The sequence below is a fragment of the Balaenoptera musculus genome, chromosome 4, assembly GCF_009873245.2.
Source record: "Balaenoptera musculus isolate JJ_BM4_2016_0621 chromosome 4, mBalMus1.pri.v3, whole genome shotgun sequence".
NCBI lineage: Eukaryota > Metazoa > Chordata > Mammalia > Artiodactyla > Balaenopteridae > Balaenoptera > Balaenoptera musculus.
The window spans coordinates 85,541,478-85,613,566 of record NC_045788.1 but is presented as its reverse complement, the minus strand read 5'-3'; the positions used below and the strand labels follow the sequence as shown (position 1 = coordinate 85,613,566).

Genomic DNA, 72,089 nt, shown 5'->3' with positions numbered 1-72,089 from the left:
ACATGGTATTTTTTTTTATAGTTTAGACTGTTATATTATTTATTACTTCTTGATATCATTCTTTATCAGATAATCTTTCCCAACTCCAGACATTTGAAGAATAGCAATTGTTTATAGCTTGATTGATTAAAATGTCTTATAGGACAAAGAAGATGTTTTAAAATCACATTTCCATTTGCAATTTGAAACTTTTCTGCCAACTGGGTTTTTCCAAAGGACCTGCCTCTCTGAAATTCTGTTTCCTTTTCTATTAACTTTTGTAATAATCACATTGCAAAGAATTAATGAGATTAATTGAGGCATGTTTAAATAATCTTGTATAATACCTCATTTGTTAATTTCCCTTCCTCTTGCTTTTCTTCAAAACCAAATTTAGGGCAATTTTAATTTAATAGCAAATCTAAGAGTTACCCTGAGTTCATTTAAAATGCTAATTAGATAACATTTTGTACACACAATTAGCATTATATTAATATTTTATTTTTATGGTATTAGAGTCAGCATGAGTCATTAACATAGTATGTTTTTAGTAAATATTTTCTGAATGAATAAATGCACAGTAAGCATTGTAAAAACTTCCCAGTTTTATAAAAAGGAAATGTACCTTCCAACTTCCTGTGTAAATGTTAGTCTTTTGGGGCATTATTCTTAAATATTTTGAGCACTATTTTATGGTACTTTCTACACAGTGAAGTGGTTTTGTTACTGAGTTGCTGTCACCCCTTTAGTAGGGTATTTTATGTCTTCCTACTTTCATTTATCCATCTGTGAAATGGCCCCAAGAACTGCTGAAAAGATAAAATGGGACTAATTAGGACCATCATTCTGAAGTCTTTACTCCTATGAAAATGGCAGCCAAAGAGTGTGTGAACTCTAAGTACTAGTCTGACTCTTCACTCAAAAGGTCATGTCATCCTGGTAAATAATCTGCTCAAGGTCTAAACTAGAAGACTATCTCCTAGGCACTGTCAGGGAGGAAGAAGAAGACACGTCACATCCCTCAAAAACCTCACAATCCAATTGGAGAGTCAGACCCAGACAAATGAAAAGATAACTTACAAGACACTAAACAGCGCTAAGTGAGCCTTACGGATTGTAAATCATCTAAGGAATAAGAAAGCTTAATCAACTCTAACTGGGAGGTCAAGGTGAAGTGGAATTTGAACTGAGCCTTACCGATAACAGGATTAAATAGGTTAAGAGATGAAAAAAAGACTTTTCAAGGGAAAGAAACAATATGAGCAAAGTTTTGAAGATGAGTTAACTTTAACCATATTTGGAGCATAGAGTGGGATATATAGAGATGAACTCTGTGATGATCTGAACTTAAGTCTGCAGTTATTTGTGTCAGGCACTGTGCCAAACTCTGGGGATATAGAAATGAATGATATGGTTCCCATTCTCAAGGAGCTTACCCAATACTGGGAGTTAGAGAAGTGGGCAGTCAATTAAAGGGCTATAGAAGTACTCAGACAGAGGCATGCATGAGGCTTTATGTGAGCACAGAGAAGGAGCAGCTAACCAAACTTCAGGGCAAGAGAAAATTATCCCAGAGGAATTATATCAAACTAAGTCTTAAAACTTCAATAGGAATTGATCAAATGGAATGGAAGAAGAGAGTTGGGGAAAGAAGTATACTATGAAGAAGTAGAAATTACTTGTAAAAGAGAAAGAAGACTAAAAGAGGATAACACTTTTGAGGAGCCCAAAGAGGCCCATATGCACGGGGTACAGGCTGGAGAATAGCAAGACACAAGGCAAGGAGAGCAGCAGGCCAAAGTGATTTAGCTTTCCATGAGGCAAAGAGAAGCCACTGGAGGCACTTAAATAGGGGAGCAGCATGTTTTTCAATTTGGAAGTCACTGGCCACAGTATAGGGGAATGGAGGGAGGTAAGTTGGGGGACAGAAGACCTGTTTAAAGGACACTGAAATAACCCTGGTGAGAGATGATCATGTGCTTAATTAGTGCAGTCAGGAGAAAGAAAAAGGTCTAGATTTAAGAAAGAATTTAAGGTAAAATCAGCATAACATAGTAACTGATTTTCATTATGGGAAATAAGAAAAAGTGCTATTGTGGGATATTTTTAATTTTCTGGCTTGGGTCATTTATCAAGACATAAAATATAGGTATGGAGCTACAGAATGAGTAGAGGAGAGGAATTATGTTTCAGAAATATGCACATTGGGGTGTCTCTGATGCATTCAGATGAACCTTTTCAATTGGAAATTGATTTTGATCATGGGGTAGCCAAGGAGAGAAATCTGGGATAAAAATATAGATTTAAGAGTCAAGAATTAGACAATGGCAGAAGCCATGGGTAAGGATGAGATCTCTCAAGGAACAGGGGTAAAGGTGAAAAGAGAGTCAGTGATGGAACTCATAGAAATGCCTTCCTTCATGGAATGAGTAGTTGAAAAGGTATCTATTAAAGAAGACTAAGAAGTTGGCTGAAAGTTAATAAGAGAACCAAGTGAATATGGGAGGAAAACAGATGAGAAGGGAGGAGAGACCGCATCAAATATCACAGAGAAGCTAATTAATAACAAGGAATTTAAAAATTTATATTTTATTTGGCATCTGGGAGAACTTCAGTGCTTTTTGTTAGAACATTTTATGTGCAGAGAGATGCATGTGAGTTAAGGAGTAGATGTGAGGTGGCATAGAAAAGACAGTGAATATAGAATCCTCCTTTTTTTTTTTTAGATTTTTTAAATTGAAGTATAGTTGATTTACAATGTTGTGTTAGTTTCAGGTGTACAGCAAAGTGACTCAGTTTTGTTTTTTTTTTTTAAACTTTTTTTTTTTTCTTTTCTCAATTTATCCATTTATTTATTTATTTTTGGCTGTGTTGGGTCTTCACCTCTGTGCGAGGGCCTTCTCTAGTTGTGGCGAGCGGGGGCCACTCTTCATCGTGGTGCGCGGGCCTCTCACTGTCACGGCCTCTCTTGTTGGGGAGCACAGGCTCCAGACGCGCAGGCTCAGTAGTTGTGGCTCACGGGCCCAGTTGCTCCGCGGCATGTGGGATCTTCCCAGACCAGGGCTTGAACCCGTGTCCCCTGCATTGGCAGGCAGATTCTCAACCACTGCGCCACCAGGGAAGCCCCGTGACTCAGTTTTAAATATATACTTTTTGAGATTCTTTTCCATTATAGGTTATTACATGATATTGAATATAGTTCTCTGTTATATACAGTAGGTCCTTCTTGTTTATCTATTTTATATATAGTAGTCTGTATCTGTATCTGTTAATCCCAAACTCCTAATTTATCTCTCCTCCTTGCTTTCCCCTTTGGTAACCATAAATTTGTTTTCTGTGTCTGTGAGTCTATTCCTGTTTCGTAAATAAGTTCATCTGTATCATTTTTTAAGATTCTACATATACGTGATATCATATGATATTTGTCTTTCTCTGTCTGACTTACTTCACTTAGTATGACAATCCCTAAGTCCATCCATGTTGCTACAAATAGCATTATTTCATTCTTTTTTGTGGCTGAATGGTATTCCACTGTATATACGTATTTAGGTTGCTTCCACGTCTTGGCTATTGTGAATAGTGCTGCTGTGAACAGTGGGATGCATGTAACTTTTGGCTTTTGTGAGATAGTTGGATCTGAAGTGAGCATGGGTCACATCTACCCCCAGGGTATGCTGGCAGCCACCACCTTGGTGAGAGGTAGGACTGGAGGTGGAGGGGTAGAGCCAGAGCCAGATGTGAGCTGGGGTTTCTCCTGTGCCCAATGGCAGTCACCACCGTATCAGGGGCAGGGGCAGGGCCCAAGGGTTTGGAGCAGAAGCCCTGAGGGAGCTGGGTTTCTTCCCATGTGTGATGGCAGTCTCTGCCTTGGTTGGGGTACTGGAAAGGGCCTGAGGGCTTGAGACTGCATATCAGTGCTGGGTCACTTTTTCCCCATTGTGCACTTTGGTTAGAGGCTGGGTCAGGCCAGAGGGTTTGGTGCCTCACTACTGAGCTGATTTTGCTCCTGCTGGCAATGTCAGTCTCTACCCTGGAACTAGTTTAGCTCCTCCTAAAGGTGTACCAGAACATGTGTGCTGGCAAAGGCTGCCTCCACCCTTGTCCGAGGCAGGGTTGGGTCCGAGCTGGTTCTGTTTCCTCTAAGTGTACATACTCTCCTTGGTAAAGGCAGCCTTCACCCTAATGGAGAGCAGGACCAGAGCAGGAGGGGCTACAGCAGGCACCCAGTGTGGCTAGGGTGCACACTGGGGCTGCCCTGGCAAGCTGACCAGAGCCCCGGCAGTTTTCAATCTGCTTCTTCCATGCTGTTCCCGGGAGTAAGCAAGCATGTGCAGCGCTTTTCAAGAGTGTTATCTTGGTTTCTTTCAGCTCTCTAGTAAGTCCCACTGGTTTTCAAAGAGGATTCATCTTCCCGGTGTTGGACACTTGTGCTAGGGTACCTCAAAATCCTTGCTCCCCAGGGAAGATCCCTGAGCCCATGATGTCCCCCTCCTCTTCTGTTTCCCTGCTAAGGGTTGGGTCCTGACCTGATAGCTTCTCCTCCCTTCCTAACCAACTTCACGGGGATCTTTCTTTACAGTGTTGGTTGTAGAAGAGCCTTTCTACTGGTCTCCAAGTTGTTTTCAGTAAGAGTTGTTCCACGTGTAATTGTATTTCTGATGTGTTCACAGGAGAGGTGAGTGCAGCATCCTCCTATTCCACCATCTTGATCTCCCTCTCCATGTTTAACTTATTGAAGACTCACCAAACTGCTGTTAACAGTGACTGCACCATTATACATTTCTACGAGCAATATATAAGTGTTCCAATTCCTGGGACTTCCCTGGTGGTCGAGTGGGTAAGACTACATGCTCCCAATGCAAGGGGCCCAGGTTCGATCCCTGGTCAGGGAACTAGATCCCGCATGCATGTGGCAGCTAAGAAGCCCGCATGCCGGAACTAAAGATTCCGCATGACGCAACAAAGATCCTGCATATCACAACTAAGACCCGGCACAGCCAAAATAAATAAATAAATAATTTTTAAAAAGAGTTCCAATTCCTCTACAACCTTGCCTACACCTGTTTTCCATTTCAGTAGTAGTAGTAGTAGTAGCATCTTAGTGGGTGTTAAGTGGTATCTCATTGTGGTTTTGATTTGCATTTCCCTAGTGACTAGTGACATTGACCATCCTATCATGTGCTTGTGCCTACTTGTATATCTACCTTGGGAAAATGCCTATTCAAGTCTTTTACCCATTTTTAAATTGGGTTGTTTGGTTTTGAGTAGTACAAATTGTTTATATATTCTGAATACTTAAACCTTATCAGATATATGATTTGCAGTTTTTCTTTCACATTCTATGCATTGTTTTTCACTCTTTTGGTAGTATATTTTGACATAAAACTTTGTGTACAAAGTTTTTAATTTTGGTAAACTCTGATTTCTCTATATTTTCTTTGGATACTTGTGCTCCTGATGTCATATCTAAAAATTATTGCCAAATCTAAGGGGATTGAAGATGTTTTCTTCTCAGAGTTTTATAGTTTTAGTGCTCATACTTAGGTTTTTAAAATCTACTTGGGGTTAATTTTTTAATATGATGTGAAATAGGGATCCAAGTTTATTCTTTTTCATGTGGTGATCCATTTGTCCCAGAACAACTTGTTGAAGAGACTTTTCTTATGTACAGTGAATGGTCTTTGCACTTTTGTTGACAATCAATGGGCCATGGCAGAATGGTTTTATTTCTGGACTCTCAATTCTTTTCCATTGGTCTACATGTTTATTCTTTGGCCAGTTCCAAACTGTTTCAATTACTGTAAACCTGTAGGAAGTTTTAAAATTGGGAATGTCAGTTCTCCAACTTTATTCCTTTCTCTCAATATTGTTTAGATTATTTGGGGTCCCTTGCAATTCCATATGAATTTGAGGTTTTTACATATCTGGAAAAAAAAGAGGCTACTGGAATTTTGATAGAGATTACATTAAATATGTAGATGTCTTTGAAGAGTATTGTCATTTTAACAGTTACTACATCTCTTATACATGAATACAGAATGTCTTTCCATTTATTTAGATCTTTAATTTCTTTGGGCAGTTTTACAGTTTTCAGTGTACAAGTCTTGCAACTCCTTGATTAAGTTTATTCCTCAATATTATATTCTTTTTGATGTTATTGTAAATAAAATTGTTTCCTTAGTTTTCTTTTAAGATTGTTCATTGCTAGTGCATAGAGATACAATTCATTTTTGCATGTTGATTTTGTATTGTGCAACTTTGCTGAATTTGTTTATTAGCCCTAATTGTACTGGTGGTGGAGTACTACGTTTAGGATTTTCTACATATAAGAAGATCATGTCATATGTGAATAGAGATAGTTTTATATCTTCCTCTCCAATGTGGACATCTTTCATTTCTTTTACTTGTTTAATTGCCCTGGATAGAACTTCTGGTATAATGTTGAAATTCCAAAAAATAGAAGTAGCAAAAGTGGACATTCTTGTCTTGCTCCTGATCTTAGGGATAAAGCTTCCAGTTTTCATCACTAAATATGATATTAGCTCTGCGGGAGGGGTTATAAATTCCCTTAATTATGTTAAGGAACTTTCCTTCCATTCCTAGGTTGTTGAGTGTTCTTATCATGAAAGAGTGTTGGATTTTGTCACATGCTTTTTCTATATCAATTCAGATGATCATGTGGGTTTTTTTCCTTCAATCTACTCAAATGATGAATTACATTGATTGATTTTCATGTATTGAACTAACCTTGCATTCCTAAGATAAATCCCACTTGAACATGGTGTATCATTCTTTTAACATGCTACTGGATTCAGTTTGATAGTATTTTGATGGGGATTTTTACATCTATATCCATAAAGAATATTGGTCTGTAGTTTTCTTTATTTGTGATGTCTATGTCTGGTTTTGATATCAGGGTAATGCTGTCCTCATAGAATGAGTTGGTAAGTGTTTCCTTCTTTTCTGTTTATTAAAAAAAAAAAATTGAGAAACATTGGCATTAATTCTCCCTTAAATGTTTAGTAGAATTCACCAATGAAGCCATTTGGCCCTGGACTCTTATTTGTTGAGAGGTTTTATATTACTGATTCAATCTTTTTACTTATTATGGATGCTCAGATCTTCTATTTCTTCTTGAGTCAGTTTTGGTAATGTGTGTTTCTAAGGGTTTATCAATTTCATGTACGTTATCCAATTTGTTGGTACACCATTGTTCATAGTATTCTATAAATAATAATACTTTTTATTTCTGTAAGTTTGGTAATACTGTCCCTTTCATTCCTGACTTTAGTAACTTGAGTTTTCTCTCTCTTATTTTTTAGTCAACTAGCTAATTTTATTGATCTTTTTAAAAAACTACCTTTTGGTTTTACTGACTCTATTGTTTTCCTATTCTTTATTTTGTTTATCTCCACTCTAATCTTTATAATTTCCTTCTTCGGTTAGCTTTGGGTTTAGTTTGCTCTTCTTGTCTTGTTCCTTAAGGTGTACATTTAGGTTATTGATTTGAGATTTTCTTCTTTTTAAACATAGGGTTTTACAGCTATAAATTTGCCTCTGAGCACTGTTTTCATTTTCCGTAAGTTTTGGTATCTTATGTTTTTATTTTTATTCATCTCAATGTATTTTATAATTTCCCTTGTGATTTCTTTTCTGTCCCATTACTAGTTTTAAAAAATGATGTTTAATTTCCACATATCTTTGAATTCTCTAGTTTCATTCAGTGATGGTGGTCAGAGAAGATACTTCGTATGATTTCAATCTTTTTAAATATTGAGACTTGACTTGTGGCCTAACACATAGTCTATCCTGGAGAATGTCCCATGTACACTCAACAAAAAATGTGTATTCTGCTTTTTGGGGGTGGAGTGTTCTGTATTTCTGCTAGGTCTAGTTGGTGTATAGTATTGTTCAAGTCTTCTGTTTCCTTATTGGTTATCTGTTTAGTTGTTGTATTCATTATTGAAAGTGGGTTATTGAAGTCTCCAGCTATTATTGTAGAACAGCCTATTTCTCCTTTCAATTCTGTCAAATTGTGTATATGTTTATAATAATTATATCCTGCATATGTTATATCCCACATACTGACTTTGTTCTCAAAACTTAGACATTTTTATTTGCATTGGAGGTAACCTATTTCCTATGTGCCAAAATCTGTTCACTTTCAAGGTCACTTTTGGAGACTTTACAGTCTTTCATCAACATGGCTTAAGCTGCTTCTGCTTGGACCTATCTGGGTCTCCAGGTAGTCTGTCACCCTCCACAATCAGCTTGCCTCCCTGTACTTCTTCCCCAATTCTCTGGACAGCCTTTCTCATCTTTCTCTTCTACCTGCCTTTCTAAAGTGCATATTTAACACTGAAATAGTTACTTACATGAATTTCCTGTTCAGGTTGATTCTTATCACAGATATTTCCACCACTAATACAAACATTTTATCTAATAGCTTTAAACACATGAATGGAAATATACCACATACGCACAAACCAAATATTAGGTTTTCATAGTGTGGTCAATTGTGGTTATCATAAACATCATGGCTCAGAAGAAATTGTTCTTTGCTTATTTCTCATCTGAACCACAGTCAAGGTGGTTGGTTATGTTAATGCTATAATTGCTATAACTGTTCTAACATTTTAGCAATATATTATTTAATCAGTAGTCTCTAAATTGTTGTGACTATGAATAAGACTTTGTTAGTATGTTTTATTTTATTTTGATCCTGAGAGGGTTTTTTTTTTTTTATCTCTTTTTCTCAGAATGAAAACTAGCTCTGCTAATAACTCCATGATTACACTGTCAGATATAATAGATCCTACCACACATTCAGTGAGTGGCATGACAGAGAGATAGACATATTCTGGACTAGGGTGAGCTACAATGGGTTATTGTAGATGGTGATATCCCACCAAAAAAAATATAAATAAAAATTTTAAATCATGATTGGTTGATGAACAATAAATCCATTTAAATATATAGTTAAAACTAAATACTTGAGAGAATTATGTATAAAGAACACAAGTGTTTTAAACCTTCAAAATGTAAAAATAATATATAACCAACAAATCAGAAAGTGGGAAGAAAGGCTGTTTGAAGAAGTGTAAAGTTAGTCTTTATCTTATCTCCCTGTTGGCAGGGAGTCAACAGACACAGTGAGAGTGAAAATACAGGTTTAAAATGTACAGTTACATCATCCTCTTAATATTGTTCACAATCTTTTTTTAACTTACAGAACTCCTTTAGAAATGAGTGTCTCATCTGGTAAGGATATTTTTTTTCAACATGTAGGGGGCAATAGTCCAAACTCATTGGAATAGACACTTTCTCTACTTGGCATGCTGTGCTTTTGTTTTGGTTTTTAGTTTATTGGCTGCCTTATACATCATTATGATACACCAGAAAATACTGCTTCTGAAAAGGAGCTTACTTTTTTATATTTAAGCTAAATTTTTTTAGAGCAGTTTGAGATTCACAGAAAAATTAAGAAGAAAGTACAAGGAGTTCCTGTTTGCCCTCTACTCCCACACGTGCATAGCCTCCCTGATCGCAAATATCCCCAGCAGAGTGGTACATTTGTTACAATCAGTGAACCAATAATGATGCAGCATTATCACTCAAAGATCATAATTCACATTAATGTTCACTTTTGTATGTGGTAGAGACATTTTTAATCTCACATTCAGTAATGACTTCTGCTTCTTTCACTAGCTTAAAGTAACAATAAACATAATAATTTTTATTTAAAGTAACTAATTTTTATTTAAACATGCTTATATGAAATAATTTTTATAAAATAATTTCTGTCTTTCTTTCTTTTTGCATATAGTCATAGAAAAGTGTTCAGCTATTGTTAACACTGGTTGTTTTGAGTGGTGGAATTTGAAGAAATTACATTTTTCTATATTGCCTGAATGTCCTATAATAAATGTGTTTCATCTCACAAAAATAAAATGTCATTATTTAAAAAAAAACTAAAGAGAAAATTATACACCTTAGGGACCACTGATAAATATTTCCACAGTAAGTGTTAATACTGATTTATAACATATTTGGCAGAATTGACTTAGAAAGCTATCTTGAAAAACAGCAGGAGACTTGAAAACAAAAGAGAAAGATATAGTAAACAATTCGGTTTAGGAAGATAAGAATAAGTGGGATAAATGGAATACTTCAAATGTTTATTTAGGCTAAAAATGGAAAGTATTTACATCAAACATAACCCATACTTAAGGCAGGTTAGACCAAGTCCCATAGTGTACTCGTCTGCTATGGCAGCAGTAACAAAACACCACAGACTGACTGTTTGGCTTAACCACATGGTGTTTGTCCAAAAGGCAGGTTATTAAGGTTGGAAGGTGTGTTTGTTGGTAGTCAACAAAAACTGAAGATATGCTTGTGTTAATTTTAAAGAAAGTGGCCAATAAAAATCTAAATGTTTATTTATAAAACACGACAAAAACAAAGAAAGAGAGGAAGCTCTGAAGCTAAGGAATGAGTTTTAGTCTTAACCACCAGAACCTGTTAAAACTCTAAAAAAAAAAAGAGAGAGAGACTCACAGCCAGGAACTCAGTAATTTACAATCAATTCAGGTAAACCAAATGATACAGCTTATGAATTTTCATTATTTTTTCACACTTGATAATATTTTATAATTTTATATAATTTTCTAAAGTTATGTTTTCCAAACTTAAAACTAATTCAGTCATAAGTGATCCTAATATGTATTTCATATCGGCTAAAACAGCAATTCTCAGGCTTTTTGGTCTCAGGATTTCTTTATACCCTTAAAAATTGTTGAGAATCCCAAAGAATTTGCCTTAGAAAAATTTGGAAACACACACACACAAATACACAAATACTCCATAAGCCATTAAGGCAATATTATCAACATATGCCACGTAGCATCTAGAAAATTAATGTGCACTCATGCAAGAGAATGTAAGCACCAAAAGCAAATAACATATTAGTATTATTATGAAAATATAAACAACCTTGAAGACCTCCTGCAAGGGTTCCTTGGACCACATTTCAACTAGAGCTAAGCTAAAACAAGCTTGAAAGCTCAAAGATTATTCTTCTTTTATCCATTTGTGTGCCAAAAAATGTTAGGGAGGAGGAAAATGTAGAAAAAAGAAAAATGTGATTTGATTTATTTAGTTCCATTATTTTTCATTTAACAATTCTAGTTGGCAAAGCAACTGTGAATAAAAAGCTATTTACACTTTGAAAGAGAAACCTGCTTTTTTTTATTATATGTTCTTTTCCCCCACAAAGATCACTGCTGTACCTTGACATATCCAAAAATGCATGCATATAAGACATAAAAGCTTTTCACATAAATGGTCAGTTACCCCCAATATTTAGTTCCATCCTTGTCAATAAGAAAAAAATAGTTTAAGTGACATGTGAGGCATATGGTATAGTGCCTGGCAGAGTAGTAAACATTCAAATAATGACAGCTATTGCTGTTTGCTGTAAGTATTGAATACTGAGACTACAGGGGTAGCATAGCAGGATCACAAATTTTGTTGCCTATGAATTTCCCATTTAAATAAACGTACTTTTAATTCACAGTCCATTTTAATTAACTAATAGATAACTTGCATCCAGTAAACTTCCAGAAAGCAATGGATCCCACAACAGGCAGAATGCCCAGAAGGAAAGAGAGACTTATGCAGAGTCCAGTGGGTGGAATAACCTGGAGGCTCAAGACCTTTAAATACAAGCACAAGTAATGCCTTAAAGGTACATTCCTTACTGACAAGTCAGGTGGTTCTATAGTGTATTATTGATACTAATAATGCTTTTTGCTCAGAGTAGCAAAGGAATCTGGAAAAAGGTGTTTTGCTTTTCTCTTAAAAATTTAAGAATTTCTAGTGAAATTTTGCCTAATGTTCCACAAAAGTTCCTTGGAAAGGAGTCTGTAAATAAGACATCAAATGTTAGCATTCTGATCAAAATATTTTTGACCAATGTGCTATTTAAAATTATTTAAAGAGTTTTATTCTTAGAAAATGAATATTATGATATTATACAAAAGAACATCAGTAAGGTATTTTGGGATATTTCCTGATATGATTCACAATATTTTTTTAAAAAAATAATCAAAAGCTGCCTGAAAAGCTAGCCCTCTCCATTCCTACACAGTTCCTCTACTCTTTCCACCACCCCCCAAAACTGCTTTTATGACAGTCATCAGTGATCCACTGATTGATTCAAAGAACATTTAAAATTCCTATTCCACCTGACATCTTGAAGGAATGTGAAATTTTTGCTTCTTCCTCCCTCAAACTCTTCTGTTGGTTTCCATAGATTTTCTTTCCCCATGGACTGCATTCTGCCTCTTTTATTAGATTCTATTCTTTGGCCCACTCCTAAAAATGTGGTGTTCCCCAGATTCCATCTTGTGCTTGCTTCTCTATCCAACTCAACATCCTTCCCTAAAAAAATTTGATTCATTCCCATTGGCTTATCCATTGCTTGAAAGATGATGACTCCTAATCTGAATCCCACTTTAACTTCCTATGTTTCAAACCTGTGCTTCCAACTCATCTGTAAAACAGATTGAATCCAAACAAATCATCTTCACTTCCTTCTTTGCATTCCTTATGTAAGCAATGGCATCATCATCTACATTTACTGACATAAAATACCCAGTCATGTAACTCCTACTTAAGTCCCGTATTTAATTGATTAAAAATCCTGCAACCAAAATACCTTCCAAATATTTTATATTACCATTATTTATGTCCAAGTCTAGCCCTTATTATCTATGTCCTAGACTATTAAAATAGACTGCAAACTGATCTCCTTGCCACTAACTTCTTTTAATCCTAGTCCATGAAAACCATATCATGTCATTCCCTTATTTGAGAACCCCTGTTGCCTTTCTATTGCTTATTGAATAAAATATAAATTCCTTAGAATGGCATAGAAGGCTCTTCACAACTGGGCCTTAGTTTATTTTTCAAGACTTACATCTAATCGAGAGATTAGAAACACTGGTCAAATCTAAACTGCAGATACTTGAATTTGTTTTGAGCTCATACAACAACATTTTTCAAATGAGAAAATTTTACATAAAAATCTAGATGTCAAGCTCTTTTGAGAAATTTTAAGATGTGGCAATATTGAGCCCTCATTTTCTAATGGAAATCATCTGCTGGACCTGAAGTGTTAAATTATTCTTATACATTCTCACATGCTTTACATGGAATATTGCTCTCCATTTTGCCACAGTTTACCATCTAGCTCACTTAGACTCCTCTATGTTAGCTGTCTGTCTCCTAAAACTCCTTAACACCGCTTCCCTAGTCACCATCCACTCTCCCCACACTGCATTTCTTTCAAGTGATTTCAAGTAATTTGATGATTCTAAGTCTTCGTATATTCAGTCATCTTTATTTAAAATGCCCTCAAACAGATGTAGAGATAAACCATGTTCTTGGATTGGAAGAATCAATATTGTCAAAATGCAATCTACAGATTCAATTCAATCTCTAACAAATTACCAATAGCATTTTTCACAAAATTAGAACAAAAAATTTTATAATTTGTATGGAAACACAAAAGACCCCAAATAGCCAAAGCAAACTTGAGAAAGAAAAAATGAGCTGAAAGAATCGGGCTCCGTGACTTCAGACTATACTACAAAGCTACAGTAATCAAAACAGTATGGTACTGGCACAATAACAGATCAATGCAGCAGTATAGAAAGTCCAGAGATAAACCCACACACCTATGGTCACCTAATCTATGACAAAGGAGGGAAGAATATATAATGGAGAAAAGACACCCTCTTTGATAAGTGGTGCTGGGAAAACTGTACCACTACATGTAAAAGAATGAAATTAAAACATTCTCTAACACCAAACACAAAAATAAACTCAGAATGGATTAAAGACCTAAATGGGGGCTTCCCTGGTGGCACAGTGGTTGAGAATCTGCCTGCCAATGCAGGGGGACACGGGTTCGAGCCCTGGTCTGGGAAGATCCCACATGCTGTGGAGCAACTGGGCCCATGAGCCACAACTACTGACCCTGCGCGTCTGGAGCCTGTGCTCCGCAACAAGAGAGGCCGTGACAGTGAGAGGCCCACGCACCGCGATGAAGAGTGGCCCCCGCTTGCCGCAGCTAGAGAAAGCCCTCGCACAGAAACGAAGACCCAACACAGCCAAAAATAAATTAATTAATTAATTTGAAAAAAAAAAAAAAAGACCTAAATGTAAGACAGGATACTATAAAACTCTTAGAGGAAACATAGGCAGAACATTCTCTGACATAAATTGCAAGCAGGATTTTTTTTGATACATCTCCTAGAGTAATAAAAATAAAAGCAAAAATAAACAAATGGGACCTAATTAAACTTAAAAACTTTTGCACAGCAAAGGAAACCATAAACAAAATGAAAAGACAACCCTCAGAATGGGAGAAAATATTTGCAAACAAAATGACCGACAAGAGATTAATCTCCAAAATATACAAACAGCTCATGCAGCTCAAAAAACCAAACAACCCAATCAGAAAAATGGATGGAAGACCTAAATAGACATTTCTCCAAAGAAGACATACAGATGGCCAAGTGACACATGAAAAGATGCTCAACATCACTAATTATCAGATAAATGAAAATCAAACCTACAATGAGGTATCACCTCACACTGGACAGAATATCCATCATCAAAAAATCTACAAACAATAAATGCTGGAGAGGGTGTGGAGAAAAGGGAACCCTCCTACACTGTTGGTAGGAACATAAATTGGTAGAACCACTATGGAGAACAGTATGGAGGTTCCTTTAAAAACTAAAAATAGAGCTACCATATGATCCAGCAATCCCATTCCTGGGTATATATCTGAAGAAAACCATAATTCAAAAAGATATATGTATCCCAATGTTCATTGCAGCACTATTTACAATAACCAGGGCATGGAAGCAACCTAAGTGTTCATCGACAGAGGAATGGATAAACAAGATGTGGTATATATATATATATATAATGGAATATTACTCAGCCATAAAAAAGAACAAAATAATGCCATTTTCAGTGACATGGTTGGACCTAGAGATTTTCATACTGAGTGAAGTAAGTCAGACAAAGACAAATATCATATGATATCGCTTATATGTGGAATCTAAAAAAATGGTACAAATGAACTTATTTACAAAACAGAAATAGAGTCACAGATGTAGAAAACAAACTTATGGTTACCAAGGGAAAAAGGGGTAGGGGGGACTTCCCTGGTGGTGCAGTGGTTAAGAATCCGCCTGCCAATGCAGGGGACACGGGTTCGAGCCCTGGTCCGGGAAGATCCCACATGCCGCGGAGCAACTAAGCCCGTGAGCCACAACTACTGAGCCTGCGTGCCACAACTACTGAAGCCGGTGCGCCTAGAATCCGTGCTCCACAACAAGAGAAGCCACCGCAATGAGAAGCCCGCGCACTGAAATGAAGAGTAGACCCCACTCACTGCAACTAAAGAAAGCCTGCACATAGCAATGAAGACCCAACACAGCCAAAAAAAAAAAAAGTAATTTTAAATAAATAAATAAATAAAAGGAAGTAACACCTAAATATTGGTATATGAGAAAATTTGAATTTGTATATGCTGAAAAAATTCATTTAAAAAAAAGGGTAGGGGAAGGGATAAATTGGGAGATTGGGATTGACATATACACACTACTATATATAAAATACATAACTAATAATAACCTGTATAGCGCAGGGAACTCTACTCAGTACTCTGTAATGACCTATATGGGAACAAAATCTAAAAAAGAGTGGATATATGTATATGTATAATTGATTCACTTTTCTGTACACCTGAAACTAATACAACATTGTAAATCGACTATACTCCAATAAAAATTAACTGAAAGTAAAATAAAATGCCCTCTTTTTACTTTGTCAGCCTAATTAACTTTTTAAACTCTTATCTATCCTCCAGGCCTCATTCAAATTTTATCCCTTGTATAAAGTACTCTCTAAATTCTCCCCACTCCCATTTACCATTTAAGGGTCACTGTTTCTTCTATAATTCTGTAATTCTTTTACAGCAACCAACAGGAGAATTGGCAACACAATAACTAGAAATAATAGGATAGTACCAAAACCACCATAAAATAATATAAGGTTAACAAGGTTAAAAAGGGAAAAGAGGAAACAGAAAATAAAATGAAAGAACTGAACATTTAAAATGAAAAATACAATTATTGGCATTAAATCTCAGTGGGTGGATTAAAAAGCAGATTAGACACAATTGAAAAGAAAAATTCTAAAGTGGTAACATAACCTGATAATTAAAATGCATTGTCAGAATGCACTAAGAATTGATAAACAGATAAAAAATTAAAGTGGAAAATTGTTCTGAGAAAATCAACCTCAGTCCAATAATAAGACATAAGGCAAAGTAAAACATGAAAGAGGGAATAAAGTAAATGGAAGACAGAATGAAAAAATTCAATGTAAGTCAATTAGAATTTCCTGAGGAGATAACGGAGAACATAAATAGGTGATGACTTGTTTGATAAGAAGTTTTGATAATCAGATCAGTTGCTGCAAGCCTACTCACCTATGGTTAGACTCTTATTCCCATACAGCTGTAAAACAAAGCAGGTCACATAAGATACATTGTTGCCTACCCAGTGGCATGTGCTCTGGACAGTCACTTTCCTGTTAATCTGAGATTCATACTCAGTGATGCAATCTCCTTCTGGGGCTCAGAAAATCTGTGCTGCTGGCTTCCCTGCAAGTGCTTTGCACACTGAAGTTTTATTCTTCCCCAGAAGAAGGGTCACCTCTGGAGATGCTGTAGGTGAGGACAGAAAAAAATTGTTCAAGTTTAATATTAAAAAAGCAACAAAGTTTTATCCATGAATATTTATTAAGGATCTACTTATAGTGCATGTTGGTTAAGGGCATGGGCTCTGGAGTTAGATTATCTGGGTCCAAATTCTGCCACAACTGTTTCCTAACTGTGTAACCTTGAACAAGTTTCTGTGCTTACCAAATAAAAGAGTGATACTAATTTGTAATGTATTAATTATGTAACAGTAGGAAACAAAAATTCTGCCAATTACTCATGACATATTCTCTACTGTAAGATGCATCTTGTGCTGGTATATCCTCCATATTCTCCTCCAGATCAGTCTCCAATCTCTTCTGCCATTCTCTGGGTCCTAAGAGGCTGACTTATTGGAGGAATTGGCAGTAAATGTAGGTCAGAGGTGGGAGGAAAGTGAGGTCAGGGTATTATATCTTTCCTGTGGTGGTGTCAGGGTTTGCCTATATACCACTACAACAGCCATAGTCCTCTAGGCAGCCCTCTCAAAACCACTGCTTTCTTCAGGTTCCTTCATCGTGTAACTTCAGGCCAAGGAGCAGAATGTCTTCCAGAGGGTGCAAGCCACCAGGTCCTTCATTATCTCTTATTGGTTAGGGAAACCACATCTTTTTAAAGCATGCATACTTTTATAAAGCTCTCCTCAAGTTACTCAAAGTGTGCTGTTTGTTTACTGCTGCTGCTCTGACTGATACACATCCCACTTTGGAGATATTAAAATGTGAAAAAAATATTGCAGCTAAGATATAGTGAAACATATCACTTAGCTTCTCTGTGCCTCAGTTTCATTTCTCTTAAATAGGAATAATATTCCTCTTAGAATTATTACGACTAAATGCACTAATGCATGTAGAGTACTTAGAAGAGCATGTAGCATGTAATAAGTTCTCAATAAATATCATCATTAGTATATTTAAAACATTGTGATAGGTGCCATGAATTAACTTATCCTAACTTGATTAATGATATATAACCCGGATAGAAACCGTGATCTTTTCATGGATAGTTTTCCTTCCCTTGCATTGTATTGTGTGTGTGTGAGTGTGTGCATGTGTCTGTGTGTGTCTATATATATTTGGTAATTTGTTGTGTCGTTTATGAGAGACGACAAACATGATCTCTTCCTCTAGAAGTATGCACTTTAATACAAAAAACACTGAGGCAGAGAGTATTTAAAAGTAAAACACTCCAAAAAACCATAATACAAGTAGTTCTCCACTCATATGACCCCCTTCCAAGTAAAAAGCTTGGGCTGGGGCTAGAGGTCAGTCTGCATTCAGGAATTAAAGCCCAGCTGGGGAAATTTTACTTTGATCCATCCAAGAAATCCTATGCACAAGCCCTGGACTTCTGTCTTCCACAGGTGAGGAGGGGACCAGGTACCATGATAATGCTGCAGCTGGCATTTCTGAGGCACCTCCAACCTGGCTCCAGCGCAGCTGCCCCCTTGCTGTTTCTGAACATGGCCCTAGTGGAATGTCATCCCTGCCACAAACTAACAGAGGACACCACTGCCCACTGCACAAGCTCAGACCTTTTGTGGGAGAGGCCAGGTCCTCCTTGCCTCCACCCGACCTGCCTAAACATTCACCCTTACACTTTCACACCCTGCTGATGATGTTACCCTCTTCTACTTCATAATTTCCACTTTATTTCTTTTTTCTTCTTTACTCTGTTTGTTTCTGGCTAAGGCATTTTAGGATATGCTGTCTTCTGCCACAAAATAGAGGGTGGCGGGGTAGGGGAATCAATCTACAGATTCAATGCAATGTTAACCTGGGTTTTCTATGTGGAAGGAGACAGTGAAGACTGAGGGGCTGGACTGGTAGGCAGAAGTTTCTGCTTATAAATTCTCCTCACATCTTCTTGAACAGATGATAATCCTTCCCTTTGGGTTTGTTCTATTAACAAATGGTTAACATAGGTTTCAGTTTGATTATCCAAAGGAACGATTAATGAAAACTTCTTGTGAAAAACATCAGGATCAGCTTCTTGTCACCAGATAGATAATTCCTCTACATATTTGAAGATGAAAGTTGGGATTCTTTTAATTGGTGAACTTTATTACTGTCAATATCTTGGTTACTGTCAATATAGTATAATTTAGCAGAATGTTATCATTGGGGTAAACTGAGAATGGTGCACAGGGATCTCTTGTGTTATTTCTTACACTTACATGTGAATCTATAATTATTTAATTATTTCCATTAAAAAAATTGAAAGTCAGGTGTGGCTGAGGGAGGAGAATCTCCCTGAAGGTTATAGTCAAAGCGTTTATTAAGACTGACCTGTGAGACATGGACTGAAGGAAGATGGCACGCTTCTCTTCCAGTGTGATTTTGATCATGGCCTTTTCCAGAGCATTTGAACTAGTTGCTGGATTGGGCCACCGTGAACTTGCCCATCCATCACGGGGAGACCTGGCCTTCAGAGACGACGGCCTTCAGTCCTGGGAGGAGCCTGCAATTCATCATCAGCCTTCCCAGTTTGTACCATCCATGGGAATCCAGGACAGTAAGGAGCTAAACAGAACCTGCTGTCTGTGTGGGGAAACCTGCATCCCGGGGTCCTTTTTGCCTGCCCTCCCTCTTTCTATGGACGGAACTGTGAGCATGACTTGCACAAAGAGAACTGTGGACCTGTGCCCCGTCACACCTGGTTGCCCAGGAAGTGTTCCATGTGTAAGTGCTGGCATGGCCAGCTTTGCTGCCTTCCTCAGTCATTCCTATCTGGTTGTGGTGGATGACCACCTCACAGCTTCTGGGACTCCAGAATTAACACTGTCTGCATGTGCTCTTATGCTACCTGGCATCTGCCTTGCTGTACAAAGTTATAATTAACCCATATTTGCATGCAACATTTGTCATGCAAATTTCATGACCTGTAAAAGCTGTCCTTCCAACGTCCCACCTGAGAGATGATGATTTGTTAGTTGCATTGAAATAGTGAATAGATTTCCCTAACACAGTGAAATAGTGACTAGATGGTCCCTAACATTTCCTTACAGTACCAACTACTTTCCTCTGCCCTGCCCTCTCCAAAAAACTACTTAAAAAAAAAAGTAACCCATATCTTGTGCCCAAGTCCTATGTTTCTTGATACATGTAACTCTAGCAAGGGCTTATTAATAGTTTCCTTTAAACAATTGAATTCTATCTTCAGATTATTAAAGGTTACTCCCAGTGTGGAACTGAGTATAAAGCACTGAATAGAGTTGATCAAAATCAATTAAGATAATATCTTGAAAAGGAAAGGAAAGGAAGTATCTGTAAAGGGAGCAAAGGAGAAGAGAGGGGCAGATATCAGAGGTGAGAGACAGGGTGCTGGAGAAACTGAAGTGTGCATGTGTCCCTAGGAGACTAGACATTAAAGTGGGAACAAATGAGAAAGAGTTGAGAAAATAAAATGGATTACTTGGTTGATCGGATGGGTATAGAGAAGCAAGTTAAAAAGCTAAGTTGAAGGACAAGTTTCTATCATCTATAGGAAGCTGTATAAGACAAGGGCACCTGTTTTCTCAAGGATTTGAAAAGAGAATAAAGTCTCCTTGAAAAAAAATTCTATGTAAATTCCCCCAATGTATTAAGAGTGCTTAATACATTATGATTTCTCCATACTATGCAATTATTTTAACGGTGGTAAGAGATAAAATGTTCACAATATATTTAATTATAAACGAGGTGATAAAACTATACATTGTAAAGCCCATTTTAAAAATATGTATCTGGTATGTATCTGGTGTGCCTAGTAAAAGTGGGAAGTACGCTGAAAAAAAAAATTGAAACTGGGGTCTATATCTCGAATCTAGATGTTAGTAAATTTAGGATAATAGAAAGGAAGTTGGTTGCAAACTTACAGACCTTACTGGCCTAATTTCAGAAGCTGCAACACATGGATGGAATAAAATAATTTGAGGTATTATTATATACATGATCCATCCATAAGGGATACCTCTAATTAATTAGGATATTCTGTAGTTCATCACTACACCTAAGTTTTAGGGGAATTCACACCCTTTCAGAATTGTTCTTTAGTATCTCTGACAGAGATTTAATATAGTATTTGGGAGTTGGTGGTTGTCATTTCTAACATCAGTCATAGGAAGTTTTTTAAAAACAAACCCATCACCTCACATGGTACCTTTCTTTGTATACTTGAAATTAGCAAGTTTCGAGTATACAATATAGTATCATTAACTATAGTCACCACGCTGTACATTAGATTCCCAGAACTTATTCATCTTATAATTGAAAGTGTGTACCCTTTGACCAGCATTTCTCCATTTCCCCAACATCCCAACCCCTGATAATCACCATTCTACTCTGTTTCTATGATTTTGGCTTTTTTTCCCTTAGATTCCACATATAAGTGATACCATGCAACATTCGTCTTTCTCTCTCCGGCCTACTTCACTTAGCATAATACCTTCCAGCTTCATCCATATTGTCACAGATGATGGATTTCCTTTCTTTTTAAAGGCTGAATAATAATCCATTACATGTATATACCACATTTTCTTGATCCATTCATCCGCCAACACACTCTTAGGTTATTTCCATACCTTGGCTATTATGAATAATGCTTCAGTGAAAATGAAAGTACAGATATCTCTTCAAGATAATAGTTTCATTTCCTTTGGATATATACTTAGAAGTAGGATTAGTGAATCATGTGGTAGTTCTAGTTTTAATTTCTTGAGGAATCTCCATACTGTTTTACATAGTGGTTCACCAGTTTACATTCCCACCAACAGTGCACAAGGGTTCCCTTTTCTTCACATCCTTGCCAGCATTTGCTACCTCTTTTCTTGTTGATGATAGCCATCCTAAAAGGTACAAGGTGATAGCTCATCATGACTTTGATTCGCATCTCCTTGATGACTAGTGATGTTGAGCACCTTTTCATGTACTTGTTGGCCATTTATATGTCTTCTTTGGAAAAATGTCTACTCATGTCCTTTGTCCAGTTTTAAATTAGAGTATTTGGTTTTGTTTTGTTTTGTTTTATTTTTGCTATTGGGTTGTATGAGTTCCTTATATATTTTGGATATTGACCTCCTATAGATATATGGTTTGCAAATATTTTGTTCCATTTTATAGGTTGCCTTTTCATTTTTTAGTGAAGCATAATTAACTCATATAACATTATATTAGTTTCAGGTGTACAACATAATGATTTGTTACTTGAATATATTATAAAATGATTATCACAATAAGTCCAGGTAACACATGTCACCACACAGTTACAATTTTTTTCCTTATGATGAGAACTTTTAAGATTTACTCTATTGGCATCTTTCAAATGTGCAACACAGGGTATCATTAACTATAGTCACCATGCTGTACATTATATCCCCATGACTTATTTATTTTATAACTGGAAGTTTGTACCTTTTGACTCCCATCACCCATTTCACCCATCCCCTACCCCCCATCTCTGGCAACCACCAATCTATCCTCTGTATCTGTGAACTTGTTTGGGGGTTTTTTGTTTGTTTTTTTTGTTTTGTTTTGTTTTAGATTCTACATAAGTGAGTTCATATGGTATTTATCTTTCTTTGTCTGACTTATTCCACTCAGCATAATGCCCTCAAAGTCCACCCATGTTGTCACAAATAGCAAGATTTCATTCTTTTTTTATGGCTGAATTATAGTCCATTGTAGGTATTTACCACATTTTCTTTATCCATGCATCCACCAATGGACACTTAGATTGTTTCCATGTCTTGGCTATTGTAAATAATCAATCCAGCAAAGCAGAGTAAAAGAAAAAATAAAACAGAGCTGGGGGAGGAAACATAGTAAATGAGACATGTAAAGTAAGATTGTAGAAATATGGCCAAATATGTAAGTAATCACAACAGATGTGAATGGTTTAAATTCTCTTATTAAAAGTTTAAATTCGCCCTCACACTGGTCAGAATGTCCATCATCAAAAAATCTACAAACAGTAAATGCTGGAGAGGGTGTGGAGAAAAGGGAACCCTCCTACACTGTGGGTGGGAATGTAAATTGGTACAGCCTCTATGGAGAACAGTATGGAGGTTCCTTAAAAAACTAAAAATGGAATTACCATATGACCCAGCAATCCCACTACTGGACATATACCCTGAGAAAACCATCATTCAAAAAGATACATGCACCACAATGTTCATTGCAGCACCATTTACAATAGCCAGGACATGGAAGCAACCTAAATGTCCATCAACAGAGGAATGGATAAAGAAGATGTGGTACATATATACACAAAATATCATGTGTCAGGTGTCATCATTAGTTTTACATCCAAAATAGACTAAAAATCCTTTTAAGGATAAAGCCTAGAGGAACCAAAATGTCTTCAGGGAGACAAACATATTAACAAAACAAAATAGCTGTCTTAAACGTTTCAAATGGCACAATTAAAGAATGAAACGGATTTTGTTTTAATTTCTACCATGTTGAAAATTTTTAATTTTCAGTATCATTTTTTCCTGTTATGGAGTAAATAGACATATTTTTCAAAATTAAAACATATATTTAATAATATTAAAAATGATTAATAAACACATTCCCAATATATTATTCCATAGAAAAATGTAGAAAAGGGTCATGTCATCCCATGGCTATTCCCTTAGCACATATCATATTTTATAAATATCCCAAGTCCTCCATAATGCATATTTAGCTGGTTATAAAAATTTGTTATTTGATAAATGCATCACAATAAAGTGCACACCATAAAAATACACATTTCCAATTTATCACATCTGCAAAACTATTAGGGATTAGATAGCAATACCTCTATAGAGATATAAGTTCAGAAGAAGCTAATGTCCTCACATGTCTGTCCTCCCTCTCTCCCTCCCTCCATCCCTCTCTCCCTCTCCCTCTCTCTCTCTCTCTCTCACACACACACACACACACACACAAGCATGAAAGAAAAATATAAATTCAGTTTTATTAAATAGTGAAATTCTTATTATAATCTTATATCATATTAGCTAACAGTAGGTTGGCATTTTACGGATATTAAAATAACAGAAAAGGCACATTCAAACAGGGTTGGAGGGGATGTAAATTGACACAGTTTGACGTATTAGTCAATAAAAGAAATGCACAAACCCTTTGACCTGGCAATTTCACTCAAGGAAATTATCTTACAGATATATTCAAACACATACAAAGAGATATAGTCACAAGAAACATTCTATGTAGTATTGTTTATAATAGCAAAACAAACAAAACTTAATCTAAATGTCCACCACTAGAGTTGTGGTTAATTAAATTAAATTCCATTACATACAATGGAATTTTTTGTAACCATTAGGAAGAATGAGGTAGTTCTGCTTGTGTTGATATAAAAGATCTTCAGGATATATTATATTATTAGCTTTCTGTAAGTACAGAACAAAACTATGGTATGTTCCCATTTGTGTCTTGACAAGGATATGTGTATGTATATGTAAATGGACATATAAGTGTACATATATACCATGCACATATAGATATGACATATGCACATAGAAATTTTCTAGAAGATTACATAAAAACTGTTGGTTAATTGTTCCTTCTGTGGAGTTACTTGAGGTAACTCAGTTTTCATCATCTACTGTATTGAACAATTTGAATATTTTATCATGAGCATGAGCTTTCTTTGTAATAATATCAGTTCTTCAAAGAACTACCTAGTAACAGCTAAAATTCTAAAATTTCAAATGTATAAGGATATGAATGCAAATCCTCTAGAATGTCTCTGTCTTCTAAGAATTTTTGAAAAGCTAATTTCAAAATAGGCCTTCCATTCCAGAACTCCAAGAAAATCAAAACAGTATCTGTACTGTATCTTGATTCATTTGTCCTGGTGCTACACTTCAGGAACATATACAGTATGGAGACTCATCCCATCAACTTCACTTTGTAACACCTTAGACATCTTCACCCTGTTTGTAGTATCATAAAGTGGATTGTTCTTCTCTGTGTAGCTGGCATAGGGCTGCATTTCATCCTAAGAAATAACCCAAAGTTAAAATCAATTCAAAAAAGCCAGAAATCAGTAACCACCTATGCTTTTCTAACAAGGGCCCACAGCTTTAGTGTCTACCAATAGTAGTCTCTGGGCTTACATGAACATAAGAGCAAGACTTTTCTAATATTTTATCAGAAAATTATTGATTATTTAAGTCTCAGTGTGACATGATAACAGTTGTCTGAAAGTAGGAGTGGAGAAGAATGGAGTGATATGAGAAGTATTTCAGAGGAGAGTGTCAAAGACTTAGTAAGCTATTGGCTATAAGAGATTATAGAGCTGGATAGGTTTTAAGCTTGGATAAGAGAGAAATGATGATGTTATTGAAAAAAGGAAGTCAAGAATTAGAGATGGTTTAATGGGAGAGGAAATACCAATTCAACTTCTCCAAAGATTATAGCCCAAATGAGGCAAACATTATGTCTTTTGTAGGATGCAGTTCTTGAAATAAAAATATGGATTTGGAGTGTATATAAATAGTACTTGGTGGATAATTAACAAAATAAGTACACCTGACAGCACTGTAAAGTTAGAATTTTTGCTTTTCAACTAAAATACTAATAATGATGCAAATTACAAATTATGTGACTAGATTTTCAGACTACATAGCTTAAAAGTTTGTAAATATTCTTTTTAATCTTATCTTACCTCCTCAACAACTGAAGTATGTTCTGTTTCTTTCAATTTACGTTTTCTGCAAAAATAAAAATTAGCTGGAGTGAATGTCAAAACATTATTATTCAGATTGAAAATGGAAAAACAAAACAGTATGCTATTGACAATTGTGGTTCATTTTGATAGAAACTTTAATAAATCAGAAATGCACTACCAGAAATGAGTGAAGAATGCTGCTTGTAAGTTAATTCATCCAAATAAGATAATTCTGGATTTTGGAAAGGGAAGTGAAATTATGCAAAGAAGCTTGATATAATAGAATATATGTGACACCTCATATTTGGTGTATGAAATGAATTATTATAATTCTTTTCTCAAATAGAAAATAGCATGCACTGTCTCTCCCAAGATCCTGCCCTAAGTGGGCTATGCTTGCATGTCTAATTCACTATGCTTGCATGTCTAAGTAACCTAGAAAAATCTCCCTGGTCATTAGCGTAGTCCAAGTCCGTTATCTTCAGGACACACTTATTGATTATGAGAGAACTGAGGTTAACATCTTTTTTTTAATTTTTATTTTATGTTGGACTATAGTTGGTTTACAATGTTGTGTTAGTTTCAGGTGTACAGCAAAGTGATTCAGTTATACATGTACATATATCGATTCTTTTTTACATTCTTTTCCCATTTAGGTTATTACAGAATATTGAGCAGAGTTCCTTTTTTACCCAGTCAATTCCGTTTTTCTGACTCTTTTCTAATCCAATAAAGCTGGAGAAGAGAAAGCATCAGTCAGTACCTGCAGCCGCTGATTTTCAAAAGCCAAATGGATCCAACGATGACCAAGATAATAAAAATAGGGGGGACGATACGTAAAATTCTTAAGGGTGCTGATGTTTTGGCATCTGTAAATGTAGACACAAAAATATATGATTTACTATTATTCAGCAGTAGAAAGAAATGAGCTATCAAGCCATGAAATCATTGAGGAAAATTAAAAGCATATTACTAAGTGAAAGGAACCAATTTGAAAAGGCTAAATACTGTATGATTCCAACCATGTGACATTCTGGAAAAGACAAAACTATGGAGTAAAAAGATCAGGGGTTGTTAGAAGCTAAGGTGGAAGGAGAGATAAATAGGTGGAACATAGAGGACTTTTATGGCAGTGAAACTACACTATATGATACTATAACGGTGAATACATGGCATTTATACATTTGCCAAAACTCACAGAATATGCACCTAGAATGAACCCTAATGTAAACTATGGACTTTGAGTGATAATGATGTGTTAAGGTAGGGTCATTCATTATAACAAAGGTACAACCGCGGTGCGGGAGATTTAGATAGACAGGGAGACCATGCATGTGTAGGGTCAAGGGTAATATGGGAACTCTGCACTATCCACTCAATACTGCCGTCATCATAAAACTGCTCTAAAAAATAAACTCTGTTTAAAAATTATATATATAGCATGGTTCAAGAATGTCTCACAGTACATGACATTCATTTCTGTGATTTTATTTGAAAAATTTTGATCCATTTATAGTTCAAATAATTGTTATAATTAAATTGCTTTATCATTTCAGACTCTTAAGTTTTCAACAAGACATCATCTTGTATCAGTATTTTGTTGCTTTAAGGATTCATGCGGCGAATTCCTGTAAGAGAGATGTGAAATTCAGACCTCTCTGTTATAGTAATAGAGTGTTTCTCATCTCCAATATTCAGAAATAAATAGAGTTGTAAGGAAGGTATTTGGAAAAATAACCCTAATTCTGAAGTCACCTTTCTTCCAGGGCATTGAAACTGAAATGGATGCATGGCAGCAACTTTAAACTATTCACTGACTGCTGGCAGCAATACAAAGCTCAATCTGATAGGAGGACAAGTCAACCGAGGAATTGCCAGCTCTGAGAGGTTTTGAGACTGTGCTCCTGGTGTTTCATGAACGCGGCTGGGGCAGCAGAGAGAGGCGAGTGGAGGCCTCATCCAGTCCCTCCACCTTCCTTCAATACTTTGTTTTTAAACATTGGATTTTTATTTGAAAAAGAGTTTGGTTTTGCATTTAAAAATGACAACATTGTTTTGAAACCCTCTCTTTCAAACTAATGGGCTCTTTTATTGGAAGTGCACTAGCACAGGTGAAGGTCCACCCTGCGAGGAAGACATATCTGCACTGGGTAGGAGTGGACTAGAGAGTCCCTCCAGTTCTGAGATTCTATAAATATGACATCATATTGTAATACTGGGTGGCCGGACTTCATACATAACCAGTGGCAATTACTCTTCTCAGTAAATACTGCTAAACTATTAATATGTATATAAAACTTTAAGAATAGATATTAGAAAATTGTGGTTTAAACCCATGCGTTCTCCTCTTCTCCTTTCTTAACACTTACTAAAATATCAGCAGAGAATTTTTTAAAGTATAGACTTGAAAGGACAAAGAGAACATGGATGAAGACAAGAGCAGATGAAAGATTTCAACTTGTTTTTAGGGTGAAAAATGAACAGAAGAATGGCCAATAATTCAGAGTGAAATAAGTATAAACCTTAGTGAACTCCAGGAAGACTAGGAAAGACCAAATATAGGGAAGGGGGAATGTAGGGAGTGAACTGTGGAGCTAAAGTTGGAAGCTTCCTTGAAGGTCTGTGTTAAGAACAGATGGGCTGCCAAGTCTCCTCCCACCCCATGCAACCAGGTCATCACACCTTCCCCGACCAGCAGAAAACAGGAAGTGTGGCCCAAAGAAGATGAACTGGAGAAACTCCAGAGTGTCAAGGATCCAGACATAATGGAGGGTGAAGATGAAGTGTCATTAAAAGAAAGTTGAGTTCTGAACAGTCATACACACACACACACACACACACACACACACACACACACACACATACACACTCTCTCTCCCCTCTCCTCCCTGCTCCCAGAACACTGATAGTCAGGATTATCCCTCCCAGGCAAGAGACTGGAGAGTTATTTTCTGCAGAGTCTGAATAGCCTCAGAGAAAAGACCTTCAGGTACATAAGGAAATAAGGAATCCCCAATTTTAAAACAATCACCTGTTTTCACCCTATAGAAACCTACTAGCTAACAAACCCACTCACAGATAATATAGCTTCCAATCAGCTCCTTAGTGCTCACTTTGAAGTGAACGGATAGCCAAGGAGTTAAGGAAAGCCTTGTATGTGGAAGAAAGATGAAAACAAACAAATGTCAGGAAGGCAGAAGGAACTCAGATTACACAGACATGGCATCAATCAGAGGACTGAGGGAAAGAGAACATCCAGGACAATAGCTATGCAGCATGTCTCGTGACCAACCAGGGCAGATTAGAACAAGAGCGTGTAAAAACTCAAGAAAGAATGTCTTCAAGAAAAAAAAAATGGAACTGAAATTACCTAACAAATCTGACCATGTGGAAAGCAGTATTAAGAGGCGTTTTCTAGGGTTTTGTTTTGTTTTGTTTTTAGTGTTAGTGATAATTAATAATAGGTACATGCATTATTAAGGAAATAAAAAAGGAAAGCAATTAAGGCCAGGAAAAACAAAAAGTTATTCAAAAATGAAAGTATGAGTTTATTTCTTGATTCAGAGCTTAACAAAACATACATGTTCAAAATAATGTAAACACTGGCTATTTAATTTAACCAAAAATTGCTGTTTTACTCCATATGAATGGTGAGGGAAGAGAAGGTAAAGTTAAATCCTCATCTACCATAAGAGGAAGTGGGTACACTAGGTTTAAATTTGCTATATTAAGAAATAGCAGCACAACCATGTTGTTTATAAAAACTGAGTCAATTACTAGAAGAAACACTTGAAGATCTGAAAGTACTTGTCTCTAGAGAGTTGTGTAAGAATGGAGAGGTGGGGTTGGAGAGGCAGAGAGATAGCTAACGTTTTTCATGGTAGCCTTATAGAACGACATAGACTTTAAACTATATGAGTTATGTTGATTAGAATAATATTTTTTATAACAAGAAATAAGAGTAGATGGGAGCAGAGAGTAGAGAAACTAAACTGTAATGAACTGAATCATAGATGCTATTATAAGACATTAAAGAAATTTCACTGGAAGAGCCTGGAGGAGAAAATTCTACCAGACTGAAAATTCATGAAGATAATTTATGAGCAACGTTATTCTTCTAATAAAATAATAATTATTTGTTTAAAATTACCCGTTTTCCTTCTATTAAAACCATAAGTATTTATGTAAAAGTACACTACAGAAGCCAATTTAGTAGTACAGAAGAGAACATTAAAAGAATAATAAATTGGGAAGTTCACTAGTGGCCTAGTGGTTAGGATTCGGGCTTTCACTACCATGGCCCGGTTCGAATCCCTGGTCCCGGAACTGAGATCCCGGAAGCTGCGCAGCATGGCCGAAAAAAAAAAAAGAAGTAGAATAAACTGCATTCGATAATATGGCTTTTTACAATACATTTTTGTATTATTCTTCCAGACAATCTCTTTACTTTAAGGAGGAAAGGGAGATAAAGTGGAGGGTGGAAAGGACATCCTTGAATGAAATTTCTCTGCACACTCCTTTTTCCTTCTTAAGGTAACTCTTCTGAAAGAATGGGAAAATCAAAAACAAAACTAGAAAAATTACTAACCTTGATCCAGCTCTATGGACAGACTCCTGTTGCCAGTCAAGTGGAAGACAGAGCAGGACACATTAGGTACATGGCGGCCCTCCCAGTGGCATGTACTCTGGATGGTCACTGTGCCATTGCCCCAATGACGTTTTTGCTCAGTGACACAATCTCCCTCTGGGGTCCAGGAGATCTGTGCAGCTGGCTTCCCTGCAACTGCCTTGCACACTGCAGTTCCATTCTCAGTTTGAACCAGGGTCACCTCAGGGGGCACTGCAGAAATGTAGGGGAAATGCTTCAGTCTTAACACATGGGACATAGAATTTAGAGATTTGTTTCAGCCCAAAATCTGGTTATCTGAAACACCACAATATATGACATTCCTTACCTAACACTTGGAGGTGATATCCACGATGGAAATTCCCATCAGGTGTTACCATTTGACACCTGTAATACCCATCATGAGTGATGGCCACTGGATCAATCTGAAGGGCAGGATTCTCGTCAAGTCTGGAGGCCCAGGTTATTCTCTCGTCGGTACAGTTTCCTCCCTTGGTCTCATTTGTATCACCCCTGAAGGCTCTGAAGCAGGGCAACTTGTCTCTGAGGACTATTTCCCATGTTGTTAGCAGCATACTTGTCCACAGCACAGGAGGGCAAGAGAGCACAGCCTTTGTACCCACTAGTACTGATAGTGAAGTGTTAACTGTACACACACACACACACAGACACACATGCACAAGCACAGAGAATAATAAGAGAAAAGCTTGATAAAGAATTTCAGTGTTAAAATATATTCACAGCATATTACCTGAAATTGTACTTGAACATTACTTTGCTGTGGTCTTATTCCAGAAATATTAGACTTACGTAAGAAATTAACATTCATGAAATATACATAAAGTATTAAACCCATCCAAAGATTAACCAACTTCCTCCAGTATTATGCATCATTAGGAAAACAACATGAATTATATATGTGACAAAATTGTTTAAAGTGTTATGAAATTAATTCAGGAGATTTGATATCTATAAGACAAACAGATGAGAATGCAGAATCTAAATTAAAAGACAAAGGCAGTTTTCTAAATCTAATCTTTTGGCTTCAGAGACTATTAGATTTATCATACAACTCATGCTCCTCAGGGGGAAAAAAATGGAATAATTAGTGATGTGGTTTTCTCCTCCTAAGTTTTGATGAAAGTGAAAAATCGGTAACATCAGAACTAAACACCTATCCTTAAGGGTGGCAATTCAGACAAACATAAATGTGGAAAGATATGGTACTTTCATTAAAAATAGCTAAGATGGCAATCAGGTTGAACAAGTTGGAAATTATTTTGTTTAATTTTTATTCAGAGAATCACAGAATCAGTTAAATCAACAGATTTTATTTATTTATGTAAAGAATAAAAATTTCCTTTATTCTTCCTAACACCTCAGATGTACTTCCTAAGTCTACAAAACAACACTGAAAAGCACTTGCTCTGTCTTTCAGATGTAAATATGCACACTTAAGTATGTATTACATACAAACATGCATATTTTAATTTATATATATATATATATATAAATGGAGAGGTATATTGCATATCATACTGTGTATATTGTCCTAAGTCTTTTGCTTTTTTGTTGATATATAATAGACCTATCACCATATCAGTATACCTACATCGACCTCACTCTTTTTTTTATTAATTAATTTTTATTGGCGTATAGTTGCTTTACAATGTTGTGTTAGGAAAACTGGACAGCTACATGTACAAGAATGAAATTAGAACCCTCCCTAACACCATACACAAAAATAAACTCAAAGTGGATTAAAGACCTAAATGTAAGGCCAGACACTATCAAACTCTTAGAGGAAAACATAGGCAGAACAATGTTTGACATAAATCACAGCAAGATCTTTTTTGATCCACCTTCTAGAGTAGTGGAAATAAAAACAAAAATAAACAAGTGGGACCTAATTAAACTTAAAAGCTTTTGCACAACAAAGGAAACCATAAACAAGACAAATAAACAACCCTCAGAATGGGAGAAAATATTTGCAAATGAAGCAACTGACAAAGGATTAATCTTCAAACATACAAGAAGCTCATGCAGCTCAACATCAAAAAAACAAACAACCCAATCCAAAAATGGGCGGAAGACCTAAATAGACATTTCTCCAAAGAAGACGTACAGATGGCCGACAAACACATGAAAAGATACTCAACATCCCTAATTATTAGAGAAATGCAAATCAAAACTACGATGAGGTATCACTTCACACCGGTCAGAATGGTCATCATCAAAAAATCTACAAACAGTAATTTCTGGAGAGGGTGTGGAGAAAAGAGAACCCTCTTACACTGTTGGTGGGAATGAAAATTGATACAGCCACTATGGAAAATAATATGAAGCTTCCTTAAAAAACTAAAAATAGAACTACCATATGACCCAGCAATCCCACTACTGGGCATATACCCTGAGAAAAACCATAATTCAAAAAGACACATGCACCCCAATGTTCATAGCAGCACTATTTACAATATCCAGGACATGGAAGCAGCCTAAATGTCCATCAACAGAGGAATGGATAAAGAAGATGTGGTACATGTATACAATTGAATATTACTCAGCCATAAAAAGGAACGAAATTGGGTCATTTGTGGAGACACGGGTGGACCTAGAGAGTGTCATACAGAGTGAAGTAAGTCAGAAAGAGAAAAATAAATATCATATATTAATGCATATATGTGTAATCTAGAAAAATGGTATAGATGACCTTATTTGCAAAGCAGAAATAGAAATACAGAGGTAGAGAACAAATGTTTGGATACCAAGGGGGAAAGGGGTGGGGTGGGAGGAATTGGGAGATTGGGATTGACACATATATACTATTGATACTATGTATAAAATAGACAGCTGATGGGAACATATTGTAAAGCACAGGGAACTCTGCTTAATGCACTGTGGTGTCCTAAATGGGAGGGAAATCCAAAAGGGAGGGGATATATGTATATGTATGGCTGATTCATTTTGATGTGCAGTAGAAGCTAACACAACATTGTAAAGCAACTATAATCCAATAAAAATTAACTAATAAAAATAAATAAATAAATAAACAGATTTTAAAATAATCTGTAATTTCTTTAGTTGGACCACCTCACAAAAATGAAAAATGATGATGCCAAGTGGTAAGAGATGCTTAGAAGTATTTTTCTAGAAAAAAAGTACTATAGTATATAAATACAAATCAATGCAAAAACAAGGATTATTTTCCTCTGTAAATTTTCTATAAAAAGGATTTTATTGCAAGCATGTAATAGTATCAAATATGGCCTTTCAATGAGTTCCTCTTCCTTCCTATTCATTCACACATATACTCCCTGACAGTTTGCTGTGAACCTTGCTCACAGATTTTGTTTCCATACGTTCAATATCATTATCAGTATTAAATGTAGCATTGACCTATTTTTCCATATTTTAAAGTACAAATTAAGACCGGCAAGCATCTCCTAATGTAGAAGCTCACACTTTCCCATAAGCTGACATGTGTCCCTGACAGAAAGGGGTTTGCTGACAGGTGATTAGGTGTATCTGTCACAAGTCACCTGTAACAAAGGAGAGTGTCATTGATTTCATCAGTTTAACATGAACAGAACCAGCTGTGGTATGGCAAAATTTTTATGTGGATGAAGCTTATTTTTTCTAAACTTTGCATTTAATATTTCTCCTCTCCTCTTTTCGTGCCATCTGCCTCCTCTGTGATGTACTCAACCCGTTGCATTTCATGGCCAAATAAAGATCATATTACTAGATGAAGGAAGAGGGAGGATTTTAATGCAGATCTAAGAGGGCAGGTAAATCCATGCTCTTTCCATCACTCCAAGTGGCATCCCCTCATAGTGAGAAACTCCAATTTGGCAAAGGCTTGGAGAGAAGCAAGAATATGGCTTGTGAGAGAACTGCTAGAGGTTGGGTGTGGTAAGCATATATGTGCATAAGGGAATCATGATTAAGATAAAACCAGAAAAATAAGAGACTGGCGAGACAGCAAGTTGTGAATGTCCTGGTGTTCTTGGGATTTGGAACTTTAGCTTATAAGCAGTATAAGGCTTTAATGTTTTGCCTAATATTTAACCTCAATATCTGACTCATTTTTGTAAAAGAAAGTTCGTGCTAATCAAATAAACATGTATTTGAACAGGGGCTCAGTATCCAAAGAAGTAACTCTGATGGTGAGGATTCCAAGCACTGCAGATAGTCTCTGTTCTTTCACCTTCCTACATTCTATAAACTTCAGTCAATCACCCTACACCTATAATGATAGTTCTTATGTTATTGTTATTTTTTCACCCTTTCTTCATCCTCTTTTTTCCTTTTTCATACCTGTTGTGATAAGTTACACAATGGCCAGTACCTCTACAACACTCAGTGGGTTTGGCACCTGTCTGACAGATATATTCTCCATATGCTCCTGTGATCAGCTAGGGTGATTTCACTTCTTGCTTCACTGAGAAGATAGTAGATTCTCATCTCTGCTCCCAAACCAGCAGTCACATCCCATCTTTTCTGCATCCTTTGTCTACAAATATCTTCCAGTCTCATCCAGCCTTATGCACACTGACAAATTCTTATTGGCTTTGGGGCATTTCCTTTCTTTTCTCACAACCATAACCTAGATTAAGTCCTCATTGCCATGCACCTGGATTGCTGCAAAGGCCTCCTAACTTCTGTCTCTGTCTCAAAACTCTTCTCCTTTCAGTTCATACCTTACACTGCAGCCAGTACATCATTCTGCCACACAGAGATCTCTCACTGCCTGAAGAATAAGTTTAAATGTCTTCATATTGGCTTTGAAAGCCCTCATTTTCACATTGACTCACTTTGCAATCTTAGCACCCACTACATTCCCCCAAACTGCAGAAAAAAACACCAAGCACAATTCCATTTCTATGTCATTTCTCACATCGTTTTCACTCTCTAAGGTGCCCTACACGGTGCTCTTTTTCTATTAAAATACTCTACCTTTAAGACCTGATTCACATGCTACATCATCTGTGAGGCCTTCTCTAAGCCTTGGTGCTTAATCACTCCCTCTGTACACTCCTGGTACACTCGATGTGAGTGCTTACCTCCTCTGCCTGTGTGATAACTGTGCTCCTGTCGGGGTTCCCCCACAAAACTGAGCTCCCTGGGGGCTCTCTGATCGTCTTGCTCATCTTGCTCATCTTTATGTTCCCCACAAAGCCCAGCACAGTGCCTGATAGAGAAAGCTCCACAGTCTTCCAGTGGAATTGAACTGTTTTAGGGGTAGATGGGTGAGGTCATTCAGGTCCCTCATCCCACAGCATTCAGATCACCATATTCTTCAACTGGGCACGAGGCTGGCACTTGGTCCAGACCATCGACTATGTTTCTAAGGAAGCTCAACATTCCATGCTTCAGTACTGGCCTCAAACAAACAAACAAACAAACAAAAACCAAAAACAGCATACTACCTTCTGCAGGAGGTGTTACAGTGCTCTGCTTTCTGTCCATAGATGAAGTAATTGTTGAAGCTAGAAAATATTCAGAGGAAAGTAGGTGAAATCAATTTTAGATATTTAAATGGAGTGAAAACCATTATTTCTCCACAAGAGCTTATATACAACATAATAGAAAATCAATGAACCATAACTAAAATTACACAAAAATCCTTGAAAAAGAGAAATTAGAAGCTGTTCCATCACTATATGGAAAAAAACATGTGAACATTTGAAAATTACATTTATAAGCTGTTAATCAATGATTCCCCATTTATGTGACACCTCATTTTATATGTAAAACTATTCTGTACAAGGTAACGCAGCCTCCACCCGTTCCCTAGCCATAATGGATTCGTCCATCATGGGCACCTCACATGATCTGGGCTGATGATAGTCCTTCCAGATGCCACACCCTGATTAAAATCGTCTGGTCCAGTGGTAGGCACCTCACCCAGCAGGACAAATCAGAGTACATTCTCAAGAATTTGGAAACCAGAATTGAGAAGAATAGTTCATCACTCTTTCTTCCCCATTTTTCTACTGTGACGGTTAATTTTATGTGACAACTTGGCTAGGACACAGTACCCAGGTACTTGGTCAAACATTATTTGAGATTTTTCTGTGAAGGTATCTTTTATCAGTAGACTTTGAGTAAAGTAAATTACCCTCCAAAATGTAGGTGGGTCTCATCCAATCAGTTGAAGGTTTTAATAGAAAAAGACTAACCTTCTGGGAAAGGGAATTCTGCCAGCAGTCTGCCTTCAGACTCAAACTGCAACTCTTCCCTGGGTCTCTAGCCTGCTGGCCTACCCTGCATATTTTGGACTTGCCAAGCCTCTGCAATCGTGTGAGCCGATTCCTTAAAGTAACACAACCTCTCTCTCTCTATCTCTCTCTGAATCTCTCTCTACAGGATGTATGCCCAACACACATGTACATCCTGTTCTGTTTCTCTCAGGAACCCTGACTAATACACCTACCTTGGGGTTAAAAAGTAAAACTATACATAAAAACTATACAAGCATCAAGCATTCTTCTATTAGAATTATCATTAAAAGGTGAGCATTACCCCAACTGTAATTGTCCTTGCCCATCTCCTGCATTAATGAGTTGTTTGATGTAACAAGATCTTCCATTACTGCACTTATGCATTCTGAAAAGACATATGGAGTAAAGAGAGGAATATGCATTAGTATTTCTGACTCCTACCTAGAATCACATTTTTTCACATCCTTTGGGCTATTTTAGGGTTGCAGTTGCCAATAAATACGTAAATTATGACAGGCAAGCAAAAATCTCAGAAAAATTTGTCTCAGTATGACCTTTTGACTTGATCTTCCTACCTGTTTGGCATACCCCTACTTTCAGTCCAGAGTGCCCCTTACCACCCTCCTGTCTTTATATTCAAGTCAAAGTATTTCTTCTCCCAGGCTTATATGCATTTAATCTATCTCCAATTGTGAAAAAGTGTTGTACTATCTGGTACAGATTTTTCAGGCACCAGTGATGAGGTAGAAGAAGTTTAGAAGTGATGTGTTTGTTGGATGCTGGTATAGAGCAAAAAAAGGAGCTTCCTAAACATTGTTGAGATCACATCACATAGACAACTGTCTATTAAGTTCAAATTTTATCAGGTGAGCTCTAAGTGAGAATAAGCATTTTTAGGGTATCAACTCCTGGCAAATACTCACTAGGCATAGAGACGTCATAATAAACAATACCTTCTTCCCTCCATGAGCCTAAGGTCCAGGCGAGAAATTAGCTATGTAAACAATAATAACATAAAGTTGTTGGTATGATGATAGCAGTATACATAATGTCCAGAAGATAAAAAGAAGAGATGTTTCATTCTAAGAGTGCAGTAGTAAGAGATTAGGAAAGACTCTACAATAGATGATATTTGAGCTGGATCTTAGAAGATCAGTTTTCCAGGAAGGTAGAAGGAAAAAGAAAATTGCACAAAGAATGACATTTAGAAGAAGGCATGAAGCCATGGGATCTTCAAGGAACTACACATTATGTATTGTATTGCCATTATGTGAGAAAAACTGGATGTGTGATTAGAATTGAGGTTGGATCTTGGCGGGCTCTAACTGTGGAAGACACAACACTCCTAAAAGTTTTCACGAGGAAATGATACACTTCTAATGCATCTACAATGGACGTATCTGTCCAGCAAAGAGAAACATTTTACAGTAAAATTCAGTGCACAGTGTTTTTCTGGAGAAATTTTGAATACACTACTTCTCTTAGCTACCATTTTCTTTTACAAAACATTGATAAATAATAATTTTTGAACACTCACGTTAGAAACAGATTTTTGGTAATTTGCACATGTTATTCATTTTAGTCTCTCCCATTGACAGGTATTATCATCCTCATTTTAGAGATGAAGAAATATATATACACAGTGATGAAGCAATTTGGCCAAGGCCGCCCAACCTGTAAGCTGCTCCAATTGCCCAATTATTTTCGTGCGAGTAGTTCTTCCTGCAGTGAGTAGGAACCAAGGGTTGGATCCTAAGAAGTATACCAGCATAAATACACTACCCAAATTAACCCAAATTGAGAGAGTTGGAGAAGAAAGTCCAAGCCATGTTTCTGAAGAAATACTGATAGACAACGGTCTGAAAGAGCACATCAAAAGGCAAGTCCATAAAATCAGGATTATAATGGCACATGGATACAAGCATTATGAATGCTGGATCTGAATGGGAATAGTTAAGCTAAGGAGGAAGATTTGAGACAATTGCCAAAATTCATGGGCCAAACCCACCACTCCCTCACAAGATTGTAAGCTCCAGGAGGGCAGGGATTTTCATCTATGTTGTTCATTCTTCATCCTCAGTGCTTAAAAGAGTGATTTGCACAGCTCCCTGGCATGTGGCTGGCTCAAGGTGGGTTAAAAATAAAGGTCAACACAACCCTATAGCAAGCTGGGCTAAAGATACGGAAAGTTAGTTTACAGAAAAAGAAGTATACATGTCTCTTAGTCATTTAGAAAGAAGCACAGCATCATTTATGTAAAAGAAACGCAAATTAAAACTATGCAGAAATGCCATTTCTCACCAATAAGATAGTCAAAACCCAAAAGTTTGACAACATACTCTGTTTTGCACAACTGTAGAGAGATAGGCATGCCAATATACTGCTGGTGGGAATGTAAAATGTTACCGATTCTATAATGGAAAATATGACAATAAATAGCAAAGTTACATATGCATTTTCCTTTTGACACAGCCATATCACTTCTCAGAATCTATCCCAAAGATATGCAGGCAACAGTATGAAAATATATATATACAGAAGACTCGTCATTACAACATTGTAATAGCAAGGCTTTTAGAAATAACCCAAATAGCCACCCATAGGGAACTAGTTGTCTAAATTATGGGACATCCACAAAATGAAGTATAATGAAACTACTAAAAAGAATGAGAGATATCTTTATATTACTATTATGGAGTGATCTCCAGGGCATATTGGTAAGTGAAAGAAGAGGGACAGATAAAAGTGTATACAGTATCACATTTTGTGATATGCAGCTAAAGCAATGCTTACAGAAAAATTAATAGCTTTAAATACTAATTACAAAACAAGAAATATCTAAAATCCACTTGAAGAAGCTAAAAACAAAAGAGAAAGAAGAAAATAATAAAAGGAAGAGCAGAAATCAACAAAACAGAAAACAAGCAAGACAAAAATTAGCAAAATCAAAAGCTGGTTCTTTGGGAGTTTCCTGGTGGTCCAGTGGTTAGGACTCGGTGCTTTCACTACCAGGGGCCGGATTCACTCCCTGGTCGGGGAACTAAGATCCTGCAAGCCGTGGCGTGACAAAAAAAAAAAAAAAAAAAAAAAAAAAGCTGGTTCTTTGAAAAGTTCTTCAATATTTATAAACCAATAGCCATATTTATCAAGAAAAAAACAGAACACAAATATCAGGAATGAAAGAAGGGACGTTAACATAGATACTACATTCATGAAAAGAATAACAAGCAAATATTAACTACTTTATGCTAATCAAATTCAGTAACAGATGAAATGGACAAATTCATTGAAAGACACAGCTTTCAAACCTCATTTGGGATTAAATTGATAATCTGAAAAGCCTTATACTTATTAAAGAAATTAAATTTGTTGATAAAAATCTTCCCGTCAGATTGGTTACACTGACAAATTTAAGCAAACATTTAATAAAGAAGAAATATCAGTTCTACACACAAACCCCCTTCAGAAAATACACAAGGAGGGAACACTTCCCTACTCATTTTATGAGTGTAGAATAAACTGTTCACCAAAACCAGGCAAACACATTACAAAGAAGAAGGAGAGAGCAGTAACCCTTATAAACTTTATGACACAAAAATTTTTCACAAAGTATTAACAAATCAAATCTAGCACTTGTAATACAACATGATCATATAAGGTTTCTCTCAAGAATGCATGTGGATTGAATACTCAAAAATCAATGAAATTGACCACATTAACAAAATAAGGGAGAAAAAACATATGATCATTTCAGCAGATGTAGAAAAAGCGTTTGACAGAACTCACCATGCATTCATGATTTTTAAAACTCTAGGAATAGAAATAAACTTCCTCAAACAGTTAAAGAGCATCTATGAAAATCCTATAGCTAACATCATACTAATAACGAAATATTTCCCCTCTAAAATCAAGAACAAAGCAAGAATTTCTGCTCTTACTTCTTTTCAATTTTGTACTACAGGTTCTAGCGATTGCAATAAAGCAAGAGGAAAAAAAGGCATATAGATCAGAAACAGAAACATAAAACTGTCTTTATTTGCAGATGACATGATTGTTAGAAATCTATAAAACAGCTCCTAGAATTAATTGAAATTAGCAAGGTCATAGTATTAAAATAATATTTAAAAAAATTATATTTTTATATACTAGCAACACATAATTAGAAAATAAAATTTTTACATCAATTCTATTTATAGTAATGTAAAAGAAAAAACTTAGGAATAAATTTAACAAAAGACGCACAAGGCTTATACACTGAAAACTACAAAATATATTACTGAGATAAATTAAAGAATACCTATATAGATGGAGATAAATACTTGTTCTTGGATGGAAAGACTCAAGAGGTCAACTCTCCTCAAATTGGTCTACAGATTCAACACAGTCTTAATTAAAATCTAGTAGCCCCAGGCTTCTCTGGTGGCACAGTGGGTGAGAATCCACCTGCCAATGCAGGGGTCACAGGTTCGAGCCCTGGGCCGGGAAGATCCCACATGCCACGGAGCAAATAAGCCCGTGCACCGCAACTACTGAGCCTGCGCTCTAGAGCCTACGAGCCACAACGACTGAGCCCACATGCCACAACTACTGAAGCTCGCGTGCCTAGAGCCCATGCTCCGCAACAAGTGAAGCCACCGCAATGAAGCCCGCGCACCGCAACGAAGAGCAGCCCCCACTCGCCACAGCTAGAGAAAGCCTGCACGCAGCAACGAAGACCCAACACAGCCAAAAATAAATAAATAAATTAAAAAAAAAATCTAGTAGCCTTTTCTGTGAAAATTAAGAAGCTGAAATTTATATGGGAGTGCAAACCTACAATAGCCAAAGCAACAGTTAATAAATGAATAAGACTGGGAGACTCATATTACCTAATTTCAAGCTTTACTCTGAAGCTGCACTGATCAAGGCAGTCTGGCATTGGCTAAAGGATAGGCACATACTTCAATAGAGCGGAATAGAGAGTCCGGAAATAGACTCACACATTTGTGGTCTATTGATTATCACCAAAAATGTTAAGGCAATTTAAAAGGACAAGAAAAGTCTTTTTTACAACTGATGGTGGAACAACTAGATATCCGTATGTAAGGCGAAAAAAAGAACTTTAACCACTACTTAATACCATACACAAAAAATTACCTTAAATTTGATTATTGACTTAAATGTACAAAGCTGAGACTGTAATACTTCTAGAAGAAAACATAGGAGATAATCTCTGTGACTTTGGCATATACAAAGATTTCTTATAATACAAAATAACAAACCATGAAATAAAATTTGATAAACTGGACATTATCAAAATTTAAAACTTTTGCTCTGTGAAAAAGAACATTAAGAAAATGAAAAGGGAAACCACAGATTAGGAGAAAGTATTTATAATACATGTATTTAACAAAAGACTGCTATGTAGAATATGTGAAGAACTTTTACAATTCAGTAATTTTAAAAATCAATATTAAAAAACAGGCAAATGACTTGAACAGACACTTCACCAATAAGATATTCAAATTGCCAATAAATACACAAAAAGATGTTCAACATTAGTAATCGTAGAGGAAATACAGATTTAAATCACAGTGAGATAATGATTACACACCTGTAAGTATGGCTAAAGTTAAAAAGACTGATAATATATATTGGCAAGAATGTGAAGCAATTGGAACTCTCACACATTATAAATGGGAATGTAAAAAAGTATAACTACACTAGAAAATTTCTGGCAGTTTTTCAAAAGTCAAACATATGCCCACATATAACCTCACCATTCCAATCCTAAGTATTTACCCAGGAGAAATAAAAACATATGTCCACACAAAGACTTGTGCATGAATGTTCATAGCAGCTTTATTCACAAATAACCAGAAGCTAGAAACAACCCAAATGCCAGTCAGCAAATAGATAGATTAGTTATCCATTGAATGGGATACTATTCAGCAATGAAAAGGAATACACACAACATTGAATCTCAGAATCATTCCCTTGAGTGAAATAAGGCAGACACAAAAGAGTACACTACACACTACACAAAAGAGTACTACTAATGTAAAATGCTAACTAATTTATGGTGACAAACGGCAGATCAGTGGTTGCCTGAAGATATGGGAATGAAGACAAGGATGGACTACCAATATACATGGAGGAATATTTTGGGAATGATGGAAATGTTTTGTATCTTGTTTGTGATGATGATCACAGGTATATACAACTGTCAAACCTCATCAAAATGTACCTTTTAAATGGACGCAGTTAATTGTACATAAATTATCCCTAGATTTAATTAAAAATAATATCAGAAACATCAGGTTGTAACACACATAATATTAGAACCTGCATCTACACAAATAAACATAGAAGAAAATACAAATGAAAAACGCTTGGTGCTGAAAATAATGTCTAAAAAAAACCCTTTTCCATCTAAGCCAAAATCATCAGTAGAAGTAAGATGTTTTGTGATTTGACTACTAATGAAACCTCTTAGTCACTTTGAGCACTCGTTTTGAGTTTTCTTTCCCAAATCGTCCTTGTCATATGCCTGAGCAAGCATATACCACCCACACAATAGACACTGTATAGGCATTGACTGTGCAAACCTATACTCCAAAGGCTTCCTCCAGTGAGCGAAAAAGGCTCTCAGAAACAGCGCATGGTTTTCTTGTGCTACTTAACAGTTTTTATCTATTGTAAAATCCTGTGCTCTGCTGGGCTCTACTGACTAAAAAAGTTAGAGATAGGCATTTCTGATAATTTCACCATTCTCAATAAAAACCTCTGATTCAGTAACTGTTATTAACCAAAATAGAACATGGATTATGCCATACTTATAATAGTCAGTATAGTGACTTAGATTATAATTTCTAATGTATGAAGATGGAAAACAAAAAATTAAAGATTTTTCTGCCCTTTCATTCATTGGCAAGGTTTTGGGAGAATACAAACAAGCAGTAAGGAGTCTGATCAAATGAATTTTAAGCTAAAAGAATTCTAAAATTGAAGCAAAACTGTAGCTTAAAGTATCTGGCTATGCTCTAATAAAATGACCATATAGCTGTAAAAGAGAATAATGTAGAATAGCTTTATTTTTACATGTCTTCTGATATTTCTCTCCAAAACTTGAGGCTTCTATGCTAGTATTGAACTAATTAGAAGTCATTCTTATTGCTTATTATGGTCTTTGCATCTTGTCATCTTTATTGTTATTTAACATTTAATGAACTTACTATCAACTCTTTAAAAAAAGGAATATAGAATACATTGAAATATATTGGATATATTTCAATACACTGAAATCTGTGGGAATATTCTGATATTTTACACAAGGAAAATATTTGGTGTTTCAAGCTTTCAAACTTCAAAACTCTGCAAGTTATAATAAATACAGAACTGGATGATTTTGGATTAAGCAATGGCAGGAAAATATGAGAGATATGAGTTTTACTTCTTACTCTGCTTCTTCCCTGAATCATTATAAATAATTAAATGAATTTATTTACTCTAGTTCTCTCCTCTGCAAAACACAGACTGTCATCCTTACTTAATAAGTAAGGAATAACTAGTGAAAGGTATCCAACGAACATTACAAACTGAGGTTTTAAACCCAGTAAAAAGGAAACCGTACATCTCTCCTAAAGATTCAAGTTTCATTTAAAATAAGTGCAACTCTGAGACTGAGATCTTAATCACACAAAGAAAATTAAAATTACATTGCCAGAAGAACTTTATTTAGCCATACTGAGCACATAACTTTTTCTAATCACCAGTATGGTGAAGTAAATACAGTATAGAAAACTTTACTATAACTTTTTGGCTCCAGAAAGCTTAAAATATCAACCTTAACATTTTAGTTTGTATGTTTGTATTGTGTTTTATAAAACTGCATATTGTGGATATAGGTTAGACATAAAAGTATTATTTCCCAACAGTTTTTAGAGTTATGAATGGATTCAAGCAAGAAGAGACATTGAATTGTTTTCTTTAGAGGTCCTGAAAATAAGATGAATTGTCATCCAAATAGTCTAATTCTATTTCTGCCTCTAATGCGATGATTTTCATGTTGGGAACTAGTGGAAGTCCATGATAATTGGCCAGAAAATCCATAAACTTTGTAACTTTGGGGGAAGGGATCCTAATTTACAATATTTTTTCTGATATATAATTTAAAAGTACTCCCACCCCTGTAAGAATAATTGAAAGCATAGCCAATTTTCCCCCCAATTTTATTTTCTAAATAGGAAACAGGAATAGTTGGAATAACAGACTCATGTGATATTTTTCTCTACTAAAGCTACCTGAAAAGTTATGCACTAATTTTACGAGAAATTTTGGAAGAAAAGAAATAGGTTTTTTTCTGCCTTCTTTCACTAGCTTTCATTGAGATGGTATCTTAGTGACCACCTATCACATATATAAGAGCTTTTGGACTGGTGGAGGGAAGCTGGAAGCTGCATTAATAATATTTATTTATTCAATTACAATAGCTAAGCACTCAATAAATGCCCATTTATCATGGAGCTTTCAATCTAATGGAGACAATACACATTAACCAAATAATCAAATAATTATGTGAAATTGCAATAGCAATAAATGAAAAGTACATAAAATGTACCTTGAGTAACTTATCCTAGTACTGAGGCATGGTAGGCAGCCTCTAAGATGGCTCCTACTGTTCCCCCTTCCTGGTATTTGTGTCTTTGTAAAATCCCCTTCTCTTGAGTGTGGGCTGGATTTACTAACTCACTGCTAACAAATAGAATACAGCAGAAGTGATAGAATGTCACTGCCAAGATTAAGTTATAAACAGACTGTGGCTTCTATCCTGGTGTTTTCTCTCTCACTCACTCTTGGCTCACTGTGAGAGTATAAATATTTGTTAGGGGGTAATTTATTATGCAGTAATAGGTGATTAATACATGGCCCAATGAACAAGAAGCTGATAACAAGAAAGAGAATGAGAGGAGAACATTCCAAATAAAAGTACTTTTATGTGCAGAGAACATGTATCTGGAGGGAATATACTAGATCTGAAGAAAGACCAGGGCTAAAAAAAAGATAGTTTCAGCTTTTGCTATAAATCTAGTCTCCCATAATGATTTCAGGATTTTTTCCCTGAGACAAATGTATTTTCCTATGGAAAGAGAAGAGAAAAGCAAAATAAATGTTTGCCATTTTGGCAATATAAAATGAAATATGCCTTTTAAAATTAAAACTATCGCCTTCATCTGTCTCATAGCTTAATATTTCAATTAACATGATCCTTGCCTCCAAAAAAGGAAAGAAACTGAAATGCAAAATAAGAAATTTTTTATTTTAAATCATATTTGTTATTTCTGCACCAGAATTTTTCCAGGGGAAAAAAACTATTTTGTAAACATCTGAAATTGTATGATAAAAATTATTTATATTAATGAACAGCAGCTACAAACTTAAATATAGCTAAATCTCAAACATAATACTGAGTAAATAAATGTAGTTATAAAATAATATACATAGTATGATTCCATTTATGCACAATACCAAAAAAAAAAGGCAAAATAAGTTTTATTGTTAGGGACTACATATGTACATGGTAAAATGTAAAAAAAAAACAGGGAATGATTGTACCCCAAAGAGAATGATTATCCCAAAAGATAATGGCTACCTTTAGAGCAAAGTTTGGGAGCTATAATTGAGGAAGAATTGGCAACAGTCTATGTCTTAATTTACATAGATATTCACTGTATAATTGTTCTTTAAAATGCACATATATCATACACTTTGCAATATATATTATATATGTCACTATACAAGAAAATTAAAATAAGTACAAAGAAACACAAGAATACTTACTTTTTTTAACATAATAATGTCAACAATTGATCCTGGTATCACAACATATATTTCGTGTTCTTACACTTTATGAAAGTGATTTATGTTTTAAAATACATTAATTTAGTAGCAGGCAACACCTAATTAGGTGTTCAGTAAACAAAATATTGGGTAAAAACCCAAAGTTTTAGCAGAGACAAAATAGAAAAAAAACACCAAAATTAGAGTAAGAAAATCAACTAACATTTTGGCTCTTCCATTTATTACCTCTGTAATCTTGCACAGATTACTCTCTGAACCTCAGCTGCTTTATCTACACATATGGGAATTTAGTATCTGATAACAGTGGTCATTTAAATTCGTAAGGGGAAGGATGATTATTTATACCACTGATAAATGATACTAGGAGAACTAATTAGCTATTTGGAAAAGAAATATAGATAGGACACAATGCTAATAAAAACCATATTTCTGGGAATAATTTTTGTGTGTGTGACGATAGTCACAAAGTCTGCATCATTTTATTAGGACACAGTATTAATAAAAGCCATATTGTTGGGCTAATTTTTTTTGAGGCAGTTACCATCACATAGTCCAAAACTAGTTAATGAAGACAGATTTGTTCCCTAACTCATGGAAGATGTTGTACTAATGTGTATCAGTGATCACAAGGGTCAGTGTGTTCAGTGGACAGATCATGAATATATATGCATATCAAATATACAAAGATACAGACATACCTCCTTTTACTGTGCTTCACTTTACTAAGTTTTTTACAAATTGAAGTTTTGTGGCAACCCTGTGTTGTCAGATGATGGTTAACATTTTTTAGTAATAGCGTTTTTAAATTAAGGTATGTACATTGTTTTTTAGACATAATGCTATTGCATACTTAATAGACTACAGTATAGTGTAGACATAACTTTTATATGCACTGGGAAACCAAAAAGTTTGTGTGACTCGCTTTATTGCAATATTCACTTTATTGTGGTGGTCTGGAACTGAACCCACAATATCTCCAAGGTATGCCTTATGTTCTAGGATATTAATTCCAGCATACTTTTTAATTCCAAGAAAAAAAACTGGAAACAACCAAAAAGTTGATCTGTAGGGGCCAATTAAATAAGTTATAAAATAATATCTATGAAAGAGCTTTGGAAACTGCAAAATAATTATTGATACGATTTTTTTTTTTAATGTTTGTAAAATTCAGACACAGTATTAAGTGCTTTATATACATCATTTAGCTTAATCCTCACAGCAACCCTAGACGCTATCTCAGGGTTTTTGGGTAAAATCTCCCAATTTAAAAATATTGGCAACAAATTCAAATTTTTAAAAATATTACATGAACCAGTCAAAAGTCTCTTCAAGCCAGATCCAGCCCATGGGCTGCCAAATTGCTGTCTCTGTGGAAATTAGAGAAGAGGCCACAACCAGAGTCTTGAAAACATTTAAAATTAGGGATCCTTTGGAGGAAGTGAAGTTAGCAGAAGTGATGAGGAAAAGTAGAAAGTAAATGCAGTGTCTTGAAGCCAGGGAAAGAGATTTCAAGACAGAAATAATCAAGGTCAAATCATGTATGAAAAGTCTTAAAGTAAGGACTAAGAGGCTTTATGATTTGCTAACAAGGTCATCAGAGACATTTAGGAGCTGTAAGAAAGTAGTGTTATAGTACAATGGGAGGGGCAGAACAGACTGCAAGGGGACAAGCAGAAGCAATTGTCAACAAATGTAGACTTGCTCTTTCAAGAAGTTTGACCTTGAAGGTATGGGAGAATGGGACAGTGGCTTTATCCTTTCATGTCAAACCTGAAAGAGAGACATGGGGCAATATCTGGAACTATGAGGACTGAGAGGGTATTTAAGAAGAGAGGAGAACATAGCATATTTGTAGACAGAAAGAGGGAGCGCTAGAAGTTACAAGAATGAAGGAGGCTAACTGGTAAAGCAGGATCCTAGAGGTAGGGGGAGGAGATGAGACAAACACAAAGTGGAGGCTTGCTTTTGAAGACTGACACTTGGTTTCTGAGAGAGAAGCATAAAGGGCAAGAGTGGTTACAGATACAAGAGACATTTTGAGGAAGTTTAGGTTGACAGACGTTTTCTGAGTATACGTACTCAGCTTCAGGTAGCTGTGCAAAGCTCTGGGGATGGTAGAATGAATAAGGCAAGGCATTAGCCCTCAGAAACCTTATCATTTGGGGAAGTTAAAGTCCACATTGGATGATGGGTAAATCTGAAGGTGAGCAGAATCTGATCTATAGCAGCCTGTAGATCTGGGACAACAGGGATAGTTTGGGTAATGAAGAAAGACCTAAAACAGTGTTCTTAATCCTAGCTCCCATCAGAATAACCTGCAAAGATTTGTGAAAGTCCAGATGCCCTGAAAGGTCTGATTAAGTAGGCTTAAGATACCACCACTGTATCTTTAATATTTTAGGCCCTGCGGGTGACTCTGTCTGGCAACTAGCTTAAAATTACTGGCTTAGAACAACCTCTGGGTAACATGTAGGAGAGATCCAAAAAAAGCAGAGAGAATGATATTTTGGAGAATAAAAACAACTAGATTTAATAATTTTGAATCTACCACTATTTACTACTTGAACATGTTTTCAAAAATTGTCAATACCACAAAAATAAATCCTATAACCAGATACTCCCATATTACGTAATAGATAAATTGTAGGGAAAGATGGCATAGTATTTCATGGTAAAGTAACAAAATAGCAAAGACAAAGAAAAGAAATCACTAAACAATTTAAAACTGCATATGCAAACACCCTGTTTGGGAAAACATCTTTACCGAATCACTGACTGTTCTCCAATGACACAGTTTGAACATACTCAGGCTCCCCCTATGTTGATAGAAAATTAACATAGAATTAGTGGTCTAAGCCCACAGCCTCAATTTCCCCCCCACCCACTCCATCCTCTATGTCAGCAATTTGTGGCTCTTATACCCTTCCATTCAAACCACAATTTTGAAGGTCACCAGGCCCTTTACAGTCAAACTTTAGACCTTTCTTCAATGCTTCTGTTCCTGAGTTGCTTGGCGTATTTTGATGCTGTTATTTTCCTCTCCCTCTAAAACCCCTTCCTTCACCTCTACCACTACCCTGTGCTTCTATCTGTCTCCTCATTTGCAAGCCTGCCTGTCTCCTCAGGCACCTTAATAAAGGTATTGCCCCAAGTCTCGCCTGCCCCTCTTTCTCTTTATACCTTCTCTCACCATCCTTTCCCACCTCCAGAATTTGAATTGGACCTCGACACAGTTGCTTTCTCCTTGTTTTACCACTTCAGTCACAGTGTAGCTCCCTCTGCCCTCATACAGGCTGTTTGACTCTCTGGAATGTTCATCCCCTCAACCCTCCTTGCCTAGCTATTTTCTGCTCATCTTCATCTTAAACCTCACTTCCACAGGGCAGTCTTCCCTGACCCTCAGACCAGATCAGACTTACCAATTACACATTTCCATGCCACCCTATACTTCTCTTTACACATTTTATATTGTTTAATTATTTGCGATGATTTAGTTAATATCTACCTTTCTTACCAGATTCTAAGGTCCATGAGAGCAGGATCAATGTCTGTCTTATTCAAGTATCTGCAGCATGCAGCATAGTGTCTGACACATGGCAGACACCCACTTACTTGTTGACTGACAGAAAAACTAGCCCACATGCTAGCCTTGACTTATTTTTCCTAAGCAAAAATCTCAACCCTTAAGCTGCTATTTCTCTTCACTTGAATGCTTGCTGTTACTTCAAGTACATCACATCTAAAAAACCATAGATTCTCCCACATATGCTTGCCACATCCATTTTCCCCTCTATTTTTGGTGCTATGGAGGATTTCCAAGCTCAGCTCATCCACTAAAAAGTTGGGTTATGTCTTTAGTAATTCCTTAAACATTTCTGGGCTTTATTTGCCCATGTATAAAATGAAAGAATTTAATTTGAAGGTTTCTAAAATCTTTCCTGTCTGAAAACTCAGTACTTCTCAATAGTGTCATACATCTCCTTTATTTCACAAATGAGGAAATTACTGTTTAAAGGGGGGGCAAGTAATTTCTTAAAGATGACATAGCTAGCAGTTAGAATTATATCTCATGACGGATCTTTAAGTCCAAAATAGAGATATATAAGAATCTAGAAAACAAGGGAAAGGGGAGTGAGATTTTCTTGAGAAAAATGAAAAGCACCAAAATAGTCAAGGCATGGATGAAATTTAGAAAACAAAAAGGCATTTAATAATATAATACATTTGATCTAAATGTCCAAGACAATACAACCAACCAAATCAATATCACTTGGTAAAAACACAATGATATTAAAAAGACATAGATTTGAAGAAAGTTCTACTTTGTTTATGGACAAGTAAGCTTCCACACATAACAACCACAAATTCTGGACAAAATAGAAAAACAACTATTTGAAGCCACTGGCAAGTAGAAAAAGCAAGAAGATTCTTGAGAGGTATCAATCCTTGAAAGAAAGAAAGTTTCCCATATTTACCACTTCTAGTCCCAGGAAAGGCTGCAGTTGGCATGACACTGGACAGCTAAAACTCTAATAGAAAACCCACAGTTCTCTGAAGAACAAGAAGATAAATTTCGGGGCAGCCTTGGTCTCTTGAAATTGAGAGAGACAGAGAGCTAGAGTTCTAAATTCTGTGTATAAACTGTACCCACCTCTCTGGCTGACCCCAAGCCCCATATGGCAGGGCACACTTGAAGCCAACTAGCTAAAGGTAAAAGCACCGAGATTTAAAATACTGTCCAAGAGATGGGACTTCCCTGGTGGCCCAGTGGGTAGGGCTCTATGCTCCCAATGCAGGGGGCCCGGGTTCAATCCCTGGTCGGGGAACTAGATCCTGCATGCATGCTGCAACTAAGATTTCGCATGCCGCAGCTAAAAGTTCACATGCCACAACAAAGATCCCGCGTGCCACAACTAAGACCTGGTGCAGCCTAAATAAATAAATAAATAATTTTTTTTAAAAAAATAATGAAATAAAATACTGTCTGAGAGAGTTTTTAGTTTGAGTTCCACCAAGGTAAATGTTTTCTGGGGAAAAAAAATCAACAAAGTAATATAACAGAATATAGACTCTAAGATGTAATATTCACAATCTAAACAAAATTACTCACCCTACAGAGAACCAGGGAAATGTGGCCCATTCTTAGAAGAAAAAAAAAAACTTTAAAGGGAAATCAACCTCAAATTGACACAGATACTGCAATTATCAGAAAAGGACCATAAAGTAAATATTAAACTATGCTCAGTGATATAAAAGAAAATAGACTCACAATGAATGAAAAAACAAAAAATCTCAACAGAATGAAAAGAGACAAGTTACAAAATAAATGGAAACTCTAAAATTGAAAAATACAATATCTGAAATAAAATATTCAGTGGATGGCCTTAAGAGAAGTGAGAGAGGAAATTGTTAGCAAACTTAAAAATATATCAATAGAAGTTATCCAATCTGAAGAGCAGAGAGAAAAAAAAATTGAAAAAAACAACCTATAATAGCTATAGGGACCTGCAATGAAGTAGCATAGAAAGTTGATAGATAAAATATTTGAAGAAAATAGTGATTAAAAATTTCCCTAAATTTGCTGTAAAGCATAAATTTACAGATTCAAGAATCTCAGTAGTCCTCAAGCAGGATAAATATGAAAATAACTATACATAGACACATTATATGTGGTGAAACTGACAATAAGGAGAAAATCTTTAAAGCGGCCAGAAAAAAAATGACTCATTATAGTCAGAGGGGCAATGTTTTGAGTCTGCCAACTTCTCATCAGAAATGGTGAAACAACATTTTTAAAGTGATGAAAGAAAAAAAAGTCAACCAGAATTCTACATCCAGCAAAAATATGCAAGAATAAATATGCAAGAATGAAGCATATTCAGATAAAAGGAAACTAAGAGAACTCCTCACCAGCAGAACTACACTACTAGTGATGATAATAGAAATTATTTAGGTTGAAGGGAAATAACACCAGACAGAAACTCAGAAATTCAGGGAGGAATGAAGAGCCCTGGAAATGGCAGCTATGATGGAGATAGTATGTGTACCCAGAATCCTATTCGAGGAATGAGTTTCTGCTCCTGCTGCTAGGAGCACTGTCAGCAGACAGCCTTCAGTTCTCAGCATCTTCGGAAATCACCTCAGTTATCTCACGCACAGTCAGACTTTTCCCAGGGCAGCCGTTGACTAATTTGGAGGTATAAAGCCCCAGCCATTTTGATTCAATGCAGAGTCTCTCTGGAGCCACTCTAACTCTAGAGACCCCCATGAGGGGTCAGATAAGGGTCATGGTTAAGATTGCTGGTGGACTTCTCCCTCTGCTCCCTTGTCCTACTTTCCAGCTGTTTCTTCCAAGGGTCCTCGCTAATAAACATTCTCTGCTCAAAACTCAACTTTTAAAGTTTATAACTATAAAAAAAAGTAATGGTTTGATTCTTAGGAGCAATTAGCATCACACAGTCCAAAGTCATTTCATAACCACAGATCTGCTCCCTAATCCCATTTAGGAATTATCAAATGTGTGTTGATGACAACAAGGGAGAAGAGGCAAAAGTATATATTAAAAGTTACTACATTTTAATCACTGTACAGATTGATTTTTCAGATACAACATAAAACCAAATGAAAACTGAATTATCTTATTAACTAGCACCATTAACTGAAATACTCATGACTTTATTGGGAAGGAATTTATCTACTGTGGAACTCTCATTTGTTCGCATTTCCTTATTTCTATCCTCAACCTATTAGCATCCTTGCATCCAACTTCTCATCTTACTCTGCGATTTCAGAAGAGTTTCTATCTTCTTATTAAAAGTGAAGCATTCCATTTATACGGCAGATTGTCTCCCTTCCCATCTCTTCTCAGATCTTACTCTCTGTTATAGAGAGGAAGAAATAATTATCACTCCTAGGACCCAAATCCAAAAATCTCTAGAGTTTATTCTATTATTTTTATCTCTTCATGTGTACTCTCTTTGTGGGATCCTCCATCCACAAATTCTGGATGTGCTATACTTCCAAGTACTCTTAGGGATTTTCATCTTATGTGTTTGCCCTCTCTATACTGAATTTAACATCTTCCTCTGCAAAGAAACTTCCCTTCTCAGCTGCCAATGTCTCTCAGTAATATCATGGGCCTTCCTAAAATGTAAACTCAAGGGTAGGAGCTCTTGCCCCTGCTTCAGAATAAAGCTTTACCAAGTGCCACTCCCACTCAGTGAAATACCGATGCCACATTTTTCTCCAAAATATTGTTTTATTATATTATTTTCCTGACTAGTGTACAGTATCCAAGTTTCTTTGTTTAGAGATCAAGGACCCCTGAAATTCAGCCTTATTTCCCGCAGTCATATAACAACCAATCTCTGATCCATGAAGCTAAGAGTTCTTTTTCTCCCTGAACAACCTTGCCTTTGATCATGCTACACATCTCCTCCTCCCACTTTCTATCTCTGCCTTTCCGCATCTATCCAAACCTTTCAAGACCCATCTCTTCCATAAAGGCTTCAATAAGTCCAACCCACCATAATTTCTCCTATCTTTGGATTTTTACTAGATTCATACACAATTTCAAGGCTGACTGAAAATGTTCTCCGTTTGTTTCATCTTAGCTTGATCTCTCTAATTTAGATTGCTAACAATTTTTAGGCCCTATTCCCACACACACACACACACACACACACACAGACACACAGACACACAGACACACACTCTATATACAAGACTATATAAAGACTTTTGGTTCATTTATTAATTGTTTAAGCATGGATGTTTAGAGGAAACCACACCTAAAAATTACTATAATGTGTAAATTCACAGCTATCACAAATTAGAAAAGGAAGAGAAGACTGAAATTAATGAGGACAAACACCTTCTTTTTCTCAATTGCTTTTAATCTCTTTTTCGGTTTTTTGCAAACCGCTGAAGCTACCAAACAGCCCTGCCTTGATTTTTATCATCTCCTCTTCTTGCTACTGCCTGCCCCCTACTGGGAGATAATAACAAATGGTCAAAATTAGCCCAAGAAGAAAAAAGGTGGAGGATTCCTTTTCAGTAACTCATAATCTCAATATCTGTGACTTTTATAAATGATAGAATCTTTTATAAAAGATTTTAATGGGGACATCAAAATATAATTTGAACACAAGAAAAAATCTAGAAGACAATAGAATAAAATAAAAAAGAAGAAGTGGTGTGGGGTAAAGGGAGTTTGAGGGAAGGGGACCAGACACAGGGTTGGAGAGCTTTACTCTGCAGTGGATGATTAGCATTGTTTTTATTTTTCCCTCTCAGGTATTTTCTTAATAAATCTTGTCTATCAACTACCACACTGCTTGAATTTATAAACAAATAAGTAAAACAAAAAAGTAAGTGGATTTTTAAAAATAGTATGTTGTTTACAGTGAAGTCATTAGCTCTCGTTCTCCTTTGTGAGTTTGTCTTGTATAATAAAGTGAGTTATTTCTGTTTGGCAGCATTAATAACAAAGAAGTATTAGTGATAAAGATATAAACTCATGCCCCAAGTGCTTTGCATATCATTATTCTGAATTATTTCATGGTGAATTTATCATGCCAAATCACTGCATATAAAGTAATTTGCTTTTCCATATCTTTATCCTAAACGTTCTGATAACATTATAATTATAGAAGCACAGACTTCAGAGATTCGATATTTGTAGTATCGCCTAGTTGTGGTTAGAAACAGTTTTAAAATCCAAACCTTTAAAGCATTAAATTCAAAATTATTGATTATGTTTTAATCCTGATCTTTTTTCTTTTACCCAAAAGTCATAGTGCAACTTGACATAAATAGCTCATTGCCTAGCTGACATTCCCTGCCAAGTTGGGTCCTGCACAGGTTTCTTTAAAAACTTTCTACAACAAGACCTCAACTATTGAAAGATTCAGATCACTTGATTTTTTTTTTTTTAAGTGAGTAAATACTCCATTCAGTTTATAACTAAGTATTGGCTTAGTGGCACTTGTTAGTGAAAAGCATAATGGCTAAGTATTGAGGAAAACTGCCCATTCAAATGTTTAGTGATACTTACAGATGTATATTATTACTGGGTATGACTGTCATATACTAGTAATGTAACCTTGGACAAATCATTTCACCTCTCTATGCCCCAGTTTCTACCTTTGTAAGATGGAGAAATGTCTTCTATGCCTGCTTCACTGGGTTGCTGTGCAGATCAGAGGAGAAAAAGTATGTGAAAATGCTCCATAGAAAAGTACAGTACTACAGTATAGTTACTTTATGTGTGCTCACCAGTAAGATTAGCATGCAGAAAAACAGATGTTTTGCTGGAAGATAGACAGTATTTTAAAGTCATTTATATGAGAAAAAATACTTTTCTTCCTTCAATTACCAAACTATAAAATTTAAAACCAAATGTTTCCTTGCAGCTGCTTCCATCTACTAAAAGTGAAACCTGAAAACTCCCTCGCACTCCTACCAACCCTCTATAGTGAAACCAGGACAGCCCCGCAATAGCCCCAAGTTCTCCACAACTCCTGCAGGAACCTAGATGTTGAAGAACGTGTCTTCTAACCCAGAAACTGTCTCTGACAGCCCACACATGTTAAAGATAAATACAGACCTACATCACAGATGCACCACCAAACTCCTGAACGTATTATATTTTTAAAAGTGCCTGGTCATCGAAAGTGACAAGAAAGCAATAAACTTTCCTAATTTATACTGTTAACAATATGGACATAAATAGGTTGGGATTATTATTTAAGTTTTTTAAGAGGGGGAGACGAAAATAGCTCCACTTTTTTCAGATGACTTGAATTGCTACTAGAAATTAATTCTGTCTCGTTCAAAAAAGGGGGAGGGGGAATAAGGAAATGGGCAGTGGGGCAAATTATAGAGATATGTATAGTGTAGTAGGACACAAAATAAAATAAGTAAGGCAAAGTGGAAAATAAGAATAATAAAGTGAAGTAAATTTAGAAGGAAACCCCGTCCCCCATATCTCAGATTGCATTTATCGTGCTCTGCTCCATAAGAAAGGCAAAGAAAGCTCAGGAAAAGCTTAGACCAGGTTTCTCACCAGTCATTCTCCTGTCACCCTCCCAAAGTGAATTCAAACCCACCTGCAACTAAGAAGAGAGTCAAAATCAGTAGTAGCTGAAGATCTGAAGTTATCCAAGTGCAGAGCATTTCTGTTTTCTTATTTTCTGCCCTTCACTCAGCACTGTTCCTCCACACAGGTGTAAAAGGAGCTATGGACATGGTGAGGCTCTCTTTGGTCCACTTCTCCGTGCTGGATCCTCTTAGCCCGTTAGCAGTACGACACTTCTTTCCTCCTAGCCCCTTCCTTCAACTCTATGTGTTTCAGCCTGATTAGTAACTTGGAACAGAAGAAACTTCTCTGGAACTTGACACAGCAATAGATTTCCTGTATGAAGCACTGAAGCAAAGACGGAGGAAGTGGATTGATTGAGTTATCTTTCAGCTCATTGGTCCTCTTCTCACTTCTGCTGTATACAGATAAACTTTACAGTAAGGCATTGAACGTGCCCAAGATAAACTGATTTGTCTAAATTTGGTTTAAAAAGCAAAAGAGGATATTTCTCTATATTTGACCCATCCTGTAAATTTCCCAGTCATCATAACTTTTAGCAGTTATCTCCAGTTTGAAGAGGTGTATAGCCTCAGTAATCAAGTTTAGAATAAAAGATTTTCCCTTGAAAATTCTTATGTGATTACTGTCTATAATGGGAGTCACATACAACTCTAGAAGCATCATAAGTGTATTACTTTCCTATTACTACTGTAATAAATTACCACAAACTGAGTGGCTTAAAACAGCACAAATTAATTATCTTACCATTCTAGAGGTCTGAAGTCCAAAATAGATCTTATAGAGCTAATATAAAGGTGTTGGCAGGGCTGTGTTCTTTCTGGACACATGGAGAGAATCTATTTTTTGCCTTTTCCAGCTTCTAGGGGTCACTTGAATTCTGTGTCTCATTCCCACCCCGGTTCCTTTGTTATATCTTCCCTGGTGGTAACTCTCCTGCCTCCCTCTTATAGAGACCTTTGTGATTACATTGGACCACCCAGGTAATCCAGGATCATATCCGCATTTCAAAATCCTTAACTTAATCACATCTGCAAAGTCTCTTTTCCTGTGTAAGGCTACACATTTACAAGGGGTTAGGACACGGACATCTTTGGGGGGAGCATAATACTGTCTATCACAATTCAGTACTTATTCCCATTCACTTTCATGTTGAAAGAGCTAGAATGATCATTTGAACCAAATTACAAATAAATACTCATCTTTAGTTGCCACACGTCTGGAATTTAGAGTTACAAAAAAAAAAAAAAAAACACCTGCCTTAATGTGACTATTCATAGGTATTTAGATTATGTTTGGGAGGAAAAAACTCCTCTATGTGCTAAGAGTTTCCTACCCCAAGGCAAAACTCCCCAGGAAGGGGAAGAAAACATTGCAAACAGGAAAAAAATTAAATAACATGCATTTTTTTTCTTTAAGCTAGCAGTTCCATCTTGCCTCTTGCCAAAGAGTAAACTATATATATTTCCCCTCTTCCCCTTCTCAAGCTTTCCTTCCAGTGAGTCAATTTAAGACAGTGAAATCAGGTGCTTGAGGGCATGGAATACTTAAAAAGACCATGGGTTGAGTCTCTGCTGGACGATTACTAATCTGATGATACTAGGCAAGTTTCTTAATTGAGTCTATGACCTAATTTTTCCACTTAATATTATATTGATATGAGCATTTTCTCAAGTCATCAAAAATTCTTGATGATCATTTATGTTAATGCCTGTTCAATGACACAGCCAAAACTAAAGCACAGAAGGGTTACATGATCTGCCTGAGGTCCCAAAGTGACTTGGTGACAAAGCTGGGAGTAAAACTCACATTTCAAGTTCACTAGCCCTCTGTTCTTTCCAGTTAACTCCTCTGGTTTGAAATTTCAGGCAACAACTTTAAATAGACACACTCCTATGCCCTCATCTCAGGTCCAACCACAATGTACAATCAGCATTTTAAGAGTCAAGTGCGCGGTGTGAAAAACCATAGAATTCTCAAAGTAGATTTGGCGGGATGAGACCTTCTCTTCACACTCTTACATCCCCTCCATCCCAAAACCCCATCCCCCCAACCTCCCAACTCCCACCTTGACCTCTTATACAGAGCAAGTATTTAGAAAAACAATAAAGAGACCAAGAGTTTGTCATCATAACCATCCACCAAACATAAGCCGTGAAAGTCAACAGAATGAGAGAAAAATGTGCTTGTCTTGTATATGCAGGTCTCTGAAAAATCTCAAGGATTCTCCTTAGGTGTGCTCCTTGGGTCCCAAAAAGCAGAGCAAAAGATGGAAACAAGATCAAGAGAAAGGTACCCCTCAAACCAGAAACTCAAAACCTTTTACTCCACCAGTCTTCCAACTCCTCTTCAGTACTGCCAATTACGAATCAGTGCCCACAGAGGCAAACAGAACAATGTTATGCAGGTTAATGTTGTAGTAGCCAAGACAAAAAGGCCTAGTAAGCTTTAATAAGTTAGAGCTGCTTTAAGACATAATGCCCCCAAATTTGCACTGTTGATTTACTAAAAAAAAAAAAAAAAAAAAGATTCATCTGCCTATAAATGCTTTTGAAGTAAACTTCTTCCAGTCAGGTGTATCTCTTTGTCTCGTGTCACAGTCATGCTTAGCCACAACTGAAACCAGTCAAGAAGATGTTGTCATCTTGCCCTTGGGACCCCTCCCCATTATATAAAGGCTTTGCATGGACCTTGAATATTTACTGCACAGACTCTAATGGCCTTTTATTTCTGACCCCTTGTTCTCCATTGCCTGCTCTTTCACCTCTTGGATTTGAGTCTTGACTGCCTATAACTGAAGTACCTGCCTGCTCCTCCTTCCTTAGCTGAATTTTCTGGATGTGTATCCTTGCGGTAATGGGCCAGTGCCTACTTGCCTTGTCATTTTTGCTCTCTGTGAACATTCTGGCTTAGATATGTGGCCTGACTTACCCTTCCATTTGCATATGCATACACACGCGCACACACAAACTCACATGCACACTACTAAACACTTAATCCCAAGTCCCTCAGTTTACCCTGTCCTACTGCCACCCAGTTGCTAATGTAACTATTTCATGGAAGTGAAAGAACAATGTCCAACAATGTGAAGAATTTCAAAGAATTCGAACTCTACAATGCGCCACTCTTTATTTTATTTCCTCCCTGCCCTCATGGTACAATGGTTAGAGATCTAAGGCTAATGAATTACCACAGAGCCACTATAATTCAATCTATGATTGCATAAAATGGCTGGTCTCCTAGCCAGTTCCTATTTCCCTATTCTCTAATTCACTTTTCTGCAATCTTCCCTGACCCAAGCTCTGAAGACCCATCTGAAGTCCTGGATCTTCTGCCATGCACAATCATTAAATGTACTGATGAGTAACTTTAAAAAGCCTCACAGGGCTTCCCTGGTGGCGCAGTGGTTGAGAATCTGCCTACTAATGCAGGGGACACGGGTTCGAGCCCTGGTCTGGGAAGATCCCACACGCCGCGGAGCAACTAGGCCCGTGAGCCACAACTACTGAGCCTGCGCGTCTGGAGCCTGTGCTCCGCAACAAGAGAGGCCGCGATAGTGAGAGGCCCGCTCACCGCGATGAAGAGTGGCCCCCGCTTGCCACAACTAGAGAAAGCCCTCGCACAGAAACGAAGACCCAACGCAGCCAAAAATAAATAAATAAAAAAATTTTTAAAAGCCTCACAAAATGTATATTTCTATTTTTTACATTCTACTATGTCATTGATATTTACCTTGAAAATTTTCACTTTGAATATAAGCTATACCTCCATAATTCTCCTTTAAAAGTTAGAAGATAGATAAGAGCTAATCATTATTTTTCAGTATAAGTTCATAAATTGTACAAAAAGAAAATTTAGAAATAAATATTGGAAAATAAAATGTATGCAATATCAAATAAACGAGTAAAACCAGAACAGAGAAATTAGTAACCACATTTTATATATTTATATTTTGTTAAAATATCAATCCTAGACCTCACTGGTTGTGTCCATAGTAAATAGTTAAGATCCTGTTCTACGCATTTTATAAATATGGCCTCATTTAACCCTCTCAACCCTATGAAGTAAAAACATTATTATCCCCATTTTACAGTTTACTAAAATCAGAGATGTTAACTAAATTGTCCAGTCATACAGCTAATAAGTGATGGAGATAGGATTCAAGCCCAAGAAATCTCACGCCAAATCTGTCTATTAATTATGTGGCAAATTACTTTACTACCTATTTTTTAACTCTGTCTTGACTCTAATACATCTCCCACACTTATCACCCTTCCTAAATCTATTCATCTATTCACTCATTCTTTCTTCCATTTGGGCACTCTTACAACTTAATAGTTTGTTTTGAAGAGAGAGAGAGAGAGATACATGGACGTATGGATGGAGGGAGAGAGGGAGAGACAGAGACGGAGAGACAGAGAGACAGAGAGAGAGAGGGAGAAACTCTGTGCTCTGCCTCTAATCACTATTTGCAGTAAGATCACTCTCTGCTGCCCCCTGGGGATAATTTGGTAAAACCAAAGCTAATGTTTTTACAAACAAATTTGTTAGCAAATTCAGTAACAGCTACACTTTGAGATTTTGATTACAAAGTATGTTAACATTCTAACATGTTACTCCACTTCCCAAAGAGAACTTGGATATGGGGGAGTGGCAGGAGTGCTGGCCAGAGAAACATCCCTTTTCTGTGGCATTAGAAAGGGGAGGGACAGCTGGGGACCTACCCAACCCATTTCCCCCTCCTTCCAAACTCCTGACCAGCCCCTCAATCAGTGTTTGAGCCTCCTAATTCTCCTTACGCACCCCTTGGTGAATCTTGGTGACGATTTTGGCAACTTCGGGTAAAACTGGCAATTCTCAGAGAAGAAAAAAAAAAAAAACACTTCAGAGGAAGTTATGTTATTTTCATCTATGAGTGACAACTGGGAAGGGGAAGTCCAGAAGAATACAGAAATGAATTGAAAAGAATGAAAAGCCAAGTCATATACCTTGGTTAAAACCAATATCCAGGCAAAGTATTCTGAAAAGAGACACATAGTATCTAATTTCCAAAACGCCCTAATTACTAGAGTCAAGAAGGAGCAGGAACTTTTAAAAATAAAATTTCCAGACTGAGCTAAATGGGATCACCTTAAAAGTTTTAGACAGTATTAAATTAATAAATTATTTCTGTGCAACTTTCTGGTAAAAGAATATGAAACATGAAAATTATATCATTCATAGAAGCTGGTATCTCGCTACAATTTCATTCAATTTTCAAAGGAACTTTTTCAGGGAAATGACAAATGTTCTGTTGACCATGGTTTTATTATATCAGTGGCTTAAAATTTGTATTCCCAAACTACATATTTGACCATACTGTCTATCTTTTATGACATCGTATAATGTTTTCAATGATTAACCAGAATGTAGTTTAAGTTGGTTAAACTCTCATTAAATTTGGAAGTTTAAGAATGTTAACAATTTTTTTCCTAGTTTTCAGAGTAGCTGTTAAGACCATGGTCCCTAAAGTTGAACTTCCTGGGTTCAAACTTCAGTTTTGCTGCTTAGTTTTTGATTACTGCATTTTTTTTTTCTGTTCTAGAATGTCTATTTGATTCTTTTTTTCAAATCTGCTGTCATTTTTTAATTTCTCATTTTCCGCCCAAATTTTTGATTTTGTCTTTTGTCTCCTTGAACATAAAAAGAATGTTTTAAAGTATCTGAGAATTCCAATGTTAGAGTGGCTGTGAATAAATCTCTATTATCTATTTTTTCTATTGTTTTCTTTCTGTGATGTCGGGTTTCCTCATGTGCCAGGCATTGTGTGTTGTTTTCCAAAGTGTAGAAATAATTTGAGGCCCTGTATGATTTTATCTTTCTCCAGAGAAGATTTTCATTTACTTCTGCCAGGAATCTGAACATTAGCAATCTGGCATCATCTTAATCCAATGTTAAGGACAGATTCTCTAGGCCACCAGGGGCCTGAAAGCTGGGTTGCAGTCTACGTGAGGAATGGTTTTACTTTCTCCTTGCCTCCCTACCTCTCCTGCCCCAAGAAACTGTAAAGCACTACTTAACTTTTCAACCAGCTCATCTAGATCAACAAATATCCCCAAGGTAAAAGTAGTTACAAGTGCTAGCCTCACCAATCTGTATTTCTTTCTTTTTCTGGATCTTGACCAGGTAATTCTGCATCACCTTGTGAGTTCTCTGATACCTTCCAACAGATTTATTATTATTATTATTATTACTATTTCTAGCTTTTCTCCTTGTCTTCAGTGAGGTTGGTCTAAATTTCTATCTGCCATTATCGGATCTAGAAGTCCCATCCTTTGATTCTTTACTTTTCCTTATCTCTCACAATCCATCAGCAAGTCTTTTTGTTTCCTCCTTTAAAGTATTTCCAAGTGGCCGGGGGCGGGGGTGGGGGTGGGGGTGGTGGTGTGATGAATTGGGAGATTGGGATTGACATATATACACTAATATGTATAAAATAGATAACTAATAAGAACCTGCTGTATAAAAAAATTAATTAATTAAATTAACTTTAAAAAAAAATTTCCTAACTTGGCCATTCTACCAATCTCCACTGTACTGGATCAGAAAAAAAAAAAAGAGAGAGACTAAAGTTCTTAATTCAAAAGCACTTGTTTAAAAATTTAACTTGTGGGCAGTAGCAAAAAGATAAACAGATACCAGAAGCTGAAGAACCCTTGCATTTGGTAGCTGCTCCATTTTATCACAACTTTCCACAATCTGCTCTATTAAAATCTTTGTTTATTTTGGTCACTTGTAGACTTGACTATGTTAATGAAACATAAAAGCTCAGATATTCCATACATCAAATTTAAGAATTTTAAAAGTCATAAGTCCTACATTATTTTTCCTTGAAATCATTTATGCTGTATTAATATCTGTCTAAATTATGTTTCTGTGACTATTTTCCTACTAGTGATGTTTCTTTCTTGTATGCTTTAATTCATCTTATTTAATATACTGCCAATAATTTTGGAGTGGTTTAGTATGACTTGAAAGTATGTCTAGGGGAATTTTCTAAGGAATATTTTTACGATCATCTCACATTTGTCGGTGGGGGAGAAGGTTATGAGACTGTTTGGATGTTGAATGCTCTGTATCAAAAAAAGGAAGTAGATAAGATCTATCTGGTTTAGTGTTTCTATATTTTACTTAGGTGAACATGATAAAGCAATCATACCTATAAGAAGTGGTGCCCTGGTTCTAACAAATTTGTCCTAAGCCAATTATGACTGAGCTCCTGCTGGAGATGCACCAACCTTGGGGAGAATGAATCAGAGATGAGCCTCACCACCTGTTGATATATAAACCCTAATTTTTCAAAATGAAAACCCCAGAACCAACGGCAGTGGGAACACAGCAGCCACGCTTCCATCTTCCAAAGCAAATCATCACCACAGTTTCTATTGTGAGGCACCTCCATCCAGAGGGAGGAAACCCAGACCATTAGAATGTCTTGGGAGATACATTTGGGAGAAGGGATGTGGGCAGTGATGTGAAGGGTAGGCTGCTTTTATCTTTGTCCATTGTGCATGTATTAAATAATCTCTCTTCTAAGATAATGCATTTTATGACTGCTTAAATTTGGTTTGCTGACATGAGAGGATCAAGAAAAAAGAGAAATAAACTATTACTACCGCTAAAAGAGTTAAGCTTTCCCAGGAATATGTCATCAGGTATTTAACTTAAATTTTAACTTGGGCCCATTTGGAAGCAAATAACAACTCCTTGAGCCCTGGGGTATCAGTATTATGGAGAATCAGACTCAATACACAGATTGGAACTAGTTTTGGGGAAGTGACATGCTGAAAGGAATCTTTTTAAAAATCTTATTTATAGTCTCTTATTCCACTGTTATTCTTCTTCCAAAAGATTGTCCCTTTATTCAAGTATAAAAATTAGGTAACTCAGTTATGCTCTATATACACCAATTTGTATCTCTATTAAATGGGGTTAAACACAATGACTTTAAGAGGCCATTTGAAATAATTCTCCTAAAAGGCAAAGAGATGCATGATATAAAATATACTTTCTATAAAAAGAAACAAAAAATGGAGAGGGATCAAAATATACTTTTAATGGTTATTATTATAAAAGTAGTATCCTCTTTGCGAAAGCAATTTAAACAGTAGCACAAAGTTATATAAAGTAAAAAATGAAACTATTCCTCCAAATGCTCCAATTTCTACCTGCCTTCCCATTCCCACTCTCCATTTGTGGTAGGCAGAACAATGTTTCCCCCAAACATGTCCATCCTAATCCTTAGAACCTGTGAATAGGTTTCTTATGGCAAAAAGGACATTGCTAATGTGATTAAGTTAAGGAGTTTAAAATGGGGAAATTATTTTGGATTATCTAGTTGCGTCCAATATAATCACAAGGACCCTTATAGGGGAAAAAGGGAAGGAAGCAACTCAGAGTCAGAGGGATGAAAGACGCTACATTGCTGGCTTTGAAGATGGAGAAAGGAGACAAGAGCCAAGGAAGGCAGGCTGCCTGTAGAAGCTGGAAAAGGCAAAGAGGCAGATTCTCCTCTAGAGCGTCTAGAAGGAACACAGCCTTGCTGACACCTTGATTTTAGCCCAGTTAAAGGCATTTCAGATTTCTGACCTCCAGAACTGTAAGACAATAAATTTGTAAGACAAAAGTTGTTTTAAGCCATTAAACTGCTGTATTTTGTTACAGCAGCAACAGAAAATTAATACACTGTTTAACCAGTGTTATGCTTGTATAGTCTTCCACAATAGGTACAAAGGCCTGCTATGATTTTCTTTTATTATTCTTTCTCCTTTATCAGTCCACTCCTAATATTTGTTGGGCCCACATGAGAGTACAGATGGAGGCCCACATAGCACATGTCTAAATATTTTAAAGTTATAAGTCAAGCTAACAAATTGTTAAATAAAGTGTGTTTTATCCTCCTACCTTAACAAATAGAACTTCAAAGCAAAAAAGTTTTAAAATATAAACCTATGATTTGTATAAGGCCAAATGTTGGCAAAATATCAGAGATGGTCAAATTCAATTACTATTATGTAAGTCTGAGTCTTCTCTTGATGGTCTATCTATGTTTGAAAGAGTCATAAAACATATATAATTCATAAGCCATTGTGTAATTATGTCATAAATCCTTTTCTTGTTTCTATACAATTCAGTTTTCCTCCTCAGTAAACTGACCATTAATGTGCTTTGCCTAGCCTTTTCTCTTTCTATTTGAGTTAACTATAATTTTTGTTGATATATTGAAGTTCCTTATATTCAAGATGTTAATCACCTCAGCTACCTCCTGGCTCGGGCCCACCCCATCTGTCTCCTTCCAATAGTTTAAAAGAAGTTAAAAGGCTACATATTTTATTTTAAACTTTGTCTCAAAGACAGCATATAGAATTACCTAATGAATTTGAACGTTGCATTTTCATTGTGTTTGTTTTTGTTGTTTACCAATGTGTGAATCGTATCATTTTATGGGTTAAACTATTTATATTTATTATATTGCTGTGATATTAGATCATATTTCAGCCATCTTATTTCCAGTTATCTATTTACCATACTTTTAAAATTTACGCATCTTTTTCTAATACTCCCATTAGAAGAATTCCATTTTCTTATTCTATTTTAAAAGATCTACATCCTATTTTTATTCTTACAGTGGATAGCCCAACTTAATAAGATTCAGATTGATGCTTATATTTTCTATAAAGTTTTAAAGTTTATCAATATCTAAAACTTCTTTCCACCACGAAGCCAAGACAAATACCTAAGCTCATGTTCATTTTCCTATGGTCTTGTGCACCTCCAGTACACACACACCTCATAATGATATCCTCTGCAAACAGGCTACTCAAAATATTGTCCCTGAACCAGCACTAGTCTACAAACTGTTTGATATCAGTTTTGATATTTTTAGAAAAAAGAACTTTGTGCCAGAGTCTAAATCATCTGTATTTCTAAGCACACAGTTTAGTCCAGCTTACTTTTTTTTTTTCCCTAACAAGATATTATCAAAAAAAAAAAGGAAGCGGTGTATTCATTTATATTCCTGCATATGCTTCTTGTCTCATCCAGATGAATAACAAACACTTCTTGGACTTGCACTTAGAGTAGCAGTGGTTTAGACAAGAGTTTTAGTTCTGGGTTGTTAGAATATGCTTTTGTGTGTCATTGCTTATTTAGTCAACAATAAAATATACTGAGCTTGATGTTCATTTTCTACAGTGCTTTAGTAATGCTACTTTATTATTTTCTCGCATTCAGTGCTGCTACCCAGAAGATTTAATCTGACTCCTATTGCTTGGTAGTTGACTTGCATTTATCCTCTGGAAATTTTTAACATTTGCTTTTTGTACTTGGTGCTCTAAAATGTTAATTTAATATGACTAGGCATAAAGTTTCTTTCATCTATTCTGTTGTATGAGCCCTTTCAAACTGAGGTTTCACATCTCCCATTCTGGAAATTTTTTCAATAATTATTTTTTAAAATACTAACTTTTCTCCATTTATTTTACAGTGACTCCAATAATACTGATACTAACATTTCTTCTTCTACTCCCCACAGCTCTTAATTTTTTTATGTTTCATTTTATTACCCGTCCCCAGCACTTTCCTAGACTGTTCTTTAACTTGATCATCCAGCTCACCATTTGTTTTGGCTGTATTCATTCTGCTATTCAATTATCAAGCCCATCCATTGAGATGTTTACTTCAACAATAATACATTCATATCCAGTATCTCCAATTGGTTCTTCTTTGAAGCTTCCTGTTTCATGTTTTTCATGTTCCCCCTTATCTCTCTGTGAATATTTACTGGTTTTATTTTAAATTCTGTGTCTACCAGATCTATTCACTCTGATTACCTCTAGAATGATTTTTTTTTACTTTTATCTTTTTTTTTTTTTTTGGCTTGTGGGTTTGTAATATAAGTTTGTGAGCTCATATTATCATGGTAAAATCAGTTAGCTACATTGGCAAATAACAGATACAGATACAGGGTGAGAAGAGTGAATTAAGCCCTAGCTTGTAGTAGTTGGGCAGTAGAGGGGTACCCCACAGCATGAAGACCATCTTGCATTACATTCTGGGCTCAGCCACTCCTTCTATGCCCTCCACCCATGAGATCTGCCTATCAGGTAACTGCCTTGTACTTCTATCCAAGCATCCTTTCTAAAAGTAATCACAAAACATTCTTTGAAATGTATTGTCCAGCTCATGAAGGAGGGTGAGTAAGGAGGTTGGAGGGAATATTCCAGAACCTAACCGCACTCAACTGCAGCTAAATACCCCAGGATTCACTTAGTTACCCTAGGCTCTGCTGTTCATACCAATTCAACCATTAATGTTAACTGCACTGCTCTTAGGGTCTCCATACTTCATGACAGGTAGATGGCACAGCAATGTTGATTATAACCTCCTTCAGCATAAAGAGTTCTAGTTTTGCCATGTTTCACTCAAATGACTAGAGCAGGTTTGTCCCACCTTTCTCAAAAATCTCTAGAAAAGTCATTTGTATTTAGAGCAAAACCTGAAATATAGCTTTTCTACAAGCATATGATCTCACAACAAGTGCAGATAAGAAACTCCTCATTAAAAAAAATTTTTTTAACCTTTTAATCTATGTGCAGAAAAGAGTTAACATAGCAGGCCTGTGACTGCTATCCTTAAATAGGCTTGCTTGCAAGATTGGCATCTGAGAACTTGATTAGGAAACGTCCCCTAAATGGTAACAGTGGCTCAGTGGACCTAAACTGTTTGTACAAACAATGTGGTTTAGGCTGAACATCTGCTTTCCTTCTGTGAGTCTGGAATTTCAGTGACCACAGTCAGCCACACAAGCACTATGTGCTATATGACCAGCCCATGATAAAACACTGGAGTCCTAGGCTCAGGTGAATGTTCCCAGTGGACATTTCACACGTGTCGTTATAGTTCACTGCTGGCAGAATTAAGTGTATCCTGTGCAACTCCCCTGGGAGATGACTCGTAGAAGCTTGTGACTGGTTTCCTCCAGACTTCACCTTGAGTGCCCTTCCCTTTACCAATTTTGCTTCGTATCCCTTCACTTGGATAAATCATAGCCATGAGTACACCCATATATTGAGTTCCGTGAGCCCACCTAGTGAATCACCAAATTTGGGGAGTAGTCTTGGGGACCACTGACACAATCTACCTGTGAGTGAGTTAAAGAACCTGAATCTATCTCAACATCTCTGCCTCTGGAATGTCATCTCATCTATTCAGGGTGCCAGAGAACACACCATTCACTTCCAGTAAGGCAATGAAGATATAAATTAGAGGCATACTATTGATAGAATGTAAACTTGCCCATCAAAATGATCTTGCCTAATAGGTAATAAGAATTAAAATGTTAATGAATTATCTGTGAGAACAGCAAAATGCTTTTTTCCAACAACAACAAAAATAAAAACTGAATAATATAAAAACACAAGTTGAAGAGAGTTCTAAAATATTTTAATAGCACTAGTATGGCAGAGAGAGCAAATATGCAGTTACAAGTGAGAACAACTGACTACATAAAACAACTGTTTTTCTCTTTATTGAGAAAAACAGCCTTGAAGGAAGTGAAGCTCTACACTCCTCCTCCTCCAAACCCAAATCATTCTAAGAACTCACCTCCTACACATGATCAAGGTCTGATATTTAATCTCCAGATCTTTCTAGAAATCTGTTAGTACAGTAGGCATAACCTTAAAAGAAGGCTCAAAAAGCTTCTCTGAAGGAAAAAAAAATCTCTCTGTTAGAGATATTCTCTAAAGATACATTAATGAAATATAAACTGAAACTAAGTGATTGATGAGCTCCCAAAGAAGAGGATTATAAGAATTATGTCTCTGTTGTTTCTTGAATGATGGTCAAATAATAAATTTCAAGAATAACAATTTATAACCTAATTAGGAAATTAGGTGGACAAATCATACATCATGTTACATATGTGTGCCATAAATTTGGGTCAACATGTTAGGTGATATGTAATTTAATTTTTTAATCAGCTGTTGCACAGAAAAATTTAAAAAGTATAATTAAATGCATTTTTAGTTTATAGCATTCACTCAGACAGTAGTTATTACAATTCAAGCAATTTAAGTTAAATGTGGAAAGCTCTTCCATGTTACTCTCATTCATACAATGTGTCTTCCTAATACAAGACTTTGAGATCCAAATTAGATTGTAACCATGTTTTTCTGATTCCTGACACCCAGATCAACTCCTGGCATGGCACGCAATCAATAAACGTTAATTACTGTTGTTTAAAACAAGGGGGAAAGTATGGTAGGAAAAGGTCTTGTGTAAATTGGACACTGAGACCTAATCCATTACCTCTCTCTGTGTTTTCCTAGAATCTCTGCCCTTGCCTCTGTTAGAGCTTTCAAACCATTTCTAGCCTAGGATGAGAGTTAATCTATGTGTATTCTATGCTTGCTAACTCTCTGATGTCACCGATTCTGCCTACAATGTTTTCCTTCTTCATGTCTTTGATGGATTCTCTAAACTTAACACTTACAGGACTTGGACATAAATTGAGATCACTCTGAATTCTATGAAGGTTCGTTATAGAGACAGACATCACTGAAGGAATAACTGAGATGATCCTGTCCTAATGGTAAGATCCCACCCCTGTTCTATCTATGTTCCTTCCATTCTTATTAGATAAACATGACAGTATAACTATAGCATTTAGGTCAGATAGGTTTTAGCAATGAAAGCTGATTCTAAGGAGTGTGTATAAAGTATGTAATACCTTTCCAAATCATATTAAATAGTAAAATCTTGTTAACTTTGTGGTGAACTACCTCCTAAGCTGTCGAACAGAAGGTACTTTTTCTCAGAAGGATGACTATAAACACATCCTGAACTCTGCTAATTTTCATAACATAACCAGATTACTGACCTTTACCAAAGATCATGAATATCCACTGGATGAGGAAATATCCTGAGTGGAAGGAAGATTCTTAAGCCTCCTGAAGTCCAGCTGTTACATTAAGGCAGGGTAATAGTTTGGCCCTGCTTAACCTGCAGCCACAGGCAATCTAAGCCCTAAAGCTTTACCATGACTCCTCTATAATAGGGTTGAAATTTACATAGGACATTCCAGCTATCCTGCATGGTAGTCTGAGGGCTCTGAATTTACACAAGGAACCACACATCATCTTAAAATCTCTATTAAACAGGACTCTTGGCTGCCATCAAATCCAAGTCAAATCAGTTTCAGTAAACAAGGAGAGGAGCATACTGACTTGTGTGATTGGACAGCAGAGGGACAGAGAACATGATATTCAACACAGGTCATCAGGAGTCATGCCACCTCCCATCCCCACCTCTCAATACTGTTTTTCTTTCTGTGTTAGCTTCATTCCCTCTTAAATCCCCATAGGTATCCTTCATGTAGCAGTGAAGAATAGCCATCAGCCATAATGAGTGTTGGCCTCACATTCCAACATCATGACACAGGTTTAATGGTAGAGCCAGCTGCCTGTCCAACTTTAACATAATGACTGGCTTGGTTGCGATCACCTGCACATTACCCAAGTAATCGTTATTGTCATAATACACACAATGTATAACCAAATCCCACCTCCTGCGACCAGAAGAGTGGAGTTCTTTAATTGATGGGCCCATTAGAACCACATAGAGTGGATGTAGGAGGGTCCTCCCTACACAAGGGATGCCAACCAGCTAAAAATAACTTATGCATACATTCACTTCAAATGTCTATATCGAAGCCAAAGCTGGCTAGAGTCACTGCCAGCATCCATCTTTTTTACTCCATCCTGGCCACATTGGCCTCCTTGCTATTCTTCAAACAAGCCATACACACTCCTGTCTCTGAGCCTTCACACTTCCACCTGGAATACTTCTCCCAGATAATCATATGGTTATTCCCTCACTTCCTTAACATCTGCGCTCAAAAGTCACCTTATCAGTGAAGATCACACTAAAATGGCAACATTCCTATGTCTCTACACACATACACATCTAACCTCCCTACCCAGCTTTAGCTTTTTCCTAAGCATTTTTCATTATCTAATATACCCTTATTTTACTTACTGTCTCAAGACCATAACATATGAGAACAGAAACTTTTTTGTTTCATTTACTGTCTTATACCTCCAGCTCTTAGTACAGTGCCTAGCATGAATATTTGATGAATGAACAAATGGTGGAATTGACCAGGGGTGCCTTATCACTCTCAGTATGAGATAATGTACACTACAGTATTATACAGGAAGGAGTACAGAACAGTACAGTCCATGAATACAGTCCTCATTTATCAGCCTCCCTGGGGTACCACAGCTTAGCGAGTATGTCTTGACCTCAGTGCTGTGGAACTAAACAAAGTGTGGGTTTTCCACAGTTCTCTGGGAGGAGTGCTAAGATGCCCTTAGATCAATTCAAGCCCTATCTCACATCCTTGTTATGTCTATGGAATCTGCATGACTAAGTAGCTGCTTGGTTTCCTAATTCACACTCCTTTTTCCCACTAGGACTTAAATCCTATTCTGAATGGTATCCCTGACACCCTGCCTATCCAGGAGGATCCTGACTCCCAATCCAAAACCGTTAGCTAGGGTACTACTTCATGCAGACAGACCACCTGGAACCAAGATGCTGCCCACAGTCAGAGGCAGAATATTGCCAGAAAACAGATAATACTATTACAACATTCATCCACCAGACTGGATTCCCTTCAATACTGATTTGGCCTGATTTTCCTGGACTTTGACAATTCCCTGTGTACCCTATGATTTCCATTGCAGCTCCACACGGAGATATTTCCCCTACACTAAT

General features: G+C 36.4%; 1 protein-coding gene and 1 pseudogene across 3 annotated transcripts; one reads left to right on the top strand and one right to left on the bottom strand.

Moving 5' to 3' along the window:
* The first annotated feature begins 19,119 nt into the window (after nucleotides 1-19,119).
* Nucleotides 19,120-19,662, top strand: LOC118894467 (annotated as a pseudogene).
* Nucleotides 19,663-23,743: 4,081 nt separating this feature from the next.
* On the bottom strand, nucleotides 23,744-56,540 carry CD200R1 (CD200 receptor 1). Of its 3 annotated transcripts, XM_036850796.1 has the most exons (8): nucleotides 56,281-56,540; nucleotides 36,633-36,716; nucleotides 35,537-35,596; nucleotides 30,436-30,753; nucleotides 30,069-30,320; nucleotides 26,244-26,349; nucleotides 25,478-25,523; nucleotides 23,744-24,808 (listed from the first exon to the last, which is right to left on the bottom strand). In XM_036850796.1, the coding sequence occupies exons 1-8, from the start codon at nucleotides 56,345-56,347 to the stop codon at nucleotides 24,668-24,670; spliced, it is 1,074 nt and encodes a 357-aa protein (XP_036706691.1). In that variant the 5' UTR covers nucleotides 56,348-56,540; the 3' UTR covers nucleotides 23,744-24,667. The 3 variants fall into 3 exon arrangements, with proteins under 3 accessions (XP_036706691.1, XP_036706692.1, XP_036706693.1); XM_036850797.1 differs by lacking the exon at nucleotides 25,478-25,523 and having other exon boundaries at nucleotides 24,392-24,808; nucleotides 56,281-56,482; XM_036850798.1 differs by lacking the exon at nucleotides 30,436-30,753 and having other exon boundaries at nucleotides 24,392-24,808; nucleotides 56,281-56,482.
* Between the last annotated feature and the right edge of the window lie 15,549 nt (nucleotides 56,541-72,089).

What these genes read in the sequence shown, in the direction of transcription:
- CD200R1 (XM_036850796.1), bottom strand. Translation starts at nt 56,347, where the DNA reads ATGCTCTGCACTTGGATAACTTCAGATCTTCAGCTACTACTGATTTTG. An exon ending in ATATCACCTCCAAGTGTTAG is followed by an intron (nt 30,321 to 30,435) that starts GTAAGGAATGTC and finishes ACATTTCTGCAG; the next exon opens with TGCCCCCTGAGGTGACCCTG. An exon ending in TTGAAAATCAGCGGCTGCAG is followed by an intron (nt 25,524 to 26,243) that starts GTACTGACTGAT and finishes TTATTTTTGCAG; the next exon opens with AAAACGTAAATTGAAAGAAA.